The sequence below is a fragment of the Phocoena sinus genome, chromosome 3 (assembly GCF_008692025.1).
Source record: "Phocoena sinus isolate mPhoSin1 chromosome 3, mPhoSin1.pri, whole genome shotgun sequence".
Lineage (NCBI taxonomy): Eukaryota > Metazoa > Chordata > Mammalia > Artiodactyla > Phocoenidae > Phocoena > Phocoena sinus.
Window position 1 is genome coordinate 31,534,719 of NC_045765.1, and position 72,089 is coordinate 31,606,807.

Sequence of the window (72,089 nt, forward strand, 5' to 3'; positions counted from 1 at the left end):
ATGAACACCGGAATTCATAATCATTTAGCACCATTTTCAAAACAAGTTATAGACTTTTGTCATTAAGAGATTTTCAAAAGTTCTTTCTAAAATATGCGGCTATTATCAACATTCCAGTTTGTGTATGCCACGTATGAAATTATAGTTATACTCTGTTGCTTAGATATTATTTCATAAATCATATATTTGAATTTCTGGATTTTAAGAAAGAAAAAATATATAAGAATAAACTAATTTATCTGGAAAATCTGCATAAATGAAAAGCATTTTAAAGATAGTTTAATTTTATTTCTATATTATCTAACCTTTAAATATATATTTATATTATTTTCTATTAATATTTTATATTAAATTTATTTATATTATATATTATTTTTAGTTTATTTTTAATCACTTTAAGAGAAATTCTATATCTGATAAAAATGCACACAAAATAAAAAAGAAAGGAAAAGTAATAAACATTGCATGTGAAGACGGGCATTGGCAAACCAAATCATGTCCATGGAAAAGATGTTAGATTGCTGAAGGACCATGAACATTTTCAAAGAGCAGGGGGGAAAGCTAACGCCTAGAAGAGAAAAGGAAGAAATAGAGTGTACATAGCAGCTATGTAACATGTAGAAAAAGACTAGCAGCTGCTGAAATTCCCATCACCTAAAATTGCCAACTAAACTATTTTAGAAATATTAGTAATATTATAAGGGGAAAAAATAACCTCGGGGTGACTACAAATACACAAAAACACTGAATACTAATTGCCCAGAGAGGTTTTATTGAAGAATGAGCTATTATTTTGACTTTGGTTTGAAGAAAACTGTTTTTACCTACAATGCATAACAACACAAATCTAATATCAGAAATAGAGAAGACAGAATGTGGATTACACAATTAAAATAATAATATGACAAAATTATTTGGTATGATTCCATGGCTTCTTTTGTTTGATAAACATTTATTATTACAGGAATGAAATTACTAACACTTTAAAAAATATCTCTCACATGGGCTCAGTGCTAATCTCATAATTGTTAAGTCATGTGAGTACTTTGGAGGTTGACCAGTGTACTTCACTAAGTTAGAGACGAAAAAAAAAGACAGATGTTGGATTTCACCATAGGACACTATGTCTGACATCAGTCTTTTCATAAAGGAAATGAACAAACTGAAAGAATTATTGGAACTTTTCCAACAAAACAAAAATAACTGTCTTTGCAAAGAGACCCTTCTTCTGTACTGGTGTAGAATAAAATTGTGAGTTCCTGAGAATTTCTGATGGACTAAAATTGAAAAGAGAAGCTATAGAACATTTGCTGAAGTTTCTTCCCAGGATAAGAAATCATAAATGTGAAGACAAATTGAAGGCCTGAAATCACAATTTTGTTTTTCAAGTGACTTAAGGAGGACCTGAAGTAGGAAAACCTTCCAGAGTGATCAATGATAGAGCAACAGCATAAAGTAAAAAGTATCAGAATTGTACACATTAACTTTCCTAGGTTACTAACTAAAATCTTATAAAATTTTAACTCTGTTTTTACATGACAAATCTTAGAATTTCATTACTTACATAATATTAATTTAAAAACTGAATCTAAACATCTTATTTAGTGCTTTCAAAAAAAATAAAACATTTTAATCTAAGTTCAATGTGAAATAAGGTCAAATGTGGAATCTATTTTAGTATATTATGACTTAAGTGTTTTCCAATATAACCTGGGGAAATAAAATATTTATAATGCTGAATATACACATAGTCCATGTGTTCTAAGGTCCAAATATCCATCTAATAAATACACATTGGGAATATAACTTCTTTGTAATTTGGATATCATTAGAATCTTCTAAGATTTTAATATGGCTTTAATAAGCTTATTTTAAAAATAAGTAGATGCCTAGAGGAAACATAATGATAAATAACTGATAAAAAGTCCAAAATGATATCAATAGAAGAGGAAAATGCTGTAATGCTTATTTAAATAGTTTAGAAGAACAGTAGAAAGCCATAAAAGTTTCTCCACTATATGGAAAACACACAATTTCTCAAGTATATGAAAGAGAAAACAAGAAAAAAATGTTTAATTACATTGACAAAAGAGAGAAAATTAGGTTATATTTATGGAGAAATTTCTCGCTTATAAGACTACAAGTTACTAGCGTACATACAAAAATCTCTTTGAAGCTAAGAAATTTATAGACAGTCATCCTGAATTAGTAGGTAATGCTGTGCCCAGACAAATCCTTTTATTTCAGTTTTTTAATCTTTCCTTTCATATCTAGATGCTATATGTATGAATCATGAAGATTCACTAATTTCTGCTTCAGTAGTCATAACTTTTGCTTGTTTTGATTAATGCCTATTAGCTATTGTTTATCCTTTGTAAAAAAAAAACATACATAGAGAAGTCAATGCTTCCTAAATACTGTGGAGCACATTTTTTCAAAAATTTATTTTATATACAGTGAAAACTTCTGTTACATTGACAAAAAAATGACATGAAATATACTGTATGATTTGTTTGGAATCAGCCACTTAAATTACAGTTTATTATAATGTTTACTTGTGAAAAGACTGAGGATCAGTTTCGTCATTGTGCCACAACTAATTAAAAATGTCTTTCGAGAAACTTTCAGAGTGATATTAATCTAATAAACACATTTTTAAGAGACATTCATATAATAATGCTTGGCATACTCAGCATACCAGATAAGGTATTTCTATAGTGGTTTTCAATTTTCTGTTTGCTTTTTGTTTTTGTCAGGGTAACCTTTTCTTTACATTACCATTGTTAAACTTTCTTGAATAGGTAAATCTTAGATGGTTCTCTGGAAATGCTACATTTAGATGAGTCATAAAATTTGCATTTTGTTCAAACTAACTTTAAAAATGCAGTAAAGATCTTAAAGAGTAATAATTTGAATCTGAATTTGAATGAATGGGTGTTGGTAAAGTCAAGTATGGTAAACAAGCATAAATTAAAACAGTAAATCTTTGTACAAAGTCTCTTACATTTTTTATAGCCAATTTATTTTTTGGAGAATCATATATGTGAATGATATGACTATACTGTTCAGAATGTTCAAGTTATTTTTCCACTTGGGATCATTTTCCATTTTAAGAGCAAATGAATTGATTCTAAATTCAAATACAATTTTAGCAAACAATTTTAAAGCAAAAGCATTTTAGTCATTTTTGGCTAAAATGATATGATTGATTTTATTTATATGTAAAAATCTCTCAAATCTATTTATTAGCCATAGAGTAATATTTGCAAAAACAGCCCAGGTAAAAGATATCTGTGTCAAGTAAACTCTGACATTGAGAAAGAAAATGAATGGGAATTAACTGATCTACATGCTTCAAAACTGGTAGCTTCTATTATCTCTCATACTCTGATATATTTCAGAAAATATGATGAAGATAAATACTTTGGGGTGAAGTAAATTTGTTTTCAATGGCTTGACAAATCAAACAATCATGAATTGAGATTTCTAGGATTTAGGTTGAGTATTTCTCATAAGTAATAAACTGTTTTTACTATAGCTCCTCAATTTTAGGTTCAAATTCTAAAAGAAAAAAAAAAACATTTAAGGGGAAACGTAAGTATTCAACCTACAGTAAAAGAAAATGTGAATATTGAGCTATATATTTAGAGCCTTCAAATAAGCCAATAAATGCATTTACGTTGTTTGGCAGGTACCAAAGTTGCCAAAAAGTAAGTACTTGTGCTGATTTTTATTTTATAACATAAAATTTTTGTTAGCAACTTTTTAAAATAAGAAACACTAAAATTAAATATCCTTTGTTCTAACTATCATTAATTTTTACATGTATCTCATTAGCAAACCGTGTCTTTGTCTTACACAGCTGAAAAAAAACAAAAACCCTGGCAAATTAACACTTCTAAAAATACTTTAATGGTTGGAAAATATAATTTGAAATTCTACCGTTTAGCTTTAAGTGCTTGAAAAAGATCACCAAAGTGAGTTTCTATATATCAGAAGAAAAAAATAATCAAGTAAGCAAACATTGCCATAAGTGTCCCCTTTAATTATTTTTCATTTGTGTAGTTTGCCCACACATCCATATTCAATTTATTAGTCAATAACTACACTCTGTGAATTCTTCCTTTTTACTTCTTTAATTTTTCAATAGCAGTACAGAAATAACTTGAAAAAATGAAACATTTAAATAAATGTCAGGAGAGCTATTTGGAGACTTGCTTTCGACAATATTAATATGTTTGTCCTCTTAAGAACAGAAACAAATGATAATACAAAGCACATGGGAAAAATAAATATGAACACAGAGGACAGTGACAAGTCCAGCAGGAAAATGAGATGTACTTGGAAGTTTTACTCCACTGGAGAAAAATCATGAATCATGTTAAGAATTAATAACAATTTTATTTTAGCTGATATATCACTGGAAATATTTGATTTTCACTTATCTACTTAAATAGAACATTTTTTATGTCAAAAGCAGCACATAGCCACAACCTGGAATAAAATTCAAGAAAGAATATTCAAAATTTCTAATTATCCAAAATTATATAGTACTGCATCTAAATAAATCTTAGTGTGTTATTTTGGAATTTTGATTATAACAATTTTTAAATAAATTGTCTTTGGTAACATAAATTATCTTGTAAATGTAAACTCTAAGTTTTTCAAACTTATTCATTTTATTTTAATCAGTAACCTTCAATAAAGATGACTGGAGTATTAAAAAATATTTCCAAATTCCATGATTTTATTATAATGAAAGCAAAACTGAAATTAAATATTTGGGATATATAAAATAATTTTATAATAGTTACTTGTAATTTTCAAAGTATTATAACTACACGTTCTTTCAAATTCTGCTTTCCAATATTTCATATTAATTTAATAAAACCAGTACCAAACTGTGTTGGCAAATTTTCTTTGGAATGATGTCACTATGCATCTCTTTGATGGAAATATATCTCATTTAGATATATATTTTATTGAATAGGGCATTTGGTTGAACAAAAATATAACCGCAATATCCTCTAGTCAGCAGAAGTAGAAGTTATTGCATGACAAGAGCCAGGGATTACGATTAGGACATTAAAAGGAATGACAGGAAGGCAAGGCTGACCATCACTGCTACCAGCTCATCTTCCAAGGACCACTTTGCACATTTCTAAGTCTCTTCCAAGGACCACTTTGCACATTTCTAAGTCTGGGCCCCTATGGAGTGGATTTGAAGGCTATAAAACACTATGCCTTTTATACAATGTGCAACTGACTGGTTCAGAAACAAAGTAAACACAAAGTAATAAAAGGAGAATGTCTATCTTTAAAAGGCAGTTCTTGGTAATGCTTCCCTTTGGCAATTTTTAAGTCTTACTTTAAATTTTATAGTTAAGTGTATAAAGACATAATTTTGCATATAGTGGGTAGCTCAAAAGAGTTTTCGCTGCAATATAGCATCCTTCGAGAATTTATAGAATCTTCTTCACTCAACTGCAATTCTGATGTTCCACATGGTTACAACATTTTTATTTCATTAACACCTAATTTACAAGCACAAATCATTCTAAATGTATCAGAACAGAGGTAGGAAATAATTATAATTTAGACTGAAATCTTCATCTCCTAGTCACGTATTTTTAACCCATCTATCTTATGAAAAAATAATGTATTGAAGAGAATTATAAAGAAATAAAAAAGTTTTCCAATTTAAATAAAGAGGTGCCACAATTTAAGTTATTCATTTCTAACAATTTACCTATTATTGCACAGATGTGCCATACCTGCTATATTGAGCTGTATGGTTTATAATTGAACATGTGCAATATTGATCAGACAGTCTGCACCTATTTAAGTATGCTTTTTCATGGAGCCTCCCATCATAGCCCTTGGACATTTAGTTGAATGCTTTGAGAGCTCTTCAGATTTTGTTTTCAAGTTTCTAAAGGGAGATTATTTTACATGGTTGACTTGGCATTTAATAAGCTACATATAAAAACAGATATAAAAACATTTTGCCATTAGAAAAATACTAAAGCTTAATATTTAATATCATTTATCAGGACTAAAAAAATCCAGTCAACCTGGTCAAAAAAGTAACACTGTCCCACCTCCTATACAGATTAATTGCTTGAGTAAACAGAATAACCATTTGTTCTGCTCTTGAATAGAAACAATCCACCTGATTTGGATGGGCTGAATTAATTCTCATTCAACATCAACTTTCTGTCCCATGTAACCAGCATGTCTCACCATTAGCCATTATACTCCCATTAACCCTTACCTATCCAAAACTGAAGGAGGGCAGGGCATGTATGGCATAAAACATAAAAAACACATCTGCCTGAGACCATCTTCCTCCTTACTTTCAATTTGTCTATCCATATTTAGAAATACGGTAGGTTATATTTACTCCACTTCCTACTCACATTTCTCACTTACTATGTGCCCCAAAATAGGTAACGTAAGAGGGTTCAAACCCTTCTGTGAATGCTAGCCTTCCTATTACTGTCTGCATGGGCTTTGTCAGAAATAGCCTTAGGGAATATCTAATATTAAGCAAGTATCTCATGTGATTTGTACTATTTTTTTCATTAAAAAGCAACCTTTGATTTTTCTTTTGTATTAGCATATGCTCATCAAGTGCCTGAAGATGAAGCATATGAAGGAAAAAATAATCTTTCACTTATTTAAAATCTTAGTAATTTATGATTTAAGATGACACCAAAGAAGCTTTGGAGAGGGGCTATATCTAATTGTCTTTGAAAAGCTTGTCTCAAGGTGAGTGAGTTTTTTTCTTTATAATTTACATTTTGATAAGGTCAAATTTTTCAGAAGAAGCCCTTTGTTATGCTTTGTATAAATAGCTCTGAACAGATGAAAATTAAAAATATGAGTACCCCTACCTTAAGAGAAATTTCTGCAGGTCTCACCCCAGACTTCATATACCTGCAACATAAAAACAAACACATCCAATAGTTATTTACAGTATGTAAAAAGGAGTATTCTTCAAGTAAGCTAAAACTGAGAAATTGTACCCTCTTCTCAGCAGAGATCTATTTCTAGTGGAAAAAAGAGAAGATATCAAATGGAAGAGCTGTTCCATTTGACTAAGAATAAAATAAATAAAAGAATAATAAACTGATGACAATAATTAGGGTAGTCATGAAATGAAAACATCTAGACATGCAAACTAAATTAATCTGAGCCTCTAAAGTGAGTTTCAAATATGTGGTAAAGGATCATCTACAGCACAAAGTAATTTCTCTTACCGTCAAGACTAACTTGACTTTCTATATATCCATATCATATAATGGTATTCACCAGTGCTTCTTTATTTTTAAATATAATTTTTAGATATAATATACAATGCTAATGTTGGAATATTTATGATATTCTAGAGCAATCAGTCTCTAAGTTTCAACTGATTCTCATATAGCAACGAAAGGTACTGATTACATAGAACTTTGTAGTTTACAAAGCATTTTCATACATTTTATGGTTTGATTTTCACAAACTAACAAACAAAACAGTGAAAGATTCAGGCATTTAGGAAAACAGCTTGGCAAAAAAGGATAGCAATCCCTGAGAGGAAACAAATGTGGTAAGCCTTGGGATTACCTCAGCTGGAGGATGTTACCAAGCTATAGCACAGGGAGAGGAAACCCGGTCAGATCCTGGTGGTCTCCCTGAGTTCAGGAGACACAGCTGGGAGTTTGGGGAAGTCAAGGTGACTAGAGTTTGCTGGGCAGAGTATCACAGAGGAGAGACTTGCAGAGAGACAGAACTTTAGAGATCTACAGACGGTCCCCTTTGAGCACTCAACTGAGCAGTGATTAGTACATGCTGTGAAGACATTACCCACAGCCAGGAAAATAAACATCTGACAATTAAGAGGGAACAATGCCTGATGTTCATACAGGAATGAGAATAGTGACTGTTCTTGTCAGCCAAGATGGAAAACCTCATAATTCAAGGAACATTGATTAGAATACTAAGAAGGGTCTTGCCTCAGTAGGAAAGAGAATTAGTCCTAGAATAAATGTAACTCGTCTCATCTAACAAAGCTGAAAAGCAAGATCTGAAAAGATCAAGTTGTTTCCAACTAACTTAACCATGTCCTGGACAAAGCTCAAGGATATTTATAGGAATTTATATGGGAGTTAAAAATGTACAGCCACCAATGTTTGTAAATATCCTGATCACGTATAAAAGATAAAAAATGCTCACAAGTAATTTCACTTAACAATTAAGAAAGAAAAAAAAAGATTCTCACTCCAATTCTGCAGTTCACCAATATCTAACTGATCTATGAAATATCAGCACACTGAGAAACCCATTCTTTCAAGGAAAATATTCAGAGTTACACCAAAAAGAATGTATAATGATATTTCCTAGTGCTAGTAGTTTTTCTTCCTTAAATTTTGTTTGCCTGGTTTAAATAAAGCAAAGGGGTCACCACAAACAAGAGCACAATTTTATTTTTCAGCATTTATTTAAGAATATATTACTTTTTAAGAAATATTAGAAACTTTTCTCCTTGCATCAAAGTGTGGTATAGTGTTAGCACTACAAAAGGAAGTAGTGAGGAAGAGTTGGCAAAAAAAAAAAAAGCATTTAAAAGACTAAATTTTGCAAAGAATGGTAGCACGCATTATAAAATTAACATTTACATCATTTTCACAATCTTTCCAATTTATGACACCAGGGTTTAGGTGACTCACCACAAATGACTTTAATTGTTGGTTCCATGATTAGCATTACAGATTAACAATATTATTGTTACTGTCCTATTCTATGTAGTTCAAGCAGTCTATTGTTTATACTACATTAAATAAATGTGTCCTTATTGCACAATTCAGAATATTACATACTTATAAAAAAATGCATGATTCAAAAAAGTAACTACAAAGGATATTAGAAAATATTTTAAATTAAAGAATAAATAAAATCACAATATATCAAAATGTATGGGATGCAGTCAAAGCATACCTTAGAAAAATATTCATAGCATTTAACACTTATATCACAAAATAACAGAAGTTTCAAATCAATAAATTACCTATACTTTCATTTTATGAAATTAGAAAAAATAAAAATAGAAAACTAATACTAAAGCAAATAGTCAAGAGGAAACAATAAAGTGCAGAAATCAATAAAACCAGAAAAGCCATACAGGAAAGTCAATGAAACTAAAAGCAATTTTTTAACACTTTATTTTTTAGAGCAGTTTTATGTTTACAATAAAATTGAGAAAAAGGTACAGAGATTTCCCACATAACCTCTGCCTCCACACATGGATAGCCACCCCCATTATCAACATCACTAACCAGAATGACACTTTTCTTTTCTTTTCTTTTTTAACCAAAGCTGAACTACATCAATACATCATAATCACCCAAGACCCAAGGTCCATAGTTTACTTTAGGGTTCATTGTTGGTGCTGTATATTCCATGGATTTGGACAAATGTATAATGAAATACACCCATTGATATAATATCATACAGAGTATTTTCACTACCCTAAAATCCTCTGAGTTCCACCAAATCATCCCTTCCTCCAACCCTAACAACCACTTATTTTTTATTGCCTCCATGGATTTGTCTTTTCCAGAATGCCATATAGTTGAAGCCATACAGTATGTAGCCTTTTCAGGCTTTTCACTAAGTAATATGCACTGAGGTTTCCTCCATGTCTATCCATAGCTTGATAGGTCATCTCTCTTTAATCCTGAATAGTATTCCATTTTCTGGATGTATCACAATTTATCCATTCACCTGCTGAAGGACACTTTGGTGGCTGCTACTTTCTGGTAACCATAAATAAAGCTGATATAAACATCTGTGTGCAGGTTTTTGTGTGGGCTTAAGCTTTTAATTCATTTGAGTAATCACCAAGAAATATGATTGCTGGACCATATGGTTAGAGTATGTTTAGTCTTGAAAGAACCCACCAAATTATCCGCCAGAGTGACTATACCATCGTGCATTCCCATCAGTGACATATGAGGGACAACTGGATATCATAAAGGGAAAGGAAGAACAACTCTTACTCTCCACTGTATACAACAGTCAATTCTAGATTAATTAAATACTGAAATGTAAAGGATAAAGTAGTTTTCTAGATGATAATATAGAAGAATATCTTCATTTGTCAAGATAATTAATAAAAGACAATATCCAAATAACCAATAACCATGCAAAAAGTATTAAACTTTATTAACAGTCAGAGCCAAGCCAAGTAAAAATATTACTATTACTAAAACACATGGAAACTTTTATTACCCTACCCAGAAAGACTAAAATTTAAAAGACAATGATACCAATATCTGAAGCAAAGGAATCCTTCATACACTGGTGGAAAGAGTGTAAACTGGAACAACCACTTTGGAAACAGGCTGGTATCTACTAAGTTTAAATATTGACATATAATCAGATCTAGAAAGTTCACTCCTACTGAACAGATATGCTTGCATGCATATATCAAGAAATACATACAAAAATGTGTAAAAGCCCAAACCTGGAAATAACTCAAATGTCTATCAATAAAATAATGTTAAAATAAATTTTAAAATTGTTAAAAATATTTGAAAAGTTTTAAATTATTTAAAGTTACCACATGGCAATGCAATTCAACAAACCACAGCTACACAAATAAAACATGAATGAATCTCACAATCATAATTTTGAGCAAAAGAAAGTATAAGAAGACTATAATCTCTATGTTTTCATTTATATAAAATATAAAAAATAAAGGAAAAACAAATGTATAGTATATATGGATGCTAGTTCAGGTGGTTAAACATAAAGAAAAACAAGGAAATTTTTACCATTAGCATCAAAATGTCAGCTAAGTTTGGTTGAGAGAAAGCAGGTAACAGTTGAGAGGCTATGAAGGGAAATTCTTTTGAGGTTGGTAATGCTTGTGTCTTTAAACTTAACTGGTGGTTACAAAGTGCCAAGTGTGCCATGATATTGAGTTGAATACTTGTTCCTTTCTGTGTTTCAAAACAAAAAACTTAAAAATGAAGTTAACCATGGATAATGAATTAATGGACAGATAAGTGATGCTTCATTACTGCTTCAAATTTAACATGTTTAAAAAGAAACTCAGAATCTTTTTTCTCCAAATCAATTCCCATCTTGTACTCTCAAATTCTATCCAGGACATCATCACTTGTTTCAAATTCTAACTTGAAATATATGCTCCTTATATTGCTGAAGCAGGAAGACTACATACTTTAAAATCTGAAAGATCATGGTTCATATCCCAACCTTTCCTTTTATTATCTGTGAGGTCATAGCAAATTACCTTACTGACTCCCAATAGTGCTAGGTGCTGTGTCTGATAAATGGCAATAGACACTACAATCTATTAGTATTAAATGAGATGAAAAATTTAGCCACAGTACATGTTTTCAAAAGGTTGATTCCTATTGTCTCTGAATGCAAACTCTATATACAATCAGACTTTTTTGAACATCAATTGTGTCTTTGTAATGTGTTTGAGGAAGAGAAAAGAACCCTGACAGCTGGGAACTAATATGGCACTGTCAACTAGGCTGTTCTCTTGTTGAACATCAGACAAGGTACTTAGTGACCATGACAAATCAAAAAGACAAAAAAAAAAAAAGCAAACCAAAAACAAAAAACCCCATCATTATGTCTGAACTCAGACAAAAAATACAATACTGTTTAAATAATAAAAATGACCCTAACATCCCTCTCTCCTTTCTAACATTAATGACTACTGCTTCTGTACCAATTACTGCCTTAGGATTGCTTCATATCTCTTGCTTTCTATATAAGAAGTATTAGGATACCCAATCATAGAATTCTATCTCCTTGAACCCTTCCCAAAATCACCCAGCACATGATCAAATCTTATCGTAAAACCCTTCTAACACCCTGTTAATAGACAATTCACAGCCCAGTGTGTGCATTCTCCCTCTTTGCAACAAGTCAATAAACCCAACATTGACCTCAAATGTGCCCTTGGTCATCTTTGACTCTGGAGCACTAGCATCTCTCATGTGGCCCATTTTTTGGAATCTATCACCCCCTACATGTGAGATCGGTTTTCCTTCATGCATAAACTGTTTTGGCAACCTAACTGGGATTTCTACTACTCTCTTTCTTACCTCCAATCCATACTAGAGACTGCTGAATATTTATTAGTCAAAAAATTATCCTCCTAAAAAATACGATTTATTAGACATCCAATTTTACATGTCCATTTTAATATTAGTGAGTGAAAGACTGTCAGTAGCTATTCTCTCAAGAGACAAGATGCATCCTTTGTCCTGGTGAACCTATTGTAAGTTGAACACATATCTGTGTGTTCGGAGGTAAAGTGCCAAATGCATACCTGTAAATGGAAAAGCAATTTTCTCTTCGGCTTCATATAACAGTGTGTCAAAATTCTCTAATTCCTTTGTTTTGTCTTAAATAAAGAGAGGTTAGGTTGTGAGTAAAACTTCTGTTTTGATAGCTTGAATCTCTGGAATAACCCCCATAGGAATTAGCAGGAAGCAAAGCTAGTCAAAGCAATGTTTAGAAAATAGAAGTTTGTACTTTGTCATTATATTTCACATTTTCAACTAGACCTGCAATGAGAGCACTAGTTTCCTTTTTTTTTTTTATTATTCAATAGATACTTTTCATTTGTGCTTTTTAAAAAGTATTTTTAAAATTGTATTTTACATAACGTGACACATAAATTGCACACTGTAGAAAGAATTGTCTGCCTCCCTGAATGAAACCATTTTAATCTCAAGAGTTTTATTATCTGTTAAAATCTATTTAAATAGAGGCATTCAATTTTACATTACTTGACATTTATGGGGAAGCTATTTTACAGCAGCAGGTTTCTGAATAGACAAGATCACAACAAATATTCATGATAATGTGACATGCTAGATTGAAAAATATGCAGAAAGAATGATCTAAATATTCTGGGCAGTTCACATATATGGATATATCTAATAAAACTCTGGATCAGAGGTCTACTAATACATTACATGTGTTTGACAACTACAATTATGACACATATACCTATTTTAATTTACCATATTACAATATGAATTGAAGCTATACTGTTTTATATATTAGCTAAATATTTAATAATAAAACTGAAAAACAGAGACATTATTTGTAATGTGGGATATTCAGTTAGTGTTTAAAGCTTAAGTTGTTTTTTTTTTTTTTTTTTTTGGCAGTATGCGGGCCTCTCCCGTTGCGGAGCACAGGCTCCGGACGCGCAGGCCCAGCGGCCATGGCTCACGGGCCCAGCTGCTCCGCGGCACGTGGGACCCTCCTGGACCGGGGCACGAACCCGCGTTCCCTGCATCCACAGGCGGACTCTCAACCACTGCGCCACCAGGGAAGCCCTAAAGCTTAAGTTTTTTAAGAGCAGCAAATTTGCTAGTTGAACTGACAACATTATAAATTTTTTTTTGTACCACTTGCTCAAATTGCCAGCTTGAATCAGAGTTTGAAGAAATTGGGAGAATGAGCTTCTACAACCAGGGCTTTCTACAACTGGCCTCCTCAGTCTGATGTATGACAATTCAAACTGAGATTTTTTTTTTATGAACAAAAAAGGAAACGAACCACCACAAGATTTTAAATTACACAGAGGAATCTGCATGAAACTTCTATCCATCAAATGGCCACTGAAAAATGAGGTAATTACCTAAAATAATTTGCATGTTAAGAGCTAATACAATATTACAAAGTAAAGTCCAGTTGTGAAAGCAATGCATAATTTCCTGATTAATGTCTCATGCACGATATTCCTCCATGCTCTGTCAGAGCCTAAATAACAATATGGCCAATCAGTCAAAAAAAAAAAAGATAACTCAGGCAATAAATGAGTTCAGCTCTAATAAATCATGATTTGAATTCGTTGAATTTTAAAATTATGACAACTAATCACAGTATATTGTGTTTTTAAGGCAATGCATTTAGATTTTAATTGGTCTAATTATAGATTTTTAGTAATTCGAGATTAGTGTGGAAGGCAATTTTTTTTTTTTAGTCTTTGAAATGTCATCTATTAAGTTACTGAAGAAAACTTCACATTAAAATACCAAGTCTGTAACTCCCAGCTCTGCCAAAAGTTACGATGAGAGCGATATTTACTCAGGAAGATTGAGAATGTCAGTGGAGTAATATGGCCAAATTTCCTTACACAAAGATTATGAAACAGTTCTCTTCTCAGTGCAAAGTGGAAGCATTTCTTCTAAAAGAATTAATCTCTTCAGTCAGCCGAAGGCAGGTGTGGTGATAAACAAAGGAGAAGCAGGTGAGGCAAAGCCACAATAATAGATACAAGGACTGGAGTCACTTAAATTCAAAATGGCTTTCCTTTCACTCTTCTACTATGCTGTTCTAGCGTAAATGAAGAAACTCTTTAAAATCTTAAGGCTATTTATGGAACTTATTAAGAGGCAGAATTTTTCTCTCTTTATTTGTAGGAAGGAGAAAGGAGAGCAGACGGAAGAAAAGCTAAGGTGCTTTTCCTTGTTGTTGGGGATAGGGGCGTGACGAAAGGCAGGCCAAGAAAATGTGTTCGTGATTATTCTGACCCAGGCTGAATACTGACTCTCCTTTTGCTTCTTGTCAAGAAAGCATTAATATTAGCAAGGGAAGAAGGCAACTTTGGAGGTCAGACAGGCTGTTCTGCCTGGGCCCTGCCACTCACTGACTGTGACCTTAGGCAAGTTACTTAACCTCTTCCAAGCCTGATTTTTAACCTGAAAACTGAGGATAGTAACATAACACACCCTACTGGGGGTTTGTGACTGCTGACTAGAACCAGTATGAATCAGAGGTACTGGTAGTAGACTAGTGACTAGTACCAATCACTCAGCCCAGTGACGAGTATGTGTAAGTGCTGAATACACAACACAGAATTTTTTTTTTTACCGGTGCTGTTATTAAACCACTTATTTAACCTCTTATACCTGTTTCCTCATCTCTAAAATGGTGATAACATTACCTATCTGATATATCTGTCATCAGAATTACATGAATGAATACACCTAAATTTCTTATAACAGTACTTGATGTATAATAAGACCACAAAATATCAGTAAATTAATCACTGGTGGACACTAACCACACGCAGCCATTCAAATTCGAATTACTTAAAATGAAGTAAAATTTGAAATGTCATGTGAGCCACACTGCAACTGCTCAATGGCCACATATGGCTAGTTCCTCTCATACTAGACAATACAGATTAGAATATTTCATCATTTCAGAAAATTGTATTGGATAGTGATAATAGATATGTACTTAAAGAAAGATTTGTAGGGACAAATGAGCATTCATTCATGTTGTTATCCAGTGAGTGGGGTGGAGAGTAAGAGATGAAGAATAGACAGTTTATAGAAGATGATTAATTTGTACTTTACATAACTTCATATTGTTTTAGATGTGCTTTTTTACATTTAGGCATATATTATCGTAAAAAAAAATTTTTAAATATATGCATTAACAATTAGAAACACTTTAACTTTACATAAGGTTGACTCTAGTTAATCAGAACTATCCAAACTACCAAATTATTCAAACTATTCAATCAACAGCAATGTACCCTGTACAATTCACTTGAGGCAACAACTTGATTTTCAGACAATATGCCTTTGAGTGATATCCCAATGTAACAAAACTTTCTAGAGGTTTGGCAGTCTAAACTCTTGCAAACTGTGGTAACTAAGACTTTTCAAAATTTGTCAGGTTTGAAAGAGCCTCATAAATCACATACAACTGCCATGCAATTCTTAATATTTATTAACAAATAGTACCAATAATGAAAAGCAATTATATCACCCATTTCTCAAGTGATTACCACCTCCCTAATTTCAAAACTCTGTGGACATTTTTTTCCCCCATTCTCACCTCTTTGGCCCTGGTTTCTTAGAAATTTTTGATAGTATTGATTATTCTTTAATTTTAGAAATATAAGTATCCCTTTCCTGTTCTTCTCCTTCCTCCTGTACTATTCGTTCTCAGGTGTATATGTAGCTTTCTATTCTTCTATCACTCCTCAAATGGTGTTTTATCCTGAATTTTATCAGTGACTTTTTTCTTATATCATTTTATGTGCTCTTTTGACTGTTCTACTCTGTTTTCATATTTCAGATATCACCTATATACTGATATTACTTTCTACACCTCCAGTTAGAATTTTTCATTTAAATCTCAGACTTCTATTTTGTGTTATTTTCTGTATGCTCCATACACCCAAGCTCAGATTTTTGTAATATTGGACTCACCTTTTTTTCTAGAGCTCTATTTACAAAACAAATGCACATGTACATACCAGCTTTGTTTCTTTTTGTTTCCTCCTTAGTTTTCTTTTCACTAATAATAAAGACCTGATAATTTTCTAGATATATCTATTTTATACCTTTCCATTAAGTCACTAAATCATCCTCATTCTGCTTCCTATTATATGTATCAATAGTATACACTCATCCCTCTCTCCAGATGCCTACTTCCCCTGACTGTATTTAATTCTCCCAGAAATTCTCATCTGAGCTGCTACAATAACTTAGTAACTCATCTTACCTACTACCAGTTTAACCCCCCCCAAATGCTACCAATACAATTTTTTCTAAAACACAAACTTCTAAAAAATTGCTTGAAATTCTTTAATGATTCTCACCACTTACAGGGTCTTTTACAAACCCTTTAGCAAGCATGAGAGGTCGATTTTTATGGCTCATGCTTACCACCTTAGTTCAATTGCTTTACCTATATTGTAATGTCCCTGCACCCTGGCTATGTCAAGCTACCTGATGTTCCCAAAATGTGATATGTCTTCTTTTGGAAGCATTGGAATATGCTTCCAATATTCTCTGTATATGCTCTTTGTTCTACCTGGAATCTTGCCAATCTTCCTCATTTCCTTGAAAAACTCATACTATTTTAAGACTCAGAGACATTATTTCATTTTTGGTATATTTTTCTCATACTTTTTTTCACCTTCCTTTCTATGCAGAACTCAGGTTCTAAATCTCACTTAAAGCACCTATAATAATGCATTATAAAGGTAAATCATTTACCTGTTTTGGAGAGATAATGAAATCTCTAAAGGTTTCATTCCTAGCATAATGGGTAGATGTTAACATGTCATGCATAGCAGGCCCTCAATTATATGTATTTTAATAAATTAGTATTTAGTTAATAATTAAGTAAACTATGGTTGTAAAATGCTATGAATAAAAATAGTGAGGATAGCAAAAATTATTGAAAATTAAAAGGCGATATTCAGAAGCACAATTAAAATAATCAGAAGTTTCATTACTCCCTCCTCTGTGAAATACTTTCTTCACTTGGCTTTAGTACTCACTAATCTCATGGATTTCCTCTTATTGGCTTTTCTTTCCCAGTCTGCTTTCTGGATTCCTCCTTATATTTGCACCCTTCAATACTGGAATAGCCTAAGACTAAGATTTTGCTCTTGTATCTCTTCTTTATTTAAACACTTCTAGAGATCTCATGTAATCCCATCACATTCTATATCTTTGCTATGTTGAAGACTCTTAGTTTGTATACCTATGTTACACACCAAACTTTAAATTCAACTGCCTACTTACAATGTTATCCTGTCAAATTTCATGTGTTAGAAACCAAGACCCTCATCTTCCCCGACAAAATGTGCTCCACAATCTAGAAAATTGCAGTTCTATCCTTTCAATTGTTTAATGCCTCAAATCTTCAAGTAATTCTTAATTATTTTAGGAAACTTTGTTAAATATATACTCAAAATACGCAGAATCTGACCCTGCCCCAGGACCTCCACTGCTATAATATTTTCCAATCCATCATTCTCACTCACCTTAATTTGTGTAGAAGCACCTGAAGTCATCTCCCTATTTATGCTCCTCTACCCCTGCCCCCTTCAATCTAATCCCAATACAGCAGCCAAAATAATTCTGATAAAATATAAGCCATATCATATTGCTCTTTTACTCATAACCCTCCAGTGGCTTTTCAATTCACCTAGAGTAAAAACCTACATCCTTACACTGGCTCATAAGATCCTTAAAGGTTCCAGTTACATATCTGACCTTTTCTTCTACTTCTCTTCACCCACTCATTTCTAGTTTTCTGGCCTCCTTGCTATTCTTTGAATGGACCAGGCATGAACCTAGATCCAGGCAACTGTACTTTGTTCTCTTTGAGAAACTCATCTCTCAGACACCAACGTAACTCACTCTACCTCTCTCACCTTCCTCAGAGTTCACCACATTATTTAAATTTGAAATCACCATCACACTTCTTAGCCCCCTTTAAACTTTTCCTTCACAGTAATTATCATGTAACATATTGTATATTTAATTACTAATTTTTGTTTGCTTATTGTTTTCTCAATCCTTGTAGAAAGGTAAATCTACAGGACAGGGATTTTTATTGGTATATCCTTAGTGCCTATAACAGTGCGTGACACATAGTCATCAATAAATATTTGCGGAATCAATGAATAACTATAACAAGTAATTTTAGAGATAAAACTAATGAATAGAGGAAGAATTGGAAAACCTATCAGGCTGAAACATAGCAAAAAGAATGATTACACATCTAAAAAAGGAATAAGTACATTACTAAAGGAAATAAAACAGGTAAAGAAACATTTCCCAATGGGGGGGTCAAATAAAACTTGTAGACTATTAAAGAATAATGATCCCTATTTTTAATAAAGTGGATAATATTTCTGAATAATTAGTTTCCCTCATACTTGACCTCTCAGAGTCTTTGAAATGTTACTGCAAAAAGTGGAACATGGCAGACAGTATTTCCAGAAATTATTTGACCACATAAACTATTTCTGATCTTCTTATAAAACTAGAGAGCTATAGAATGACTTTTGGGAAATGCTGAGGACAAAGGGATATTGTATATGAGCTATAATTCTGTCTCAGTATGGTAAGATAAAAAATACTGTGATAAATGAGCCTGGGAAACTAGAAAGCTAGTAAGATTTTCATTAATGTTGAGCAATAATTTGTATAGTCAGGAAGAGTCAACAGCTCTGTGGATAATTATTAGTAATATATAAAAAGATGCAATCATACTACCTGAAAAAATAATACTTCTGAGGTTTAGTAAAAATATATAGTGAAAGACTTCTTCATTTCTTTTGTTTACATCAAGGAGAATAATAACATTTCTTAATTCTATAGAAATACAATTTATCCCATCTATTATACTTGTACTTCCATGGTCGTAAAAAGTTCTAGAAAAGATCAACCTACCAAAATTATTGAGAGACTGTAGCATGGCATGGCAATAAGAGCTAAAGATTTAGAATCAGAATACTTCTCTAAGTATTAGTATGGACATGAGCAGTGAAATATGATTATCTCTATATTTAACTCTACTGGGAAAAAGTTGAGATTTAAGAATGCATTTTTATAAGTCTATATCAGGAGCCAATGTCAAAGACATGATTAATGCATAAACCTCTGATATCTAATAGTTGGTTCATTATCATCTTTAGTTGATTTATTTGTCTAACATCAGTTACCATTAGGACCATGCCAGGCATGTAAACTCACATTTAAATAAGGTTATAAAAAGACAAGTAAAAAATATGCTGGTTATATGAATTGCAAACTAGACTATCTCTATGTCAAAAAGGTCAGTTATGATGATATTGTTTTCTCTTTGCCCTAAAAGTTTACATTTTAATAAAGATTAAATGGAATCTCTCTGTAATTCAGAAAAATGATAAAGAAACTAAACTTTCTATTTATGCATGTATATCTTTGTCTAATTGTTCACACTTTTCAGCGTGATACATTAAATTTACTAATTATTAAAATCCTGGTGTTTCTCCTACTCTATATAAAGGACATAGAAATTATGCACTAACTTTGTATATCAATGAAACAATGTTACTGAAAAATTAAATTTTCTCTCTTTGAAATCTGTATATAATTGTTTAATAAAGAAATCTACATTTTGCATTTGTGTTAAGCAATATAACTTAGTTAACAATAGTTAATATTGTTGATATTTTTATTATTTTCATTTTCTTGTCAGAGAATTACTGAAAGTATTTTCTGCTTAAGAAATTCCTAATACCTTCCCTGAAATAGATATGATTTCAACATATTAAGTTAATAATTTGTTTCAATGTAAATATTTGAGAAAACATTTTTCTTTCTTCTCAGTGCACACAGCCCTTAATTTTCTGGGCTCCACTTGAATTCATGTAATGTTTATGAGCAGGGATATATAAGAAGAAGAATTACATCCAAAATTAATGACCCTAAGTTATACATTGCATCAAAAATATACTACTGTGAGTACTGAGTGTTCACTTGAATCCTCAAAACGGTCTGATAATAATGAAAACAATAATTACAAGGGCAAACACTGATAGAGTGATTGCTGTTGCTATGCACATTGTTTTAAGTGCTTTCTGCCTATTATCTTATTTAACTCTCACAATATTATCTATGAGAAAGGTACTATTATTATCATTGTTGACAGAGAATGAAATTCTATGCAGAGTTTAAGGAATGTGCTTGAGATCACACAGCTAAGAAGTGGAGGTTCTAGGAGTTGAACCCAAGTAATTCAGCTCCAGAATCCATGATCTTAATCAATAAACTACAACTTTTGTGTTGGTTAAGTTGGCTAGTTGCTTTCAAATCTGTCTTGCGAATGAGAAAATGGAGGGTCAGAGCTACTAAATTTCAAGTGAGGATTTGAACTGAAGTTCTTTGAGTAAAATCCTACAATATTGTTTAAGAGCATCATTGTGCACCAGTTTTCTGTTCCCCTGGCGGAGCTATTTTTTGGTATCTTTCATGAGCTTTGATTACGAAAAGTCATGAGTCCTAGAATATGAGTCAAGATAGAAATTGAGTAGGTACATGTACTCCAGGCGAATGAAATCGGTTCAGGTTTCTTAGCTTAATTTCTTTTCAAGGGGGCTGGGGTCAGTGAAGGGAACTAACATTTATTTAAAATTCACTATATATTGAATCTGTACTAATATTATGCTATATAACTCAGTTTAATTCTTAGAATAACCCCATGAGGCAATACTATTACTACTATTTTGCTGATGAGGAAAAGGAGACTCTGAAACATGAGAAATTCAGTGTGGGGAGGAAGATTGCAATTTGGTCTATTTGATACTAAAGAGATTCCTACATACCAAATTCAAATACTGCTCAATGAAAGCACAGTGGGGTTTCAAGCATATTGTCACAGGCAAATATTTGCTGAGGCACTGAGAATTGCACGGAGTTAGGCAAATTTGATATTACAAATCACCACAAGCACTTTCATACCATAAAAACTGATATCTTCTTTTAAATGTAATTTGATTAAAATGGAAATCTGCTATATTCTATTACTGATCTTAGAGATGGAAAGATGCAGTATGGCATCTGCTACCACACAGTGACAGAATTTGAACACAAGCTTATAATTTCCTAACTCATTACTTTTTCCTATTGGAATTAGGATAAGAAAGAGGTGTGAATACTTCAGAAATAAACTCATTATCAATATTACTATTGATGCAAAGTACTGGTAGAAGAGAGTATTATGAAACTGTTCAATGAAAATCATAGAGTCATTTGGTTATATGCAATATCTGTGTGTTGTATTTCAAGTTACTTAAACAATGGATATATTTTGCTTACCAATTTAGAAACAAAGTTAGGATTCAATATTTATTTTTTTATCTAAATACTCCGAACAGTACACTTTTTAAAAATTTTAAAATAATAACCTAGCAAAAATGCTTAAATAAACATAGAAGAGTATTAAAAAGTGGATTACCATCATATCCACCCCAGATCTCATTTCTCACATTGAAGCATTAGGTGATATCATTTCTGAGCATTTTTATATAGTGCATAGGTATTACATAGTTCTATACAATATATTCCATGTACATCTATATTGTATGTACTTTCTTTCACAATAGTATATTATGTATTGTTTTATAATTTGTTTTGTTTACCCAAAATATCTATGATGAAATACATGACTTATCCTCATCCTTCTTAACAGCTCTAGAGTCTTCCATAATACTTTAACTTTCACTCTGAAAATAATGCCACAATAAATATCCTTACTTGCTGATTTGTAAGATTATTTCTAGAGTTTTATGCAGTTTAAAAAGATCCGTGCATTTTATTCACCACACCCTCCTCTACCCTCCCCGTCCCCCCAAAATTTAAAATTTACTTTTTAAAAGTGTGGAGCTCTGTAGAGGGATTGTTCACTTTTTCAAAATTGTAAGCCTGACAAGTTTAATCATTCTGTCTCAGTTTCTTTATCAGCAAATAGGGACTGTAACAATGCCTGTGTCATAGGTTGTTGAGAGGATTTCTGGAACAATTCCTTTCACTTAATAAGGACTACACAGATGTCATCCGTAAACTAAAATGATCCTTAATCATCTAGGATATGAGTGTTATGAAAGTGGCAAGTTTAACTTTTTTAACGAACAAAATAGCAAGAAAAGAATGAGCGTAGATTTGCTCCACTGATTTGAAATGCCTATTTTATAATGTACAAAATTTATAAAATTCTCTTTGCTGCTTCTGAACTGTGTATTTCTGTTTCATTGACCTACCTGTGTATTCTTTCAACATAACTGTATTATAAAATAGTGAATTTTAAGGATAGATAATATACACAAAATGAAATATACCCATTGCTATATCTAGGAAACTAAGCAATAGTCATATGCTTTTTGATAATCTTGTAGTGACATTTGGGGGTGAGTAACCTTTAATACTCAGAATAAAATTAGGAGTAATTGCAAACATGTCAGTCTGCATATTTCAACTCATTCCACATCAGTGACCTGAATAACTTAGCAAACAGAAAGCTACATTTGAGACACTTGTTAACATATATAAAAAAGCTTTTCAATCACGTGTGTGTGTGTATGTGTGTGTGTGTGTGTGTGTGTGTCTTAGGTAACATTTTCAAAACTGGTAAATAAAGAAATTACTGTCTTTTTATGTATAAATTTATTTTTCATTTAAGCTTTTATGAAATCGTCATTCCATACCTGGGCTCACTTTTTTAAATTATTATTTTAAGACTTAAAATCAATGTCTGAACACCCAAGTACATACATACAGGAATGGCTATGTACATTCACAAAGGAAACTGGCTCATTTTGTTGAAAGGAGACAAATCTAATTGTTTTGGATGTTCATACTTCTCCACCTTTAATAACTTAGTAAGACACTGGTTTTGCAGGTCTGAGTTATTTTGGAGGCTCTTCCTTCCTAATAAGGTCAGTTATACCCGAGAGCCTCCACTGATGTACAGTCACATAGAGGTTCCTTGTCCCTCTTTTCCTGCAAATACATACAGGATGATGGGGTCAAGGTTACTTTCTATTGGAAAGTTTGTCATGGTTTATCCAGTCCAGCTATATGCCCACTCTGTGAACACCTCTCTTATGGGATAATGAGAGCCTGGGGAATTGGGTATCTTCTGTTGCTTCTCTGCTTATAGAATTTTGCCAAATAACCCTATTTTAATTTTACATAGAGTAACAAATAAGTGGTGTTTGTGTATAGGAGCCTATGTCCCTGATTGTACAACAGTGGTACAAAAAAGTACATAATGTTTTCATGTGAATTGAGAAAAATAAATATATAGTCAGTCAGGTTTACATTTGGTAGTTATAACTAGAGAACAAAATAGTTCACACAGTTGTCTCTCTACTGAGGAAGAATTCTCTATTAAATCAGAAACACACAACCAGTATCTTCTCTCATTTCTTCTACCACCTATTCCAAACATGCACTAGTATCCTTGGACCCCTTCCTCATCACCTCTCTCCAATAAAGAAAAGAAAAATGCTTCCTTTTATATAATTGAATTTGAGGGCTTGAACTACTCCACCATCTACCCAGTTACAGGAGCTGAGAAAGCATTCTTAGATCCACCTCTCAGGCATTTCCTTCCCTGATGTGTTTCCTGATCCTCCCCTTGGAGAGTTAATTATTCCCTCCTCTATATTATCCCTTTACCTAGGTATATTTTTTATGTGCTACTTTCATCAAATTTGAATTATTTCTTTACTGATGTGTCTTCTCTAGAAAAATTTTACTTCCTTAAAAATTGAAGACATGGTGATGAACAAAAGAGACAAAGTCTTATCCACATGAAACTTATAATCTGAGAGGAAAGAAATAATAACATAAACATGTAAACAAATGGATAAAAATATAAACAGATGATAAAAAATAAAGCAATATAGATAATAATTTGGGCTGAGAGGGAAACAAATATCACAATTTATATACAAAACAGTAAGATAATTACTTAAGTAAGGTTTTTGGGAAAAGTCACTCTGGAAGGCTTCAGACTGAAACCCAAAGGAAACACCATGGGAATTTATGGGAAGAAAGTTTCAGGTGAAGGTCAGATCAGGCAACCTAGATCATGGGAGGAAAACTGGACTTTTTTCCTAAGTTCAATTCATTTCCTCCAACAATATTATTTTAGAACTTATTATACACCTGAATGTAATGATGAAAATATTCAATAAAATCACTGTCCTCAATGAAACTTTTACTGGAGAGGTGAAACATACAATGAACAGATAATCATATGTTAATAAACAAAATAATTTCAGATATCAATCAGGTCTGTAAAGTTGATAGAGAAAAATCTTAGTGACATGGAGTGGTGGCCTGGGTGGCCTCCCTGAGCAGTAACGTTTGATCACAGCACTGAACAATATGATGGAGTAAATCAAGTGAAATTGGAGAAAGGGCACACCAGGCAGGCAGCAGTAGAGCAGTGCAAAGCCTTGAACCCAGAATATGTTTGTCCAGCTGGAGGAACACCAGGGCTGGTGTGATAGGAGCCCTTAAGTCACAGAGACAGAGGTAAGAGAATGAAGCAGAGTGGCAGACCAGGGCCAGTCCATGATAGTGCACTGAACCAAACATCTGGGCACAGGAGAGTAAACGTAAAAGTTCAAAGTTGAATCCAAATTCTATCTCCACATTACTTCTCATAATGCTTCCATGAGGCCACCCATGGCCCAGGTACACTTTGCATTCATGTAACTAATATTCAGTTATTTTCAGTCCCTGTTGAACATTAAAATCTTTTATAAAGCTTTTTAAAAAGTAAATATTCCTGGCTCTCTCCCATGAAAAGCAGAAGCCTAGATATATATAAATATACATATATTTCTAACCATAGGCAGTCTGATGAGCAACAGAAGTAGAAAACCACTGTTTTCTTTCACTTGGTCTAATTGACCATTGTTTGTAGAAAACAGGAATTATCAGGAGGAAATAAGTTGTCATCAAGATGATTTCTTTCTCATTTTAGTTGCAATTTTATTATGGAGATTACAATTGCAGAGTGTGTTGATGTGACTTTCAATCACATTTTGCTGCCTGAGTGTTATTGAAGATTTCTACATTCTCTTTTCAAACTTGAATCATATCAGTAATGAAAAGATTAGTTTGTGGCCAATGAATACATATTAATGGTAAAATTTCTGAAAGTTATTTTCCTGATACTTACAGGGGTTACAAATTATCTAGTCATAAATTAATAGATATTACATTAGGGTTGAAATTATTATTAAGTTTGTCCTCATTGATAATTCTATCACAAAAAATAATCTTTTAAAGTATAGTAATAAGCCAGCTTAATATCTATACTATATGCTCAACAGTTGTAAAATATTACCGGAAATTAAAATGCACAAAGACTTATCTTAATGTCTAATATGAATACAAATATAGAAAGAAAATGATACTCAGTAATCTTCCAGCTGAGCCTAAGAATTCCAATACCAAATTGCTTTAAAGAATAAATTCTGATAGAATGACATATACGCTACCACATTATGCATATGAGTCCTGTGTGAAAGAAGGAATACTGAAAGAAGGAATTGCATTAAATGTGGTATTTTTCAACACATGAAAGAAAAACTATTTTCAGAAAATAAGATAAATCAGAGTTCCTCAAAATCAATATAAAGGAAAATGTCTTTTCTGAAACAAGTCTGCATGTGAATATCACACCATTCAACAAACAGAGTTAGATTTAGATATTATGTATAAAATTTTCCTTATTACCACAGTAGTTTTCACTTTATCTTTTCAGAGAATATTATTTATATTATAATGTTTAGAAAAGCAATGATAGAGTCATATATGTGTTGAAGGTGACATATTAAAACTCTAAGCTCTAGAGTAGTGATTCTCAAAGAGCAAAAGAAAAGGGTACAAGAGAAAGGGACAAGGTTGGGTATATCATAATGTAAAACACTGTAACTGCTTTGATATTTTAATCTTTGTACTTATGCTACTAAAATAACTTAGGAGTTAAAATACTGTATTCATTTTAAAGAATATAAAAGCAAGCATATCTTTAAAAAGCTTGTAAAATATTGCCTTAGAATTCCAAATAACATGTTACAAGCCGAAGTATGACATGGGGCCCAGTGCTATAGGGAGGACATGTGAGATCTCTTCCTTCATTAAGGAGAGGAAGCCATAATAGAAACATTAAGGGAAAAGATTATGTAACTTCTTAATTTCCCATTTATATATATATATTAACATCTTAATTGGAGTATAATTGCTTTACAATGTTGTGTTAGTTTCTGCTGTATAACAAAATGAATCAGCTATACATATACATATATACCCCTATCTCCCCCGTCTTGCATCTTCCCTCCCACCCTCCCTATCCCACCCCTCTAGGTGGTCACACAGCACTGAGCTGATCTACCTGTGCAATGCAGCTGCTTCCCACTGGCTACCTACTTTACATTTGATGGTGTACATATGTAAACACTACTTTCTCACTTCATCCCAACTTACACTTCCCAAACCCATGTCCTCAAGTCCATTCTCTACGTCTGCGTCTTTATTCCTCTCGTGTCCCTAGGTTCATCAGAACCATTATTTTTTAGATGCCATATATGTGTTAGCACACGGTATTTGTTTTTCTCTTTCTGACTTACTTCCTCTGTATGACAGACTCTAGGTCCATCCACCTTGTTACAAATAACTCAATTTCGGTTCTTTTCATGGCTGAGTAATATTCCACTGTATATATGTGCCACATATTTTTTTTCCATTCATTTGTCGATGGACACTTAGGTTGCTTCCATGCCCTGGCTACTGCAAATAGTGCTGCAATGAACACTGTGGCACATGACTCTTTTTGAATTATGGTTTACTCAGGATATATACCCAGCAGTGGGATTGCTGAGCATGTGGTAGTTCTATTTTTAGTTTTTTGAGGAACCTCCATACTGTTCTCCATAGTGGCTGTATCAATTTACATTCCCACCAACAGGGCAAGAAGGTTCCCTTTACTCCACACCCTCTCCAGCATTCACTGTAGATTTTTTTATGATGGCCATTCTGACCAGTGTGAGGTGATACCTCATTGTAGTTTTGATTTGCATTTCTCTAATGATTAATGATGTTGAACATTCTTTCATGTGTTTGTTGGCAATATGCATACCTTCTTTGGAGAAATGTCTATTTAGGTCTTCTGCCCATTTTTGGATTGGGTTGTTTGTTTTTATGATATTGAGCTGCATGAGCTGCTTGTATATTTTTGGAGATTAATCCTTTGTCACTTGCTTTGTTTGTAAATATTTTCTCCCATTCTGAGGGTTGTCTTTTCGTATTGTTTATGGTTTCCTTTGCTGTGCAAAAGACTTTAAGTTTCATTAGGTCCCATTTGTTTATTTTAGTTATTTCCATTTCTCTAGGAGATGGGTCAAAGAGCATCTTGCTGCGATTTACGTCAGAGTGCTCTTCCTATGTTTTCCTCTATGAGTTTTATAGTGTCCGGCCTTACATCTAGGTCTTTAATCAATTTTGAGGGTTTTCTTGAGTATGGTGTTATGAAGTGTTCTGATTTCATTCTTTTACATGTACCTTATTGAAGAGGCTGTATTTTCTCCATTGTATATTCTTGCTCCTTTATCAAAGATAAGGTGAGCATATGTGCATGGGTTTATCTCTGGGCTTTCTATCCTGTTCCACTGATCTATATTCCTGTTTTTGTGCCAGTACCATACTCTCTGGATTACTGTAACTTTGTAGTATACTCTGAAGTCAGGGAGCCTGGTCCCTCCGGCTCCATTTTTTGTTCTCAAGATTGCTTTGGCAATTTAGGGTCTTTTGTGTTTCCATACAAATTGTGAATTTTTTTTTGTTCTAGTTCTGAGAAAAATGCCATTGGCAGTTTGATAGGGATTGCATTGAATCTGTAGATTGCTTTGGGTAGTAGAGTCATTTTCACAATGTTGATTCTTCCAATCCAAGAACATGGTATACCTCTCCATCTGTTGGTATCATCTTTAATTTCTTTCATCAGTGTCTTATAGTTTTATGCATACAAGTCTTTTGTCTCCTTCAGCAGGATTATTCCTAGGTATTTTATTCTTTTTGTTGCGATGGTAAATAAAGTGTTTCCTTAATTTCTCTTTCAAAATTTTTGTCATTAGTGTATAGGAATGCAAGAGATTTCTGTGCATTAATTTTGTATCCTGCTACTTTACCAAATTCATTGATTAGCTCTAGTAGTTTTCTGTTAGGATCTTTAAGATTCTCTGTGTATAGTATCATGTCATCTGCAAATGGTAACAGCTTTACTTCTTCTTTTCCGATTTGGATTCCTTTTATTTCTTTTTAGCCTCTGATTGCTATAGCTAAAACTTCCAAAACTATGTTGAATAATAATGGTAAGAGTGGGCAACCTTCTCTTGCTCCTGATCTTACTGGAAATGGTTTCAGTTTCTCACCATTGAGAATGATGTTGGCTGTGGCTTTGTCATATATGGCCTTTATTATGTTGAGGTAAGTTCCCTCTATGCCCACTTTCTGGAGAGTTTTTATCATAAATCAGTGTTGAATTTTGTCAAAAGATTTTTTTGCATCTATTGAGATGATCATATGGATTTTTTCCTTCAGTTTGTTAATATGGTGTGTATCACATTGATTGATTTGCATATATTGGAGTATCCATGCATTCCTGGAATAAACCCCACTTGATCATGGTGTATGATCCTTTTAATGCGCTGTTGGATTCTGTTTGTTAGTATTTTGTTGGGGATTTTTGCATCTATATTCATCAGTGATACTGGCCTGTAGTTTTCTTTCTTTGTCTGATTTTGGTATCAGGGTGATGGTGGCCTCGTAGAATGAGTTTGGGAGTGTTCCTCCCTCTGCTATGATTTGAAAGAGTTTGAGAAGAAGAGGTGTTAGCTCTTCTCCAAATGTTTGATAGAATTCGCCTGTGAAGCCATCTGGTCCTGGGCTTTTCTTTGCTGGAAGACTTTTAATCACAGTCTCAATTTCAGTGCTTGTGACTGGTCTATTTATATCTTCTATTTCTTCCTGGGTCAGTCTCGGAAAGTTGTACTTTTCTAAGAATTTTTCCATTTCTTCCAGGTTGTCCATTTTATTGGCATATACTTGCTGTAGTAATCTCTCATGATCCTTTGTATTTCTGCAGTGTCAGTTGAAACTTCTCCTTTTTCATTTCTAATTCTGATGTTTTGAGTCTTCTCCCTTTGTTTGCTTGATGAGTCTGGCTAATGGTGTATGAATTTGTTTATCTTCTAAAAGAACCAGCTTTTAGTTTTATTGATCTTGCTATCCTTTCATTTTTTTTTTCATTTATTTCTAATCTGATCTGTATGATTTCTTTCCTTCTGCTAAATTTGTTTTTCTTTGTTCTTCTTTCTCTAATTGCTTTAGGTATAAGGTTAGGTTGTTTAAGATTTTTCCTGTTTCTTGAGGTAAGACTGTATTGCTATAAACTTCCCTGTTAGAACTGCTTTTGCTGCATCCCATAGGTTTTGGGTCATCGTGTTTTCATTGTCATTTGTTTCTAGGTATTCTTTTATTTCCTCAGATTTCTTCAATGATCTCTTGGTTATTTTAGTAGTGTAGTGTTTAGCCTCCATGTTTCTGTATTTTTTACAGTTTTTTTCCTGTAGTTGATATCTAATAGCATTATGATTGGAAAAGTTACTTTATACCATTTCAATTTTCTTAAATTTACCAAGGCTTGATTTGTGAACAAAGATATGTTCTACTGTGGAGAATGTTCCATGAGCACTTGAGAAGAAAGTGTATTCTGTTGTTTTGGATGGAATGTCCTGTAAATATCAATAATCCATCTGGTCTAATGTATCATTTAAAGTTTGTGTTTCCTGGGCTTCCCTGATGGCGCAGTGGTTGAGAGTCCGCCTGCCAATGCAGGGGACATGGGTTCGTGCCCCAGTCCGGGAAGATCCCACATGCCGTGGAGCAGCTGGGCCCGTGAGCCATGGCCACTGAGCCTGCACGTCCAGAGCCTGTGCTCCGCAACGGGAGAGGCCCTTGTACTGCAAAAAAATAAAGTTTGTGTTTCCTTATTTTCATTTTGGATGATTTGTCCATTGGTGAAAGTGGGGTGTTAAAGTCCCCTACTATTATTGTGTTACTGTCAATTTCCCCTTTTATGGCTGTTAGCATTTGCCTTATGCATTGGAGGTGCTCCTATGTTGGGTGCATAAATATTTACAATTGTTATATCTTCTTCTTGGATTGATCCCTTGATCATTATGTAGTGTCCCTGTCTCTTGTAATAGTCTTTATTTTAAAGTCTATTTTGTCTGATATGAGAATTGCTACTCCAGCTTTCTTCTGATTTCCATTTGCATGGAATATCTTTTTCCATCCCTTCACTTCAGTCTGTGTCCCTCAGTCTGAAGTGGGTATCTTGTAGACAGCGTATATACAGGTCTTGCTTTTGTATCCATTCAGCCAGTCTATGCCTTTTGGTTGGTGCACTTAATCCATTTACATTTAAGGTAATTATCGATATGTATGCTCCTATTACCATTTTCTTAATTGTTTTGGGTTTGTTTTTGTAGGCCTTTTCCTCCTCTTGTGTTTCCTTCCTAAAGAAGTTCCTTTAGCATTTGTTGTAATGCTGGTTTGGCAGTACTGAATTCTGTTAACTTTTGCTTGTCTGTAAAGGTTTTAATTTTTCTGTGAAATCTGAATGAGATCCTTGCTGAGTAGAGTAATCTTGGTTGTAGGTTTTTCCCTTTCATCACTTTAAATATGTACTTCCACTCCCTTCTGGCTTGCAGAGTTTCTGCTGAAAGATCAGCTGTTAACGTTATGGGGATTCCCTTGTATGTTCTTTGTTGCTTTTCCCTTGCTGTTTTTAATATTTCTTTGTATTTAATTTTTGATAGTTTGATTAATAAGTGTCTTAGTGTGTTTCTCCTTGGATTTATCCTCTATGGGACTCTCTGTGCTTCCTGGACTTGACTATTTCCTTTCCCATGTTAGGGAAGTTTTCAACTATAATCTCTTCAAATATTTTCTCAGACCGTTTATTTTTCTCTTCCTCTTCAAGGGCCCCTATAATTCGAAACTTGGTGCATTTAATGTGGCCCCAGAGGTCTCTGAGACTGTCCTTGATTCTTTTCATTCTTTTTTCTTTATTCTGCTCTCTGGTAGTTATTTCCCCTATTTTATCTTCCAGATCATTTATCCATTCTTCTGCCTCAGTTATTCTGCTCTTGATTCCTTCTAGACAATTTTTAATTTCATTTGCTGTGTTGTTCCTCATTGTTTGTTTGCTCTTTAGTTCTTCTAGTTCCTTGTTAAACATTTCTTGTATATTCTCCATTCTGTTTCCAAGATTTTGGATCATCCTTACTGTCATTACTCTGAATTCTTTTTCAGGTAGACTGCCTATTTTCTCTTCATTTGTTTGGTCTGGTGGGTTTTTACATTGCTCTTTCATCTTCTGCATATTTCTCTGTCTTCTCTTTGCTTAACTTACTGTGTTTGGGGTCTCCTTTTTGCAGGCTATGGGTTTGCATTTCCCATTGTTTTTGGTGTCTGCCCCCAGTGGGTGAGGTTGGTTCAGTTGCTTGTGTAAGCCTCCTGGTGGACGGGACCGGTGCCTGTGTTCTTGTGGGTGGGGCTGGATCTTGTCTTTTTAGTGGGAAGGGCTGCGTCCAGTGGTGTGTTTTGGGGTGTCTGTGAACTTACTATGATTTTAGAGAGCTTCTCTGCTAATGGGTGGTGTTGTGTTCCTGTCTTACAAGTTGTTTCACATAGGGCAACCAGCGCTGCTATCTGCTGGTCTTTGGTGGTGTTGGGTCTTAGCATGGAGATGGAGATCTCTGGGAGAGCTCTTGCCAACTGCTATTATGTGGGGCCAGGAGGTCTCTGGTGGTCCAATGTCCTGAACTTGGCTCTCCCACTTCAGAGGCTCAGCCCTGACACCAGGCTGTAGCACCAAGATCCTATCAGTCACATGGTTCAGAAGAAAAGGAAGAAAAAAAGAAAGAAAAAGTAAAATAAAATAAATAATTATTAAAATTAAAAAATAAGAATAAAAAAAGAAGAGAGCAACCAAACCAATAAACAAATCCACCAATAACAAGCACTAAAAAGTATACTAAGATAGACATAAAAATCAAAATCAAATCAGTCGCAGACAGCAAACCCCAAGTCTACAGTTGCTCCCAAAGTCTAATGTCTCAATTTTGGGATGATTCGTTGTCTATTCAGGTATTCCACAGATGCATGGTACATCGAGTTATTGTGGGGATTTAATCCACTGCTCCTGAGGCTGCATGGAGGAATTTCCCGTTCTCTTCTTTGTTCGCACAGCTCCCAGGTTCAGCTTTGGTTTTGGCCCCACCTCTGCGTGTAGGTTGCCCTCAGGCATCTGTTCCCACCTTGACAGGACGGGGTTAAAACAGTGGTGGATTAGGGGTCTCTGGCCCATTCAGGCCGGGGGCAAGGGAGGGGTATGGTAGTTATAATTGGAATGCAGGGTGAGCCTGCGGTGGCAGAGGCCAGCGTGACGTTGCAACAGCCTGAGGTGTGCCATGTGTTCTCCTGGGGAAGTTGTCCCTGGATCACGGGACTCTGGCAGCAGCAGCTGCACAGGCTCCCAAGGATGTGTGGATAGTGATCTGTGCTTCACACAGGACTCTTGGTGGCTGCAGCAGCAGCATTAGCATTTCATGCCCGTCTCTGGTGTCCAAGATAATAGCCATGGCTCATGCCCATCTCTGGAGGTCGTTTAGGCGGTGGTCTGCCTTCTGTGGGCAGACAGGGAAGAAATTCCCTCTCCTCGCTCACCCCAAGACAATGGTCTCTTGCCTCTTAGGCAGGTCCAGACATTTTCTGGACTCCCTCTCGGCTAGCTATGGCACACTAGCCCACTCAGGCTGTGTTCACGCAGCCACCCCCAGTCCTCTCCCTGGTTTCTGACCTCCGAAGACCGAGCCTCAGCTCTGAGCCCCGCCCTGCCCTGGTGGATGAGCAGACAAGCCTCTCAGGCTGGTGAGTGTGGTCAGCGCCAATCCTCTGTGCGGGAATCTCTCTGCTTTGCCCTCTGCACCCCTGTTGCTGTGCTCTCCTCTGTGGCCCTGTAGCTTACCCCACCCCCACCCCCATCCCCGCCTGCAAAGGGCCTTCCTAGTGTGTGGAAACTTTTCCTCCATCACAGCTCCCTCCCAGAAGTGTAGGTCCCGTCCCTATTCTTTTGTCTCTGTTTTTTCTTTTTTCTTTTGTCCTACCCATGTACATGGGGATTTTCTTGCCTTTGGTGAAGTCTGTGAGGTCTTCTGCCAGCGTTCAGTAGGTGTTCTGTAGGAGTTGTTCTACACGTAGATGTATTTTTGATGTATTTGTGGGGAAGAAGGTGATTTCTACGTCTTACTCCTCTGTCATCCTGAACGTCCCCCTACGTAACTTTTTAAACATCAACCCTCATTAGAAATTTGACTGTGGTAGCATTTCAACATATATCTTGGAGAAATTAGGATTTTACTGTAAAAAGCACCAAAAAAACCAAATATGCTTTCCTCTAATTCTCAAATTATGGCATCTAGTTCCGTTATCATTTTATGGAGAGGGAATGATCACTTTAAAGTTGATAATCGTAAATTCTATACCAGAATAATTTTGTAGGAATTTGGAGAAACCTGGCACTTCAATCTTAGACAATTAATGCAGCAACTAAACTGAGAAAATTTCAGATTTTTCTTTTGCAAGGTAAAACTCACCTCATTAGGTTTAGATTCATACCTTAAAGAGTGAAAAGGTGCTAATTATTCCAAGGCAATATACATTTAATGCCAGGAATTTATGACATGCCAAGCATCTCCATTCTTGCAACACATTATTTTGAGGGAAAGATGGGGAAAGAAACTTTACTCGTAAGGAGATACAAACCACTAGCCAACACCATGCTCAGCACTTTATGTACAACATTTTCAAGTACACCTCTTACTGCATATTATTATTTGGGTGAAGAAGCTTAACTGAATCAACCAATATCACATAGCTTGTTAGGGTCATTGCTGGGATATTAACACTCTCCAGCTGGACTCCAACACTTTCTGCTTTTTATTCAGATACGGTGATCTCTATTCTGAATCTGTTCCACCCCACCACAAGTACAAATTAGGTGAAACAATTTTAAGTACCACTTCTAAACAGGTATCAATTCTATACTATCTTCCTTGAAAGATAAAAGGAACAGATAGCATGGTTAAACAGGAACAAATATACTAAGATCGCCTGATTTTTAGCAACAGCAGCGGCAAAACTAGTTAGTACACAGGCATCAATTTCCATACTGCGTAATATATTTATGGTTTCAACTTATTCTCATGACTTCACATCAGAGTGTGATTATCGAAGAAAATCAATCTACTTGTACTAGGAGAAGAAGATTTCAGTGATGAATGGTGTCAAAGACTCTGTGTGTGTATTCATATACACATCTATAATCTGTCTTGGAAACTGAGTTACTGGCTGTGGTAGCTCTTTCAAAACCCATCTCTACTGGAGTTGTCTAGGATAGTCCACATATACAGGAGTGCCTACTGGCCTGCTGACTGCATTGTTATAGGGAAAAGCACTCCTGCCTGGACGAGCCAATGGGAGGCAGAAAGAGTGTGAATCCCATTCTAAAGATGGGGTATGGTTGGAAACTTTCCTATATTTAGCATAGTCTCCTAATAGGATACAATTGATGGGGAATACAATTATGACGAAAAGATGTTTTATGATAGGATAGATGTTCTATGAGAGGTGGCTACTTCTTTTTTACTCTGATATGGCTTTCTCCGAGAGATCTCCAACATGCATCTGAATATAATCTTAAAATTCCTATCTTATAACAGAGTAGGTAAAAAGGTTCAAATTCTTCAGAAAAATGGTTATTAACCAGGAGATGATTTAAAACAGATTAGAAAATGCTCTGCAATGCCATTCGACTATGAATTTGCAAAGGTCAAAATAATTACGTTATTTCTGAAATGCAAATGAGTATTAACCTGAACATTAAAAAATTAATATGCTACCCGTAATCCATGATATTAATAATCATATGTGCATTTTTCTGGAGTCCAATAAAGACATTCTAAAGCTCCAAATGTGATACAGATATGTGGGTGTGCCTTTTAGATTATATCGAAAAGCCATAAAAGAAGCAAAAAAAAATGATCTCACATATGAACTTGTAAAAGGAGGATTAAACAAAGTAGTACATGCGCGGTATATTCACAGTCAATCAGTCCCAGTTTCTCTGCCATCTTTTCCAATAATCAATCTATCCTCTTCTAAAGGACATATCCCCAAACCTTTACTCATCCACCATAGTAGGCTTAACTACTCTAGAAATACAATTTCAAACATAAAGCAACCTACAGAATTTACATTTAGTCTTTCACATGTCACAGCATTTAAGTATTGACATAAATCACTTTGATTATATCTTGCATCTTAAGAACCCGGACTGCCTAGGCAAGTTTTTACTACACAAATTTTATTTTTGAGTTCTTATTGGTATAATTAAACAAAATAGGTAATAGTCATTTGATGATACAGTTGACAACTGCTTATTTACTTTTAGACTTTGAGATACTCTGGAGACTAAAACACTTTATGATCCTTCCCAAATTAATGGAATATTAAATGTAAGCAGAGATGTGAGTTAGTCAATCTATTTTCCCACTGCAATGATGTGGATTTCAAAGATTGATTATGTATATATTCACAAAGCTGGATTCGTATGTGTGTGAATAGACAAGTATTTTTTAAAGCATGAAAAAGATGTATTTAATACCACAAATCAGTATTATAAAGCTTTTTAAAAACTGAATTGCTACATACACAAAAAAATCAAGGCATTTTGGGATAATGTAGTATTAATGTTTTTAAATATTTTATTATGCATCAAATTTGAAATATAGACTTTTTTTTACCTTACTATATTTATAAGCCTTAAAGATGTATAGATATAGAAAGCTGCATGGTACCAGTAAAAAACAAATTAAAATGTAATTTTTAGATGTAAAATACCCTGAAAGTTCAGTAATTCATGTACTTTATTTTTTATATTTTGGGAGCTGAAAATTACTTCATTTTATTCCAGATTGCATCAAAACATAAAGACACAAAGCACTGCCTTTATAGCATAAGGAAATCTATCAATAAAATTTAAACTATCAAGTTAATCTTTAAACTCCTCCGGAAAGAATGAGATATGGAAATGCAAGTAATACCACAATAATTGCATATGAATTGCTATTAAATTTTTATACCTCTGTAATCAGACATCAAAGATCAATTGTTTAAAACTTGGAAAGAAAAGTCATCTACAGGATTTATATGAGTTCATGTATTTTTATTTTCAGTAATGTTAAAGTATATTCATAAAACGTTAAGATGCATATAAACATAGTCCAATGGGATGACTCAAATGCTTGCAATAGTAGTTAGGAAAAACATGGTTGTGGGAAAGCATTTTGTAAATAACACGGATATCTAAATGGTAATGTGAGGACCTGATTCATTGACTAATACTTGAAGATCCCATTTAAAATGGTGTCTTTCAAAATTAACACCACCTTCTTCAGTATGTAGAAAGAGTAATTTTCAACAGGGAACTAGAATTCATTAGGGAAATAACAATTATGAGGGCAGTTCCTGAGGAAAATCTGTAGTAAGTCAAGAAGGTCCTTTCTACTTTATCAATAACTTCTTAGGTATTCTCTGTTGTCTTTCTAGTCCTTCCTGGGCTCACAGTACTTTCAGTTGTCAGTCACTAACCCTTTCCTTCAACGACTTAGGAGTACCAAGCTTCAGTAGTTTCCAAACTTCAGCATGCATAAAAACCACACCAAAATTTGGTTAAGAATGCAGTTTTACAGATTATAATCGATGGAGTTTGTGACTCAGTTTTGGGGGGCAGAAGAAGGGGCCCAAGAACCTGTACTTTCAATTATTCTCATGCAGGTAATCTGCAGAACAAACTTTGAAAACCCTGTCATGGGGAATACTTGAGTGAGTAAAAGTCTCCAGGACCAAAAAAGAAGGATTAAATATGTGGGTTTAATGTTAGATAACTTTGGGGTTTCCGGCACTTAGAGATAATGTGACCTTGAAAAATCAATTACATTGGTTCTCAACTTTCTCATATAAAATTTTGGGTATTCAACTATATGGGGTCTAAGGATGTTTTGAATTTGGGGTCTCCTAAGAGCACTAGTAGTTTTCTCCAGCTATCAAGGAATATAATTGTATGGGAAAAACTCTCAGTCTCCTTCAAATCAAAGTAAGTACATCAGTGCCTGCTTTTCTTTTTGCTAATACCAGATGTCTCAGTCACATTAAATATATAGAATAATATGATGGCACATCATTCTACCCAACAGTACCTTCCCTTTCTTCAGATTTACCCTATCCTTCCTTTGTGAACTGCTGCTTCTGATACCAACCACGGCTGCAGTGGAAGTCATTATTTAGCAGTGTAATCTATCCCTGATAGCTTTTGATTGATTCAGGTGTCAACAGTATATCTAAGCTGGGCCAAAGATTCTCTTTGCTCATATTTTTGTACTTGAGACTCAGAACAAGTCGGTCCCTTCCTAAAAACTTGACGTGTAAGATCAAAATCTCAGATGATATTGAAAGCATCTGCAGTGTAATCTAAAGCGGGAGAGTAGATATAAAACTTACCCAGACTAGCAAAGTTGAGAGTCAAAGAAAAGTTTTCATTCTCTCATTTCATGGCACAGCAACATTGCTATCCTTGATTTTCACAACCGATCCAGAGGTCTTATGCTATGTTTACCTCTTAGAATAAGCTGATTTGAATCTTGTTTCTGTGTCAATTAAATAAGAGTCCTAATTAATAGAGTAGATTTTGCAGGTGGATACTGAAATTCCATCTGTAGCTTCCTAAACTATACAATGCAAAAGTGGGGGGAAGTTTGATTTGAACTTGATTTGAAGTTTGATTTGAAGTTGAATTGGAAATTAGTAAGACATAACTTTCATAATCTTGTTCTGTATCTCTCCTACACATATTTACTGACCTACAGGGGCATAATAACCAGTGACTATGGAAAAACTGGACTTCAGGGAAAATAGTCTCCTTAACCCAGCATTGCCATGAGGAATCCAAAAATCAATAAATATTAAATATGTAGGGTTACCCAGAAAAATAAACATAAATTTGCAGGTCTGAAATTAAAATATTAATCCTTTTTAATAAATGATTATATTTGTTATAACTAATGTTTAGATAAGAATATAAACTAGGAATGGGATTCATTATACAACCTCTATGTCTTATTTTTGCAAAGCAAGGACATGCTATTTTAACACAATGTTTTAAATGTATATAACTCTCACCAACAGTGACAAAGGAGCAGAAAATATCAATACCAATTTAAATTTTCTTTAAATTTTGCTAGCCTAAATATACTTGCAAGGGATACTTTCATGAAAGATTTCTACAACTCATTGAAATGTTTATAACTCTCAATTTTTAGTGATATTTTATTTTCCAGGAGTATATTATCTGCATTATCAACCATTTGTATTATTTTTGTATTAAGAAAAAAATGAGTGTGGATTATGTTAACACACACCTAGCCACATTCTACCACCTTTCCATATGTCACTCCTAGAATTATAAAATGAGAGACTGAATTGAAATTCTGCTAAAATCTAAAGGAGAATAAAACATTAACATGCAGAGCTCAAAAGAATCCCTGAGAAAGGGTGACAGGGACAATAAACATAAAAGACCATATGAAAATTATATTTTGCCACTTCCATTATGGAACCTACTTGGAAGATATTGGTTGTTCATCAACTAGATGGAGAAAAATTACTATCTGTCCTATGAGAGAGACTTTATCCAGCAGAAAGACTTGTTTGGTACCCTCTCATCTCTATATCTTATTTCTTTAATAGCACTTTGCTTATGCCAATTTGCTGCATGCAATTTAGAGCTATCCAAAATTGTTCTGAACAGAAAGTGTTAGGACTAGTTAGATAGGATATACAGATTTATATCCAAGGATATTATATCAAAATAAGCTGAGAATGAGGAAATAGTCCCAAAGATAGTTAAACAAAGGTATTGCTGTCTTGCTCAACTTTCTGAAGACAAAGAGGTAGACTATGAAACAGAAGACATTAGAAAATAAGAGTCTTGAAAAATATTATATGAATAAGGACTTCTGTATTCTGAGAGAACAGATCCTGAGCAAGCTAAGTATAAATATATCCATTCTCTAATCTCAGGCAGAATACTATGAACTTATAATCAACTTCCTTGAGCACTAATGATTCACATACTGGATATTTTAATAACTTGGCATTAATCATAATTATTGGTCTGAAAAACACATGCACACAAACACATCTATTTTTATTCTCCTACTTTATATATCACATATTTTAAATAGTTGTATTAAGTTCATCCTCGTCACGGTAATTTAATTAATAACAAGAAAGTGATATCCACTCAAGCTTGCCTCAGCAGTTGTATGAGGGGGTGTATATGTAGTGGGTGGCAGTGGGGGCGTGGGGAGGGGGGGAAGGGGCTATTGTTCCCAGACAATTTTCTAGACAAAGCTGTTGGCTTTGGGCTGCTAAAGGCAGGAATTACTCTTTTCCCATTTTTCCAGTTTCTTAGTCCCTCACTCCTCTTTCTCTATACCATTTTATACCATTTGCTCCATTCTCTTGCTTCTCTCTGAAAATTAACTTTCCTTGGTTACACATTAGCACTGCATTCTTGAAAACGGGAGTTTCTAGCTTAAATGTCCTTCTGATTATTAGTTTATATACCTGAGAGAGGAAAAAATCCACTGCATCATTGGACAACTAGTCAGTGAATGGACTATTTCCTTCTTTGGCAAGTAACTACCTTCAATTCCTTAGGCCAGTTGAGACTGTATAATTGTAAATATAACCACCTGTGTCTGTCCTTCAACAGGTGCTATGATGGGGCCATGTCCAGAGACCTGAGTGTAGGGTGGTTTGTTACCCCAAGAACGTAAACTAAAAACATCTGACAAAAATTCATCTTATGAATTCTGTCACTAGATATGATATTTTAAAGTCACAACTGTTAACTGTTGGCATTTGTAGTGGGCCTCTTTTTCTAATCATGTAAACGAGAAGTCCATGAGACATCAAAACACTTTTTAATTTTTAGTTGTACTGTGACTAGTAGAGTGTAAATGCTATTTTCTTAAACCCAGGGTTTTGTATTTGAGATGCTTTTTATCCACCATCAAATGTGTAGTTAATTCAATTCATGTTTTCACTTCATAGTTTCAAAGAGCATCTTCTACATGCAGAAAACTTTGTTAAGAGCTCTAAAGATTCAAAACTGAATAAAAGTCTTTAGAGTTATATGTACTCTATGCATTTCTCTGCCAAATCCAGTTAACAGGTCTGTGCCTGACTTTCATCATTTTGTGACTTCACTGAAACCACAGCAAAAATTAAGTTTGGTATTTAATATGACTTGTCTTACATAAAGGAACACAACAAAAAGTGATCCTACAAAACTCGTATTTATTGTAGAGATGTTCTTGAGGACATTGTGTATGATATTGCCCAGGAAATTTTATTTTATCCCAGAATTCAGTACTAGGAAAATTCATGCTTCCCCCTCTGAAATTGGTAGGATTTTTTTTAAAGTTGTGTGTGTGTGTGTGTGTGTGTGTGTGTGTGTATGTGTGTGTGTGATGTTGATGGTAAATACTATAACTGGTCATATGTGTCTTTTTGATTTATCAATGGAAATTTTAAAACTAACTCTATGATCAGGCCAAGACATTGGTCAATGCTCTTAATTTATTCTTTCTTTCATATTGTCATGAAATGGTTATGGCAGACATCATAGACAGGTAGCCTATGAGCTGGTTCTCATCTGTAGAAGTGTTTTATTTGAACTTGCACAACATAGAAAATAACTATAGTTTAAATTAAATGGCCAACATTTTAAAAAATCTCACAAAAATCAGGTTTGGTTTAACTTGAAAAACTGGAAGGTACAGAAAAGTATATTTACATTATTTCTTGGAAACAAGTATTTTTTTAATAGCTGTTGCCCTCTTTAGGCAGGTAGGCACTCTTCAGGTGCTAATACTTAATGTGATTTTCTGTTTATAACGCTAACTTTGTCCTCTCCACACATTTATGCTGCTTAGTTGGCCTTTATACTCAGTTTAGATTTTACCATTGAAGTATGATCCATGTTTCAGGGAACTCTCAATGACAAAAGTTGTATAGGTACATTCAAAAATAAAGGCATATCCCATTTACTCTATTTTAAAATGGAGTGTAAGAGGGTTCCATGAATGTGAATAATAAATAAATCAAAGTCATGACAGCCCCTTTGGAGATGCATTCCCTAAAAAATGACTAAAATCTAAATTAACATAAGGGTATGAGATAATTGACTCCCCCTTACTCTTTACATATGTTCAAATGGTGGAGCGAGCAGGTCTCATATCCATCAGAGTTTCACACGTGTGATGCTGCATGTCATCCTTGTGTTTAACGGACATTAAAACGGCCCTTGTTTGTTCATACTTTGAGATATTTTCAACATATTTGCTCAAAATCAAATAGAAATCATAATCAGCTAAAAAAGTTTGTCAATAGCAAAGAGATTCAAGAGCATAAACAAAACAGATTGGCAAGTGCCATTTAAACTGAGGAAAGCACACTATTACACTCTACTAAACAGCTATGAAAAACTGGTGTTCTAGAAGGCAAAGCTAAATGAGGTATGCCAGTAAATATGCCATTAAGCACACTGCTAATACAGACGTAAAAAGAGTGGGGCATAATGTGGGGAAAGAGAGAGATTAAGAGAGATTAATTATAGCTGGGGGTATTATGGAGACCTCGAGAAGAGGACAGGTATGAACAGGGTTTTAAGTAAACCAACTTAGGCTGATGAAAGAGATGTAGAATCATTCATCACTCAGGATAACAATTTTTTCTTAAGACTAAATTAAACTTGCACAGAGATAAACATTTATGACAATTAGGGCTACAGCCTGAAGCATTTTGGCTCACAAACTAAGTGCAATGGTTAATAAACAAAGATTTCTATTCCTTTGTATGCATGAATACTAAGTGTAGAATTTATCATTCACTAAATCATATCCACTTTTTCTTTATGCATTTCACCAGTGGTTGCATCAATTGTCATTTAACTGCTCTAAATAATGTGTTCTCTTCCCTGTTGTATTAAGCTATTCCTATCAAGGCTAATGATTTTCTGATTTCCACATGTCAGTGATTTTTGGCAGTAACAAATGATGCCTCTCTTTTGCATGTTGCAAGTAGCTTAAATTATATTTTACATACCCATTTAAAGGATCATTAGTTAATATCCTTGCTACTCAGGAGCATATAAAGCAGTTTGTAAAGTACAGTCTAACTTAATACTACTATATTCTGTAGTATTTCAATAGCTAAAAAAATAGATTTTAATCTCTATAACTATAGGTAACTTTGGCCTGAATACATCATTATACCTTCTCATTTGTTGATACTCCCATTCTTGTGCCTTCTATAAAAGATAATGGCACTTGTATAAACTGTAGAGAACAAGTATTATTTACTACAAAGAATAATAAAGTTGTTCTAGTTCTTAACCTTTAGGTTACTATCCAGATATTTACATAGTACATCTTGTTGTACTTTTCATTATGTTTTATTTCCACAGACAACACTGTTTACAAAATTATGATCTGGAGAGGAAGAAATTTTGAAAAATGTTAATGAATGCATCGTGTTTTTTAAAATCTCTTTATGAAGGTCCTACCCTCTTTAGACTTTGGAAAATCCACCATATCTATAATATAAAATGGGAGGATTTTGTTTTAACATGACTGATGACTGACAGATGGGCAAGGAGTTGGCTCTGTACCCTGAGTAGGAGCAAAAGGGCAACTAAATATCCTTTGTTGAGATAAGCTTAAGTATACATGGATCTGTCTTGCTCTTAATCATAGATCGAACATTAAACAAAATATAATGCCTGATTGTAGCTATGTGTTGGGAGTCTATCTAAATGACACTGTGCCACTAGAGAGGTGATGCCTTGATTTCTTAATATTGTGGAATGGCTGACATCCCCCATGTTCCATAGCAGGTTCTCCATCTTTATACAGATTATGTTTTACTATGGGCAGTAGAAGGATAGTTCATGGGGCACTAGAAACTCTGGCGTTAGCTCATCCATGGCCACTAACCCTGAGAATCTAGGGCCAACATTGCATTTGAAAGATTAGGTAGATTCCAGTCATTGAGAATTAGCACTTAGATGGTTAGCACATTGTTAAATATTCTTTATAATAAGAATTAGTTGCATTAATTACTGAGTATGGGTGGATCCTTCCAGATACCAGATAGGAAGTTTACATGCATAAAATAAAGGAGTTATAAGCATAGAGTCCACTGAACATCACATAAAGTTCACAGAGCCATCAGAAGCCATATCTTTTTTTCCTCTTGACTTCAGCCCATCTGGGACAAGAAAAGAAAGCATCATGATTCATGGAGAGAAAGTTAAAGATTACTCTATTAATTATTAATATTTTTTCAAAGGGTTTATATCATGTCTTCCACTAAATTTTTGATGATAAAGGCCATTAAAAACATTTGAAAGAGTATTAGGGATAATTATAAAAGGTATAAGAATTTGATCTGAATGTTTGTGAACCACCAGTTAAAACTGTTGGTCTGTTGAATATTGGAAATAACACCTAGGATCCTGGTGCAGAAAAGTACCTGGGATTTACAGTGGGTATCTGTGAAGAAACCTACTAAATATTTGGGAGTTTAGAGGTACCATATATAAGGTGATTATTTTCTAGTGGCAACTTGACAAAGGATTCTTCCTGGCCCCTACTATCTAATGCACCAGTAGTTCTATGAAGGGAGTGAGTGTTAAGTGGACATGCCTAGTATCTTTCTGAGCACAGGTCTAGAGGGTACTTTGTTTATACTGTCAGGAGAGAGATGAGAGACTGATTTATAACCAACTCCAAAAGGGAGGAGATGACAATCTTAGTAAGTTCAATAACAAATCATTTAAAAGCTATTTAGAAGCTATTCACAATAGATAAACTTGTGTGGTTTTGCCCCACGTTTTAACTTGTTGCACCACTTCCCCTCAGTTCCCACCCGAAATGGACATGTGCCCCAACACTGTTTGCCTTTGAGTTTCAGGCACTAACCTCACTAACACTAATGTAGTGCTATTGTGTCTCTTATACCTTATAAACTTTATCTGATTTCACTTCGCAGCTAGATTCCTTCATTTTCTTGCTACTCTGGTTGTAACACTCATTTTATATGTCATCAATCTCCCTGAAGCTATTTTAATGGAGGTCATGTCCATTTGAATGAATAATATCACTATAAAGAAGAAGAAGGAGGAAGAAAGGAAAGAAGAGAATGTGGGAGGCAAAACAGAGGCAATATCAGCTACTGTTTATTTCCCACTCTGGGTTATGGCTGAATTAAATGTTTACAAAAAAGTGTGTCTCATTCAAATCTCGCTTAACTATAAACTAAAAATGTAGATGTGCTTAAGAATTATCCTCCAATGGAAAATAATATCCCACATGGTGAAGAAAAGAATATGAAATTCGGGTGGGTGCCTGAGACATTTTAGAGATAGGAAACAGAGAGGCCTAAGAGACAGGCCTGGAGACAGGCTTGGAGAGGCCTAAGGCACTTGCCCAATATGAAAACCCAACAGTGTCAAAGCCAAATACAAATGTAGCTTTTCCTTTGACCATCTTTAACCATTTCACTATACAGTGCTGCCTCCTCAAATTGGATATAAACTACTTTCATACTCTAAATGAACCAATTACACTTCATGATTTTTAGAAATGTAAAAATCATTTTAGCCAATAGCTTCAAATTTTCTTCTTATTAGTTTTTAGTACAAAATATGAGATAAATCTTAATTTGTTCCCTTACGCACCCCCTGGTAAAAACATTAACAGGAAGAAAATGACCAAATCAGAATTTGAAGAAGGAAAATATTATGGTCAACTACTTTCAAAAACTGGGCAGTTAGTTTCTAAGAGTTAGAGTATGTTTGATTCTGTAATTGGAGAGCGCTTAAAATTATTGCCATACTTCACTGGTTCCTTTGTAAATAACAGTATATACATATGTATATAGTACATATATACACACACATACACACACACATACAATGAAGGTGAATGAAGATACTAAACTGAGATAATAACCGTACTGAATCACAATTCAGCAGGTACGTCATTTCAATCATACAAATACCTTTCAGACCTTCAATCCATGCACTTATTTACGTATTATCTATTTTTCCAAAAGCTTTTATTTTTGCACTGTATACTGTGCTAAGCACTGGTATTTGTAAGTCAGCACATAAAAAAAGATCAGAGTTTATTTACATGTATGTGTATAAACACATTAAATGTTTTCAAAGAAAATAATATCTGTTGCATAGTGTAAGTATCATGAAATTAAAATATCTCTGTTAGCGTACTACTTCCATTTATATTTTCAATGTCGTTTTGAAATTTAATCTTTTCTCATCAACACAAGAGATTCTAATATTGTGACACAGAAAAGATTATAATTGCTTAATTATTTGTGCAATATGGCCAATACACATTTTGCACATAACAACAGAGATGATATGTGGAATACAAATGTTTTCATTATGTATTTGGGTTTTGAACAAATGTGCTTACATCAAAATCTTCAGAAGTAAGTTAAAAATGTGTCTTTTGCTGTTAAATCATAACTACTTCCATCTCTCACTACAGAATTTTATAATTCATGCATTCAGGAGATATTTACTTGTTTGTCTACTTGGTGCCAGGCATTGTCGTAGGCTGTATGGATAAAGTAGTGAGCTTCATTCACAGGATTGCTGTCTTCACTGAACTTACAACCTAGCCCTTGCCTCTTAATTCTGACTGTGTTTCCTAGTGTCTCAGGAGCTGTTAAAAAAAGATATGTGTAGAGCCTTAAGCCAACCCTGTTGAATCAGAACTCCAGTGATTAGGCCTTACCAAATCTATTTTTTAAATTAAAGAAAAAACTTTTTTAGAACAGTTTTAGATTCACAGAAAAATCACAAAGATACTACAGAGAGTTCCAATATACCCTACACCCAGTTTCCTCTAGGAGCAACACCATATATTTTTATGGTACATTTGTTATAATGAATAAACAAGTTATTAATACACAACAATTAACTAGAGTTCATAGTTTACTCAGTCATTTTAACTAATGCCTCTTCCTGTTCCAGGATCCTATCCAGGATGCCACACTACACTTAGTCATCATGTCTCCTTAGGCTTCTCTTAGCTGTGACATTTTCTCAGACTTCCCTTATTTTTGACGATCCTGACAGTTTTGAGGAGTATTGGTTGAGCATTTTGAGGAGTACTGGTTAGTTTTAAGAGTATTTTTCAATTGCAATTTGTTTAATATAATTCTCACGATTAGCCTGGAGTTACGGATTTTGAAGAGGATGGCCACAGAGGTAAACCTCCGCTTCATCACATCTTACTAAGGATACATGCTGTCAAAATGGCATCACTGTTGATGTTAACCTTGACCACATGGCTGAGGTAGTGTTCATCATGTTTCTCCACTCTCAAGTTACTCTTTTTTCTTCCCGCCCATTCCATACTACACTCTTTGGAGGAAATTACTCAGCATAGCCCACATTTAGGGGGGGCAAAAAGTAAGGCCCTGACTCCTTGAGAGCAGAGTATCTACAACAATTACTTGGAATTTTCCCGCATATTTGACAGCTCTCATTCACATTTATTTATTTGATAATTAACTTAATATCAATATGGACTCATGGGTATTTAATGCTTTTAGTTATAATCCAATACTACATTACTTTTTGTTGTTCAAATTGTTCTAGTTTTGGCCATTGGGAGCTCTTTCACTAGGCTCCTGCGTCCAACCTTCACTGTAGCTTTTTTGAGGACATCATATTCTGAAACTACAAGATGCTACAGACTCATCTTTTAAATTTCTTGCCCCAGTCCTAGAATCAACTATTTCTCCAAGAAGTCCTGGGTTCCTTTTTTTGGAGAATGGTATTAGAAACCAAAATTTGGGTGCTATGTATGCTTGTTGCTACTGGGGTATCATTGCTTCTAGACCCTCTCAGGTGACAGGGCAAAAAACATTATGTGTAAATGTTATGTTATATATTATATTATATATCTATAAATATTCCTCTGTATATCCAAATATTAAGCAAAACATCAGTTTATACTCATATCTCCAATTCTAGTCCACTACCATATAGATCACTGAAACTTTCTCCCTTTGCTTATCTGTAAATTCCTACTAACAATGACAACCTGTCTCTACCATATGCCATCCATTTACTTATTTACTTCTCGTACACGTATATAGCAGTATCAGAATTATTAACCCATACTCCCATGGGAAACTTTACCAGCAAGGGTAGAGTCCTTATGCATTGTTTCTTTGCCTTTAGTTTTACAGACTCTACTCACGGTCAGTCACTTAGGCTAGCCTTTTTCCTCACCCCCTTCAGTGAGGTTGTTTCATACATGTGTAATACAGTTAGATCGTTTTGTCACATTTTGCCTTCCATCCAGGTATACGCCAATCTCCTAAACTATTATTTTTTTACTTCATACACATTAAGGTTCACTCTTAGTACTTTGGTAAAGTTCTATAGGATTTGACAAATGCATAGTAGATACTGACAGGAATATGGTAGAGTGAAAACATGGTATGCTGATAAAGTGGGGTTACTTTTCTAGCTTACGATGTTGCTATTGACACTCTTTTTTAATGAAGAGGCAAGAAGATTAGAAAGGGGTAGAAATTTGACGTGGTATTCAGCTGATATTAAAGGAAGAGAGGTGGGGGCAAATCACTGTTCCTCCAGGATTATTTTGACTTTCATGGAATGGCACAAGGAAAAGAGTACAGAACTAAGAATCAGATGCTACTGGTATGAATCCCAATTCCACAGACTCCTAATTGCTTAACCTTGGAAAAAGTAATTTGAAGTCTTTGGCCCTCATTTTCTCTGTCTGTAACATATGTGCCTGGTCTTTGGCAAGTGAAGTAAAACCAAGTCCCTAGTACTGGTTGACTTTGTCTTTAGAGTCCCTCCTTTTGCATATCAATTTCAGAAAAATAAGTTACCATGAAAATGAATTAAGAGAAAAGTTAGATCCACCTTGCATATTTTATAAAGGATTTAAAAAGCTGAAATAATCAGAAAATACTTCTTTAAAAATATTTCACCTAAAAATCAGCTACATTAAATAAAAAACTATAATAGTATTATATAAATGCCCCATAAAATAACTGGTGTCTTAGTATGTTAGAAACAATAAAGAAACACAAACTATAATTCACTTTGTTATTTAAATATTGCAATTCAGAACAAAACTCTAAAAGTGAAATTCATAAAGTAGAAGCAAAGATTTTCCATGATGTAAACATACAGTGCTTTATATATAGATTTTAAATCATAACAACTACTATGACTTCGATGATGTTCCATATATCACATTCAAGCAATTTTTATTTCTATTTCAAGGAAAGCATTTTTTACATCCTAGATGTCAAGATAGAATGTAGACTAGCCATTATAATCTACATCTGTGCATTCAGATCTAGTATTGTCCTTATCACATGTTTTGTTTCACTTTCTTACTCACTCCTCATCCAACACAAGCCTCAACTAATTACAGATAAAATTTAGAAGATACATAGCCTTTTGAAAAAAAAGAAAATACATAGCCTTTTGGAAAATGATTAACAAATTCTATTAAAAGAAACGATGCATGCCATTATTAACATATGTGAGCCCATAAGGTAAACTTTCTTCAACTTAGCAATTTCAATATTTTTAAATTTAGTTCTAGAGGTGAGTATAAACTGTAAATAAATATAATTTTGATGTTTTTAAATTATACACAGATTGAAAATGTTATGATTGACATTAGAACTCTTAAAAAGTCCATGCTTAACCATGGCGGCATCCCCACAAAAAAAGTTTGAGTGAAACATAAAAAAACATGTGCATGTAATACAGACACATGTGATGACAGCATGCTTCTTTTTTTCCCTTTGCAAAGTATGGAAACAGTGTGAGGAAGCACTCCATCCCCATCCCACTCCATGGACATGGCTATAAATATAATTTTCACTATCTTAATTTAAATAATTATTACAGACATTCGTATAAGTAATCAAAAGTGAATATTTTACTTGTTCTATTTCCTTCATCAAATAGTAAAGTAATAATAAATAGTAGTAATAAGTAACCTTGATAGTAATAATATATATATATATATATATTTTTTTTTTTTTTTTGCGGTACGCAGGCCTCTCACTGTGGTGGCCTCTCCCGTTGCGGAGCACAGGCTCCGGATGCGCAGGCTCAGCAGCCATGGCTCATGGGCCCAGCCGCTCCGGGGCATGTGGGATACTCCCTGACCAGGGCACGAACCCGCACCCCCTGCATCGGCAGGCGGACTCTCAACCACTGCGCCACCAGGGAAGCCCCAGTAATAATATTTTAGTGCACACCACTTAAAAGCATAGAAAACTAACTAATGAAAACAGAACTGATGGTGGAGGAAGCAAGTTTTTTCTCATCTAAACCAAATAAAAACATGGGATTTCTTACATTTCACAAAAGCAGATAGATTCAAACTCTCAGACTTCCTTATTGAGTTGTGTCCAGCATACATTTTATATGCAGCAGCTAAAAGCTGACACAACAATAACAAAGGTAGCAAGTTAAGATCTATGTGCAATACAATTTCCCAGACAAACGATCTGAGACACTTACTATAATGAAACTAGCTTCATTTAGAATACAGATTGAAAGACTGTCCTGATTCTGTCATTTTTATTCCTACTTTTTGACCAAACCTATTGTACCAAATTAATTTGATATCTATCACCCAGATACACACACACACACACACACACACACACACACACATAATCATAATCATCTTGGTAAATATGCAGGTTTGTATACTTATATATGATCACTAATTTTCTAAATGAACTTCTCAAAAAAATATAAATTGAATATCATAATCTAAAGTTATCAAAATGAAGAGAAATCCAAAAAATTAGGAATATAGGAGTTAGACTGATTACAAATTTAATCTTTTGCCTCAGAAAGAATAACAGGTTGACATTTTAAAAACTCATTTTGAGGGGAAAAAACAGATTGAGAAAATTTCCATATAATCTCTGAAAGAATATAGTTTTCAATGACCATGAATCAGATTTCATTTTATGCAAGGTTTTACTACTGCGGTATTTTCTGTTATACTGAGTTATAACCCCATACCCATAGAGGCAGCTTTTGATTTGATATTCATTGCCTTGGGCAAGCGTGATTGAGGACTCACAAGACTGTAGAAGATGTTGATTGATTCTTTTGATCCTCGGAGATAATAGAAAGTGTTTAAATTGGTTGTGTTAAAAAATCTGAGGATGAATTGAGACTTTAGGCAAATTGCACAGAAGATTTTTAATCTTCAATTTGTTCAAATCTGTAACTGGGAAACAGAAAGGATTTGTATCTCTTCTTGTCAAATTCCTTTTCTATTTCACATCAATCACTTTTTTCTCTTCACCTTTTCTGGTCCTGTGTGACTCCTTTATTCCTAGAATTAGAGGCCTTTGGGTCTTATTTAAATTAAAAAAGATATCAAAGTCACACATACAATGAAACTTAAGCCACAGCAAGATTAGAGATCAAGCCAAAGAGAAGTGGACAAAAAAAATCAGTGGCAAAATAAAAAGTGAACCTACATGTTTCTCTTTAGGAGTCAAAAGTGCTAATCATGGAGGGCTTCCCTGGTGGCGCAGTGGTTGAGAGTCCGCCTGCCGATGCAGGGGACACAGGTTCATGCCCCGGTCCAGGAGGATCCCGCATGCCTGGAGCGGCTGGGCCCGTGAGCCATGGCCGCTTGACCTGCGCGTCCAGAGCCTGTGCTCCACAGTGGGAGAGGCCACCACAGTGAGAGGCCCGTGTACCGCAAAAAAAAACAAAAAACAAATGAACAACACCCCCTCCCCAAAAGTGCTAATCATTACATCAGTACCTTGGACAATTTGACAAAATAATTCCAACAGAAATCTTGTGATTCAATGCTGCCCTATCAGAGTGTCTCAGCTGAATATTAAGATGTATGGCAAATAATATGTTACTGTTAGTATGTATAGTACTGAAGTTTACATGATAATTAATTTTATCATATAAACTAGAGAAGATGCATGGTTGCACTGATGAAAAAATACTTATTCCCATATTAATGGTAGTTACAGAAAAGTGACTTACCAAAAACTAAGGGTGCTTCACTGGAGTCTGAAATCCAGAGCTTATTTTACCTCTGCTGCCTAAATGAGACATCATCACTCAAAAATATAAGAGTTTGGTATATCCTCAGGCAAGGGAAGCACAAGCAAAACAGATGGGACTATATCAAACTAAAACATTTGCACCGTGAGGAAAATTATCGACAAGATGAAAAGGCTGCTTATTGAATGGGAGACGATACTTGCAAACAATATATATTATAAGGGGTTAATATCCAAAATACCCAAAGAACTAGTACAACTCAAAGTCAAAAACAAAAATAAAAAAAATTTTTAAATGGCCAGAGTACCAGAATAGACATTTTTCCAAGGTTGACATGAAGATGGCCGACAGGCACATGAAAAGATGCCCAGTATCACTAATTATCAGGGAAATGCAAATCAAAACTACAATGAGATATTACCTTACACCTGTCGGAATGGATATTATCAAAAAGAGAACAAATAATAAATGTCAGATAGATGTGGAGAAAAGGGAACCCTCATGCACTGTTAGTGGGATTGTAGACTGGTGTAGCCAATATGGAAAACAGTATGGAGATTCCTCAAAAAATTAAAAATGCAACTACCATATGATTCAGCTATCCTACTGTTGGGTATTTATCTGAAGAAAACAAGAACTCTAATTCAAAAAGACATAGGCACACCTATATTCATTATAGCATTATTTACAATAGCAAAGATATGGAAGCAACCTGAGGGCCCATCAATAGATGAATGAAGAAAGAAGATATCACACACACACACACACACACACACACACGCGCACACACACACACACACACACACACACACACACACACGCACACAATGGAATATTACTCAGCCTTCAGAAAGAATGAAATCTTGCTATCTTCGACAACGCAGGTAGGCCTGAAGGTATTATGCTAAGTGAAATAAGACACTGAGGCAGACAAAGACAAATACTATATGATTTCACTTAGGTCTAAACAAATGAACCAACATAATTAAACAGAAACAGAGTCATAGATACAGAGAACAAACAGGTGGTTGCCAGAGGGGTTGGGAGTGGAGGGAGGAGAGAAATAGGTGAGGGAGATTAGGAGGTGCAAACTTCCAGTTACAAAATAAATAAGTCATGAGTATAAAATGTACAACGTGGGAAATACAATCAATAATTATGTAATATCTTTGTATGATGACAGACGGTAACTGGACTTACTGTGGTGATCATTTATTTATGAACATTTTGAAATGTAGAGAAATATCGAATCACTATGTTGGGCCCCAGGAACTAACATAGTTTCACGGGTCAATTGTATTTCAAAAACAAACAAGCAAACTCATAGAAAAAGAGATTAGATCTGTGGTTTCCTGAGGTAGGGGCAGGGAGGGTGGGGGAAGATGGCATTAAATAAAGGTGGTCAAAAGGTAAAACTTCAGTTATGCGTACTAGGAATGTAATGTACAACATGATATAATTATCGCTCAGTACGTTATGTATGAAAGTTAAGAGAGTAAATCCTAAGAGTTCTCATCGCAAGGGAAAATATTTTTTTCTATTTCTTTAATGTTGTATCTATGAGATGACGGATGTTCACTAAATTTACTGTGGGAATCATTTCATGATGATGTCAAATCATTATGCTGTACAGCTTAAATTTATACAGAGCTATATGTCAATTTTATCTCAATAAAACTGGAAGAAAACAATTTTTTAATGTAAGGGTTTTGGTACACTAGTACTGAATTCAATAGTGTTAGGCACTTTCCTAAGCACACTCATAAACATTAACTCATTTAAACTTTTCAATAATGCCACAAGATAGATAGTATTATCCCCATTTTATGATAAACAACTTGGGAAACGCAAAGGTTAAATGAGTTGCACAAGACCACACACCAATGAGAAAGGCCAGGAATTGAACAATACATTCATATTCATAACCCCTAAGCTATGTGACCCACTATACAATAAATTAATAGTTCTCTAGCCTTAAGCCCTTTGAAAGCTTCACTCAAGCACCAAAGAAGAACCCTGTCAATATACATTTTGGAGCCTTTATAACTGGTTAATACAATTTTGAAATACCTTCCTCCATTTAGTTTACATTGATTTTGTGCTACTTCTCTGGAAGATATGATTAAAGGGAAATTTTATCTTGTAATTGAAAATGAGATCCTTAATAGTTAACTTCATCACCAAATAAAGATTGAAATAACAACTGTAAGGCCATGGATCATATAATTGCTCTCAGCCTTGTATACTTGTCTATGGCATTCCTTCTTATGAAAAACATATTGCTTATGTTCCTTACATTACCATGCAAGGAAGAGGCTTCAGAATGCAGAACTTAAAAACACAAAGTTTAGGTCGTGTAAAATCAGATTTTCTGCACTCAAAAAAAAAGTGGAAAAAAAACACTTTTAAATGTGTTAACTTCTTGAATTCCAGTTTCTTTGAAAATTGTGACATTTTATACCATCAAATATTTCTTCAACTGATAACAGGTAACTATTAAAAACAACACAGTAAATGTTACCAAAGCGATGGGCTGTAAAATGAATCCGTTTTTCCCTTTATTTCCACAATGACAGAGAAATTCTGAAGGAAAAAATAATCCAGGAGATGATACTGAAAACTGAAATTAAAATGTTGGCTGTTACAAAACCTTGTTATTTATTTGTGTGTGTGTGTGTGTGTGTGTGTGTGAAGAAAATTTTTGCATTTCCTCAACTCTAGAAAATCTCAGGTTGTGAAATTGCCCTTCTATAATCATTGCTTCTAGTCACGAAACTCTAAACTGGCACTATCTGAGGAAATTTATCTAACATAGTAAGAAGACTGAAAACTACATTACTGCCTCTGAAACTTACATTTTTTGTTTATTTTTCCTAGATGATATCAAGTGTGATTTTTTTTTATTCCTTGAAATCTCCTTGTGAGTCGGTATGTCCTCCTGAACATGATATCCTCTATTCTGACCTAAGCTTAATAATTTAAGTCATATGAGTTAATTAATAGTAAACTCTCAATGTTGTAAATCTAAAACTGGTTGTATATATTGATAAAATAAGGAATACTATGTAGGCTTTGCCTCTTTTTCCTTATGCTGTTATTTTGTAGGCTTCAATTTAGTAATTAAGGACATGAGCCATGGAGTCAGGAGGACCTGAACTCAAATTTCTCATTCTCCATTCACTTAAGTTTGGGAACTCTGTGGATATTTTTTCATCATCGTAAAAAGGTGGTGAAAATATCCACTTGACAGAGTTGTTATGAAGAATAGATGAGACCTTTGAGGGAAAGTTCTTATATTTGGCACATAAGAGGCAATCAATCAATGGTAGTTAACCAAAATAATATTAATATTGATGTTAAATTAGAAAACATACGTAGATCAGTGCTCCACTGTAGATTACCTCATTATTATTATTTAATCTCATTATTTTATCTATGCATTGTGGCAGTTTCTTTGTCAGGACTTTTTCCTTACCAGATATATAATGAGACATGTGAGCATGGCAGTTAGGAGCACAGACTTTTGTCTCTTTTTTATTTTTTTCAGCTGAAACCACAGCTTTAATTTTTAAAATTTTTATTGGAGTATAGTTGCTTTACAATGTTGTGTTAGTTTCTACTGTACAGCAAAGTGTATCAGCTATATATACACATATATCCCTTTTAAAGAATTATGTGATAGTACTTAAAAAAATTTTTTTAATTGATGTGTAGTTGATTTACAATGTTGTGTTAGTTTCAGGTGTACAGCAAAGTGATTCAGTTATACATATACGTATATATCTATCTTTTCCAGATTCTTTTCCCTTATAGGTTATTACAAAATACTGAGTATATTTCCCTATGCTATACAGTAGGTCCTTGTTGATTATCTATTTTATATATAGTAGTGTATATATATTAATTCCAAACTCCTAATTTATCCCCCCTCCTTTCCCCTTTGGAAACCGTAAGTTTGTTTTCTATATCTGTCGGTCTATTTCTGCTTTACATATAAGTTCATTTGTATCAAAATATTTTTTAGACTCTACATATAAGCAATACCATATGATATTCCAGCACTACTTATGATACCCAAGACATGGAAACAACCTAAATGTCCATCCTCAGATGAATACATAAAGAAGATGTGGTATATATATACAATGGAATATTACTCAGCTATAAAAAAGAATGAAATAATGCGATTTGCAGCAACATGGAAGGATCCAGAGATTATCATACTAAGTGAAGTAAACTAGACAGAGAAAAAGCACAGAATTTTGAGTTGAGTCTCAGGTTCATCACACATATCTGGGTAGTTATGGTAAAGTTACTTAACCTCTATGCATCTCATTTAAATGGAAATCACAATGCGTACCTCACTAGCAGTTGTAAAAATTAAATAAGGTCATTTATGATAAAGAATTTAGAGCAATAAACTGGTATGATTATCATTATTACAAATTCACTATATGAAAGACTACAAATAATAATCATTTTAAAAGGATAGCTGACATTGTTCTTCCATTTTGTTATATCAAATGCAGAAGTGACAATTATTAGTAACGTAACACTGTTGAGGGCAGGGTAGTGGGAGCCATCCACCCCAAGGGGCAAGTAATCAAGAAGAGCACTGTCTATAGGGAATTTAAAAGGATAATAACACTAACTAAAAATATATTGTCTTTTTATTATCACCATGTGTCAGAAACTCTAAACAATATTCCTACTGGGGTAGACTGTTTCCACTGCCTTCACTTGCCTTGGTGCTCCACTGGTAGCAAATTGCTGGCACATTTTACAAATTTTTTCTACACCTTTAACCTTTACTCTAGTTTTAGTTACATAAATTCTCATGATTGTTTATTTAGTGTGTTAGTTAAAACACAGACAGGGATTAAATCATTTGTTTATATAAATTCAATAGCATTTAATTTTTAAATGTTTCATCAGATATCTTGAATTCCTTTGATCCTCATGACAAAACCATTGCTCTACTGGATTTTAAATTTGTTAATAAATGGAATATACTTTTTCTAAGTGTAAAAACAATATAATATGGAAAAATCCCGAATTCTAAAATTGGCAATTCTCCCAATGTGGAACTATTTCAAACAGTTGAATTCCCTACAGCTCCTTCTCAGTAAGCAAGAAATTCAGTGTTTGACTTGTCACATATTTATCATATAATCTTCAGAGTTTCTGCCTTACTTTAATACACACAGTATGTCTGACTTACAGTGTCTCCCCATTTAAAATGTATCCCTCAAGAAAAAGAGACTGCTAGAGAACAAACCTCATATTAGAATGTATACAGTGGTTTTAGAAAATAAAATAACTTTATTCTTTCTCATAAATGCTGGGAAGAATAGAAGTAATATCCTAATGTTTTTTGAAATAATATATACATGTTTCTTTTTCAACTCTATAACTATAAAAATAAATACTCATTGAAAATTTTAAAATAAATACATCAGAAATCAGAATATGCAATGCAAATTTTACTAGCTAGTCCTGAAATATATATATGCGGGACAATATGAAGTCAGACGGGAATTACAGAGTTATCATGACACATATTCTAGAATTTTTCAGAACATTCAGGCAAGAATTTGGGGAGTAAAATACCTATAAAACTATATTTGTAATACAAGGGTAATCTACTTGAATTGTAATGTTATTGCAGCTCTAATCCATGAAACTTTACAATAGTTCAAACTTAAATATCCCCATGGTATTGTCTATAAATCTCTGTATGATTTATTTCATTTTTGTCTGTGGATTGCTGTGTATATATTCTGTTTGAAGGAATGGAAAAGGTAAAGATAGTAAATATTATCATATTTTTCTTCAACGCTCATTTATACTTCTGTTTTATGCTGCCTTTACCTTAGTAATCCTCAAATATAATTCCCTAAACTGTATTTCTCCTGTTATTACAATAACACATGCTTATTTAACTGTCTCCTTTTGACTATGTTTTATTTGAAGGTTGTCCTCATTTTGTCAAAAACACAAATCAATGAGAGTTTAAAGACATATACTTAAAATTAATATAAATTCCAACTTATCCAAGAGTAAATTCTTATTTTGTATTATTTACTATTCTAGAACTTAAAATATATCACTGCTTGGGAATTTTTTTAATGGCAAGAATATTAAATCATCAACAGGATGTTTTCATAAGTTGGTTTTATTTAAAATGTAATTCCACAGAGTAAACAACATTATAACATGGCTCAAGTCTACTTTGCTTGGACATTTAGATGCACATGCTCATTCTGTAGGAAATATGTCCATTTCATTTTGATAAGGATTTATACCATAGAAACTCAAAGCTCTTTATTTTATTTTAACAATTACCACGTGAATAATTATCATATTTATGGTCATAATGCATCAATGTAGAGAACCTAATGTCAAACTTCATACAATACTAGATTTATGTGATTCTTTCGAAAAATATAGTGCAAGGAACGCCAATGAGAAATCTCACCATAATGTTAGAAAAGAGCTGTATTTTCTCTTGCATTCAGGAAAGAATCAATAAGCGGTTTTTTTTTTGTTTGTTTTTTGGGGTTTTTTTTTGGGGGGGCAGTCACAGAAATACTCTGGTTTTCTGAGAATGTCTTAAGCAGACATTTTTAAACCCTGAGCTCATCATTTCTTCCTGTACTCTCCCCAGTGCCCTCAGAAATATCTAATCTGCCCTACAGTCCCCGTGGTTCTCACTACAACGATATCCACATATTGCAGCAGCTACTTGGTCTCCCAAAACTGTACCTTTACTATTAGGCACTTGCACTAAGCGTTTTAAATCTCTCTAGTATTTAAGTCTTTTTTGCTCCATTTCAAGACACTCTGATGGGTACAGGGTGGATACACATGAAACACAGTTTGGCAGGAAGTTAATACAAATATACAGGTGACGATAAGACACATCAGGTAACGTGTCTATAGGAGAGTACAGGAGTGTTGGGGTTCAAAGAAAGGAGAGATTTTGTGAAGCTCGTGGAAGGGCACCATTTGAAGTGAACCTTCAAAGGTAGATAAGCATTTGCCACGTGAAGATATAGGGAAAGGAAGTGGTGAAGTGCAGGAGGATTAGGAAAATAAGGAAAGTTGGGATTCCTGGAGTGGTTCTGTGTGTATGTATTTGTGTGTGTGTGAGAGAGAGAGAGTAGACAAGAAAGATGATTATTGTATGCATAAGACAATCCATGTATTTTGATAAAAGCAAAAGAAAACTAAAAAAAAATTAAATAAACACAGGCCAGGATTTAAGACAAACAGTGCTACAAATTAAAATAACTACCAATACTATGTACCATAACTATTCATAGTATGTCAATAACAGTTTGTCACTTGGAGTTGTGAAATAGACAACTTAATCTGTTGCTTATGTGCCATTCTTGAATTTTATTTGTGTTTTCATTACTATCTGTCCTTTTTTGCTTCCCTTTCTACTCAAGAAAAGCGTTTTGGAAAGCACGGGAATAAATGTGTTACGTGCATGAGTCCACACTTAATTTTTTAAAAAGCAAATCATTCAACTTAAGGCATTAATTATAATTGATAACTAATCATTGATCACATACTTCACAACTGGTTATAGTATGCCAGAGTATCCTAACACGTTCTGGGAACCAGGGATGATGAGGACTAACTGTAGATTGTACTATTCCTAAGATTAAGTAAAACAATGGAAACTGTGCTTTGCATATGTGAATTTCACTTTGTGTGGAACGGACTGGATTGAGGAGAGTTTGGCAATCTAAATAGAGAGGCTAAAATACTGAAGCAGGCTGATAGCAGTGCATATAGAAAAGAGGAGCATATACAAATATGACTCTGTATATGGAAAGTAAAGAAACAGCCCATTAATGACAGGTAAGGATACAAGAAGATTCTGAGGGTAGGTAGGTTACTGACAGCATGGTAGTCAACAGAAATAAGGCAGTTAGAAATAGCAGACAGTTGGACATATCCAGGGTTAGATACCCGAATAATAATATAGAGACCAAGATGGCCTACTGCCAGGATAACATTCAGTTTTGAAGCTGGAGAGAGAAGCATAGCTATGATTGGAAGGTAATAGTTATAGAAGTATATGAAAGGAGCAGCAAATAATACAAAAAAGAAGAAAGATGAAGACTATCAATCTAAATTATTTTTTCTAAGTAGTGTATCTATTTAGAACAAAGGGAAAGAGGAAGAAAAGGATATAAAAGGAACATTAGGGAAGAAAAGAACGAGCACACTATAGTTCAAAATAATCCAAAGCGAAATAAATGTAGGACGAATAAAGAAGAAAACCTATCAAAAGCTGCAGAGATTATAGAGATTGTGCTATGAGTAAAAGCTATCATACTTATCAATTAGGTGGTAACAACAACATTTTAAAAATCTCATAGCACATAAAAATTGAGCATTTTCTATGTGCCAGAAATTGCACTAGGGTCTGAAATTATAAATGTAGAGAGAAATTTTAAAAATGTAATAATAGATAAAGATGACTCTTGCACACATGGTTTTTAAGTCGCAGTAGAGATGATGGAAAAGAAGAAAGCGTTAAGAAATGAATAGAAGGAAAACATTAAATAAATGTGTATATATTACATGAAGCAGGAAAAGAAAAAGATCTGTAGCTTGAAGATATCTTTGTTTCCCTAGGCATATGTATGATTATATTAAAAATAGTTTTCTCTTAAATAAAACGAATTATCTAGTTGTTAGGGCTCTTATTTGTGTCAATATACTACTTGTGTGGCATGGAATCAGGACCAACTACATAATCTGTGAGGTCCATTGAAAATGAAAATGTGAGGCCCCTCACATTAATGTTTGTTAAAACATTATTAAGAATTTCAAGACAGTGATAGCAGAACATTAAAGCAAGGACAGGGTCCTTTTGCACATAAGGTTCCATACAGACTGTATGCCCATGAAGCCAGCCCTGCATGGAATTCATTCCACCACACCATTACTCCTTTATAGTCTCTGTTGCTGGTCATCTCTTTCTCCATCTCTTTACTGTGAGGTGCCTAGGAGCTGAGGTTTTACCTTTTTCATTATCTACCCTCACTCTGTGGTGCACTCTTTAGTCTCATAGCTGTTAGAACCATCAATATATAACAATTCTTAAAGTCTCATCTCCAGGCCAAGCTTTTCTCCAGGACTCCAAACCCATATATCTGACTGATCAACCTACCTCTTCATCTGGCTGTCTAAAAGATATTTAAAGTTGTGTCCTAATTTTTCATCTTTCCCCAAAACCTGCTCCTCCTATATAGCCTTATACATCTCACTGACTGTATCCCCAATTTTCCAGTTTCTCACAGCCAATAAATGAATGAATGAATGAGTGAATGAATGAATGAATGAAATTGCTTTTAAATTTCTTTCCATTTTACATCGATTTCTAATCTATGACATCTAGGCTCTAACTTCAAAATACACACAGAATCTGAACCTATCTTACTATACCCACTATTTCCACCCTATACTGAGCCACCATCATCTCACTCCTAGATCACTGCAATTCCTTGTTTACTGAGCTCCTTGCTCCTACCTTTGGCCTCCTCAGTCTATCCTCAACAGAAAAGCCAGAATTATTCTGTTAAAGCCAAACTCAGATGAATTCACTCCTCAAAGCCCTGAAATGCGACCCCCATTCATCTCACAATAAGAGATGAAGTCCTTAAAATGCCCGCAAAATTCTATGAGATCTGACCTCCTGCTACTTTCTCACATCTTCTCCTATTACTCCCTTGTTATCCCCCATCCTTGTTTCCCTCCCAAGAGACACTTTTCCAGGATATCTGTGTGATTACCCCCTCACTTCCTTCCGAGTTTTGTCAAATCTCACCTTCGCAATGAGGCCGATCCTCTTACTCTCAAGTAAAACTGCAGCAACCTCTTGGGCTTCATCTCCCCGTGCTCAGTCTCCCTTACTCTGCTCTATTTTTACATAGCTTTCATCACCTTGTAAATGCCACATAATTTATTAGGTTTGCTTTTTGCTTCCCTTCCTCTAATAACATGAAAGCACCACTAGGACAGGGATGTTTATTCTCTACTACATCCGAAGCATCTAATACAGCATGTGGCACAAAGCAGGTACTCAAATAATCATTGAATGAATAGATAATTAAATTAAGTGAATAAATGGAGGAACTAGAAGTTCACTATAGAGCTTAAAACTGTGTCAAAGTATTATAAATTGAGCAATTATAAATCTTGTCAAACACTGAAAACCCTATAATAAGCAATATGATATAACTAAAAATATTCTACTTCACTAAGTGGTATTTACAGTGATGGTGGTCATAAAATGCATACTTACTGGGGGATATCAAGTAAATTTAATTTAGTCCTATGTTAAATGTTTCCAACTGTACCCTTTTGTTTCCAGTAACTTAAATATCAATAAATGTATACCCTTATGGGTATTATTTCTAACATTTAAATTTCTGACCTCCAAAACAGCAGGGATTGATTTACATTTAACAACATGCAAATGTGAAAAAATGAGAAAATTAATTATTGCACCTCGTAACTCAGAGCTTATGGCTCAGTTTCAATGTATCATGTAAAAGCTTTAGACTTCAGGTAATCTATTTAAGATTTGTGCTCTTAAATAATGGGGTGGCAAATAAGGAAGTGTACAAATAACTCAGCTTAATCCCATTCAAAGACCCAGTAATCACTGGAGTTGTATGCAAATAAACAATCAAAAAATCTGTATAATCTCAAATCATTCTTATTAAGAGAACAACAGAAGCCAAGTATACATTGTTTAAGTGTCACTTTTGCCTGATTTGCTATCATCTACTATGTGCTATTATTTGAAAAAGAGAATTGTGAGTTTGAGAAGAATGGGAGGCAGCATAATGTAGTTTTAGAAAATATGGAATTAGAGATGCTACTACCAGAATGATTCTTCTAAGAATATAAATTTTATTATATCATGACTCTATTGAAAATCCTTCAATGGCTCCCCTTTGTACCCACAATCAAAGCCAAAGTCCTTGCAATTCTCCTTAGCCCTATGTGATCAGATCTTCCCTACCTCAGATCTAATTTCTACCATCTTCTTCTTCCTTATCTTCTGTCCCACCATCTTCTTTACTGTTCCTTCAGCCCCACAGACATTAGAGTCCTTTTGATGATGGTTCCTCTTCCTGGAATATTCTTCCCTTCAATATGTGCCTGGTAACTCAACTCCATACATCAAGTCTTTTGCTCTATCATCACCTTATTCATGACTTCATGATACAGAAACACATAAACATGCATTTAACACTAGCCAGCTTTGTGCTTAATGATAAAACCTTAGAAACACTCCTGACAAAGTAAAAATAAAACAAAAAGTACACCATCACCACTATTATTATAAATTAACATGGAAGCGCCAGCCAATTAAATTGTGCATGCTCATGTGCACACATGTACACACACACACACACACACCCCTGTGTATTTATTTAATTTTTGCTGCTTGAAGATATAATTTACTTAAAAAGCCAATAGTATCATTCAAAACATTTCTAGGAAGATGATCTTTTAAAATGGGAGTCAACAAACATCAAAACTTTTCTGAACTTCTACTAGTGTTTTTTAAGACGTAATGGATGCTAATCAATAAACTAGAAATGAGCAAGATTTATAAAAAGAAAACTAGAATTCTTCACTAAGGAATATAAAATAAGAGGCTATTACAAGAGACTCAATCATGTAAGGAGGTTAATTCTCTTAATTCAAACTTTCATAAAAATTCAACAGCATCCCAGTCAAAATCTCCATCACAAAATAATTCTACAGCTACTCTAAAAATGTAAAGATTTGAGAACTGGCATAAAATATGGAGAAAACAGAGATTAATGATTACATAATTTCCCTACCAAATACTAAAATATATTATAAAACTATAATATTAAATATTTTATAATACCAAAGTTTTATTTTTAAATTTTTAAATTAGACTACTCAGCCAACTACTGAAGTCTTTATTATCTACAACTGTTAGGTTTTTTACTTAATTGAGTCTTCAAAGTATATAGTCATATAATCTGTAAATAATGAACAATTTACATTTTTCTATCCAATTTTATACTTCATTTCTTTCTCTTGTCAAAATGAATTGGTTCATATTTTCAAAATGGTTTAATAATAATCCCAAAACTAGATAACCCATCCTTTGTTGCTTATTTGCTTTTAATGTTTCTCCATTTATCAGAGAATTGACCGCTTTGTTTTGAAAAAGATATATTTAGCTATCCATCTGTCTACTCTTAATTTCCTAGTTTTTTAAAAAATTCTTAACCATAACAATTTCTGAATTTTATTGAACACACCTACAGCATGTATGGAAAAAAATACTTTTCTTTCTTGCTCGATTAACATGGTTCTAACACTATTTCCCAACACTTGCATTCCTGCAGAGCACCTCAATTGCTCATAGTTTATTATTCTTTCAATGACATTTCATTTTAATTGCAATTTTTCTAGACATGTTGCAGCTGTCTCCAGGAATGAGAGTCATCCCTATGTATTGCCTTATGTTTCATCTCTGTTTGGGTTAGTATCAATGTTTTACTTGTTTCATTAACAATCATTTAGAAACTTCCTTTATTTTGTTCTTTCCTTGTGTTTCTAACTTTTAATGTTTTATAGAATTAACTTGCCATATCAACTGAGCTTCACAAAGTTTTACTGAGAATGAGTGGTTGTTAAGGTATTTCCAAAACTTTACTTTTTTTCTTATGGCAATTGGTCTGTTTAGATTTTCTCTCAATTTTATAAGTTTCTACAATTTATTTATTCTATAAAATAGCCATCTTTCCAGATGAATATATAGGGAGTTGAATTAACACATAATTTAAAATTTTCTTCTCATAAGGGATTGTTTCCAAATTATGACTGTTTTGTATGTTTGCTTTATCCTTTTTTTCTTGATTAAGCTACTAGTTTCTTAGTTTTAAGAACCGTCTATTAATTAAATTTATTTATTAATTCTATTATTTTTGCAAATATATTAATCTCTTTTTATCTTTACTATTCTAACTCCTCCTTTCCTCTGCATCATTCTTTTCATTATTTCTTCAATTTGATCCTTAAATCATTTAGTCTGTGTGAAAGCCATGGGTGAATCTGCCACTTGGATAGTCCCTAGGGTAGACAGCCTCTATTCATTGTGAAAGAGTCCTAGATTTTGTGGCATGCCTAGAGATTTCATATCCAGAATAGAGAGGACATGGCACTTTTATTACCAGAGATGGTGATGTAACGGTCACCATGGTTAAAAAAGGAGAGCAGTTTGAAACCAAGGAATCTAGTGCTTCTTGATACAGTAGGAACTGATGATCTAGAGATGTGCAACTATAAAAACTACCTTGGTTTCTACTATTCCTTTTATATTAACAGCATTTAATTATAGAAAAGTGTATCTTACTTAAACATGAAAAAGAGAAACAAGATGCAAGTGAATCACACATAAAAAGATTGTAAGAATAAAATGAAAGATAATCTGAATTATGTACTAATAGTTAACTAAGTAATGACAGAAAAATAGGACCATAAAATACATGAAAATTCTAATTTAACAATACAAAATTAGCTAAACAAGATTTTAAAACTATATAAAAATGAAAAAAGAAACAAATTAGAAATAATAAAGGTCAAAATGATATGGCTGGATAATAGAAAGAGAATTAATAGAGCTCAGGAAAGAAACAGAAAATAAAGACAATATTTTAGAAACAGGGAGTAAAAAAATAGCAGCAGCATAAGGATAGACACATTTGAAATTACAATAACAGAAAGAAAGAAAATAAGAAAAATGAAAATAAAAGGAAACAATAAAATGAAAAGAATTAGAGGTGATCAATTTAGAAGGCAAAGAAGATCCAACATAGATATAACTGGAGGTCACAGAGACGAAAACAAATTAAAAGAACAAAACAAATAGCAAATATATAATTTAAGAAAATATTTTCCAAATTAAGGAGGACTTTACTTTATACTTAGGAAGTAAAAACGGTGTTACAGGAAAAATCAACCAAGAAGGTCAAAACCAAAACATATTCTAGGGACAACTACTGCACTTTAAATATAAAAGGAAATTTAAAAAATCCTTGGATATCCATATAAAAACATTACAAAGTACCAAGAAAAGTTTAAACAAAATATTTCTATCAGACTTAGCAGCAGCAGCAGCAATTCTTAATACAATTGAACTATATATTTAAGGTGCTCAAAGAAAAAAAAATTGCTACAAGCATACTAAGTCCAGGCAACAGTACTTTTCATGTATAATAGAAACAATTATGAGTCTGCAAGGTATCAGGGAATTTTGTACTTATAAGCATTTACTGAAGAAATCTTTCAAGAATGAGCTTCAGATAACCAAGGATTATTGAGGGAAACTTCTGTCTAAGGTATATTGGTGAGCACTGATATACTTAACTGTAGCACCATGACTAGGTTATAGGGATAACGGTGACAGAATATTAGTTAAATGTTAGATATTCTGAAAAAAGAGATAAAAAACAACAATCACATATGAGGAAACAATGTAGAGAAATTTCTAATTCAAAATAAGCTTGTTGAACAATATGCAGTGTTAAGTGGAAATAAATAATGTCACTGAAAATTAGATGTTAATATAGAAATAAAAAGAGTGTTACTAAGTAATTCCACGATTGCCAACAGTAGGAAACGAATCAACAGCATCTTAAAAACACGAGATTAAATGCATTATTATAATAATAACCACTAGAATAAAAATACAAGAATTTCTAATACCACAAGATATTTTAAAATAAACATAAAATAAATAAAAGATGTTATAAAATAACATGGCAAAAGTAAGATCAAATATACTGCTTATATCAATAAATGCAAATGGGCTCAAAGGAGCCATTAAAGAAAAAAGAGTTTTTAACTAAACACCAACACCAACTATGTATATATTTTTTCTAAAACCAAAAGAAATTTTAAAATGATTACATTAAAAATAACACCAATATAGGTACAACTGTCCTAATGCTGAAACTACCAAAGATTCAAGTTGAAAGAGAAGTATGTTAATAATTAGAGATATTAATGAATACTTTGTAATTTAAAACAGATCCAGTGGAAAAATTTTATAGGCAATAGAAGACCTAAACACCATTATTAATAGGGTTATTTTTATAATAGTGTTTAGCATGAAAATCGAAAAATTTTTTCTTCTTTTCATATGCATATGAAACATTTTCACAAACTAACATTATATTAGACCACAAAACATCACTAATTTCAAAAAAAAGGAGATAAGCTCTACTCTAACTATAATGAACTAAATTTAAAAATTAAAAATATAGCAAAACTTAAAAAGCAACTGAAAAAAAATACAAGGTCTTCCGCATGGAAATTTTTGAAACATGTTCATGGGAAAGAAAAGTAATACAAAATGAAATTACATAATCTCTTCAAAATAATGATGATAAAATACAACATATTTGATCTATGGAAGGCAGTTAAAGCAGCAACCCAAGAACATTTCATGACATGAAATCATTAAAACAGTAGACTAGAAAGAAAAATGACCTACAAAGGCAACTCACATAGCCAAAAAAGAGAAAAAAAAAAAAAAAAAAGATCAGTAAACTAAACCAAAAAGAAAGGAAGGTAAAATAATTAACTATAGTGAAATCAATCATTAATGTTAGAAAGAAGAAAATATTGGAATTAATGCAATTAATTCAATTAAATTGTTAATTGCTAATTAAATCAAAAACACTCTTTGAAAAAGGAATCACCAAAAAAGTCAAACTACTAAGCAACCTCATTTTAAAAAAAGAGAGGAAGCACAGATATAGAAAGGGGGAAAACTTGTCAAAGCCTAGAAAATCTTAAAAAAAAAATTATAAATGATTACTAGAAGAAACTCTATGTAAATATATTTGAAAACATAATAAAATGGATAAGCTTCTGAAAATATGACTTCATAAAAATGGACTATATTTGATATAAAAATTCTAAATTCTCCAGTTTTATGGAAGAAAAACAAAAATTTCCAAGTATCTCACCCACATTAAAAGAACCAGACCCAGATGCTTTTGTAGGGTTATTCTACAAAACTTATAAATATAATATATAGCTACTAACGTAATTCCAGACCAATGAAGAAGAAGCAAACATTCCAAATGCTTTCATATTAGGTCAAAACAATATGATTTCAAAACATTCAAAAATAATGCAAGAAGGAAGCACTACAGACAAATCTCCATTATGAATACTGAAGAAAAAAACACATAAAATATTAGGAAACAAGATCCAATGAAATGTTAACTAAATAATCATTGTGATCCACTTAAGTGTTTGGTAGGATTGTTGAGGTAAGTTAATATTAGGAAATATGTTGATTTAACTTAGTAAATTAATAAATAAAAAGAAGGAAACCATATGATTTTCTACATAGAAAACAAAGGAAAACACTTAAGATATTCTCATGATTAAAACACTAAATAAAAGAAGAAATAATTAACATAATAAAATGTGTTTATCTGAGCTTCAAAGCAAGTATTTTACTTATTGGAAAAATATTTAAAGCATTCCAATAAAGTCATGTACAAGATGTGGGTACCCACTGTCTTCACCACTATTTAACACTGCTTTGGAAGGATTAGCCAAAGTACTCTACAGTCAGCCCTCTGTATCTGTGGGTTCCACATCTGCAAATTCAACCAACTGCAGATCGAAAATACTTGAAAAAATAAATTCCATAAAGTTCTAAAAAGCAGAACTTGATTTGCCTCAGGCTGGCAACTATTTACATAGCATTATATTGTATTTGGCATTATAAGTAATCTAGAAATGATTTAAAGCATACAGGATGATGTGTGTAGGTTATATGCAAATACTAGGCCATTTTATATAAGGTTACTTGATTATCTGTGGATTTTGTTATGGTGGCTGACGGGAGGAAGAGTTATTCTGGAACCACTCCCCCGTGAATACTGAGAGACAACTATATTTGCAGATGACCTGATTGTATACTTGGAAAACCCAAAACTAACATTTTTTTTAATTTTGTAAAATAGCAAGACACAAAATGTAAAGAAATTTCAAACAGAAAGTTAATAATAAAAAAATTTTAAAGTCACATTTCAAGAGAAAAAGAATGCGCAGGCATAAACTCTATGAAGAAACTTGCAATACAGTCCTGAAAGTCATAAAAGGTAGATGTGAACAAACGTCATTTCTCCCTAACTTAGTTTATAACTTCAACATGATCCCAACAGTAATGCCATTTGGGTTTTTTCAGAGTAAAACACTGAATATAAATCTCAAATGAAAGAATACGCTAGCAAGAATAGCTAATAAAACTCTCAAAAAGAAGAGTATTCTGTGTGTGTGTGTGTGTGTGTGTGTGTGTGTGTATTTGGTAGAAAGTAATCACACAAATATTCCAACGTATCTACTTTAAAGACTCTATAATTAAATCATTGTGAGATTAGTACTTGAACTGGATAACAGTCTAATGGAACAAAATAGGAAATCTAGACACAGACCCAATGCATATGGAAATACGGTAAATAACTGCATCATTATGAGACATCAAACCAGTGAAACCATTATGCATTAAAAGTGGCTTTGTTTTGTTTTAATTCACTGAAATTAATGTGGTTACAATATTTATTTTTTCCACAAGAACATTTTTCTGGTTAGTGTTCTTTATAGGTCATTTTCCTCCCCTCCCCTCCCCTCCCCCTCCTCTTCTCTCCCCTCCCCTCCCTTCCCCTTCCTCCCTCCCTCTTTCCTCCTTCCCTTCCTTCTTTACCTTTTTTATTCTTTTTTTCTTTTCTCTCTCTTTCCTTCTCTCTCTCTTTCTCAATATATATGCACTATATTTGTAAACTATTCATGTGTGCTTCTTTTTCATTACTCAACTTTTACATGTGAAGGATGAGCTACGTCCATACCCCAAACAAGTAGAAAGTTTTATTATTAACAATAGTAAGTGTAAGGTCTCCTCTCACCTGTCTGTTCACAATGTTTCTTTCCTCACTTCTACCATCAGTAGATTTTTTTTTTTTTTACAAATAAGTCTTATATTTGTGGTTCCTTGTTCAGCACCCTGTCTCTGTGCTTGTGCTTGGAATTTAAACAAATCCAGTCAAACTCCTACCATTAACCTAAGAACCCCAATGCCAATGTTGCAAATAAATAGTTGGTTCTGTATTACAGGGTCTGTCAGGATTTAAATTTGTGTTTGTGTGGCTTTTCTTTGATAACTGCAGACAAGAGTGTCCTTTAGCTAAAACATATCAAAACATCATCATCATTACTGACCATCATTGCTTTTGTAAGACCTGACTCCTGTTTTCTGTTTCACGCTTTCAGATTTCTCAATTGTTTTTCCTTACTTTTGGGTGAAAGAGAATATGTGTATTTAATTTACATTTAAAAATAGGAATTCCTACTCTAAAGGTTTTTAAAAACACATATAAAATGTCCCTTATATTGATTTTAATCTCAAATTGAAAATAAAATTATTCTTACGTCTGAGCTTCATAAGATGAAGGCAAGGGTCAATTTGTTACTTTCAAATATGGCAATGAAGTTGTCCAGAAGGACAAAAAGAGTCTGAAAATAAAGACCCACTGAAAATCTGGTACTAGTAACCTTAAAAATGTACACCATAACACTTCAGTAGTTTCACAGGTGGAAAAATGTGAAGTGTGTTTACACTACTTGCCATAAGCCAGTTTTATCTGCATCAAGCCATATGGTTTGGGAAACTGGGAGTTTCATAAGAATCCAGAGTGAAATTTAACAGTACTATCTGAAAACAGAGTAAACTGAGGAGTTTATAAGGCATTCTAAGATACAGCAGGATTTTTTTTTTTTACCCCCTTAAACATATACTATCATACTGATACTTTAAAACTGTACCCACAGTGTTTCTGTCATTTAGGGAAAATTGCTCCATTGCTACGTTTATCTACAGAAAATTTTGTTGTAAGGTTTAGACTGCATTATGGGTAACTTCCTATGTAAGAAACTAGAAGCGCTTAATGGAGTGTATAGTTAATTATTTTAAAATGTTCATTATAACTTTTAAGGTTTCAAAATTATTACTCAATTTTACATATCAAAACAAACATACTGGGGAATCATTCAGAGAAGAGTAAGAGGAAATCAAGTAAAAAATTACATATCAACTAATCTAAAGGTTATCTAGGGAAATTCTTGTTTGATATCTACAGATGAACTTAATATGAGAGCCAAGAAGTTTTATTTTATGCCTCTTCTTAGTGTATTAACTTATTATGTGCACTCTAAAGTATCAAAGGCAATGTTACTTAGAACAGTATCTTAAGATTTGAAGTTGGAGTTAAATGCACTCCTTAGGCTTTTAATTTTATTTAAGGTTTTTGGAATATAACTCAAGTAAAGTATTTAAATTAATAAATATATGAAATAAGGTCAGATCTTCAAGATGGTAGAGGAGTAAGAAATGGAGATCATCTTTCTTCCCCAAAATACATCCACATGTGGAACAACTCCTACAGAACACCTACTGAACACTGGCAGAAGACCTCAGACTTCCCAAAAGGCAAGAAAATCCCCACATATCTGGGTAGGGCAAAAGAAAAAACAGAGACAAAAGAATAGGAACGGGACCTGTACCTCTGGGAGGGAGGTGTGAAGGAGGAAAAGTTTCCACACACTAGGAAGGCCCTTCACTGGCGGGAATGAGGGGGGGGGAAGCTTTGGAGCCACAGAGGAGAGCACAGCAACAGGGGTGCAGAGGGTAAAGCAGAGAGATTCCTGCACAGAGGATTGGCGCCAATCAGCACTCACCAGCCTGAGACATTTGTCTGCTCACCTGCCAGAGTGGGTGCGGGCTGGGAGCTGAGGCTCAGGGTTCAGAGGTCAGATCCCAGGGAGAGGACTGGGGTTGGCTGCATGAACACAGCCTGAAGGGGGCTAGTGCGCCACAGCTAGCCAGTAGGGAGTCCAGAAAAAAGTCTGGACCTGCCTAAGAGGCAAGAGACCATTGTTTCCGGGTGCACGAGGAGGGGGGAATTCCTTCCCTGTCTGCCCACAGAAGACAGAGCACTGCCTAAATGAGCTCCAGAGACAGGCACGAGCTGCAGCTATCAGCTTGGACCCCAGAGACAGACATGGAATGCTAATGCTGCTGCTGCTGCCCCCAAAAAACCTGTGTGCAAGTACCGGTCACTACCCACACTCCCCTGGGAGCCTGTGCAACACACCACTGCTAGAGTCCCATGATCCAGGGACACCTTCCCCAGGAGAACACACGGTGTGCATCA